Genomic DNA, 72,089 nt, shown 5'->3' with positions numbered 1-72,089 from the left:
CATCTCCTTCTAAAGTGCATCATGGGACAACATCATATCATTTATGGGAAGTATCAATTCCTCCATTGTATGATTCTTCCATGCCCTGCTACTTCATATTTCTTAGCAGTCAACTTAAGCTATGCTTTTATTTGAGACTGTAGAGATGATAACCGGAGCTGCTTTAAGGGAAGAATGATTGGAACTGCTAAAGCCACAGGGAGAGAAGATATTTGAGTAAGGCTGCTTGATGCTAAAAGGCAGAATGAGTTACCGTGAAACAAACAAGGACAGAATCATGGGGCCCAATTCAGCTTATCTCGCAATGTTGCGAGTTCAGCCTCATTCTGATGTTTTGGGGACTGCACATGTTCTGTTATGCACATGTGGAGACCCCCTGTAGGAATGGCTTCGGCCACTTGCATAGATACCCTGCTGTTCACAATCATCTGGGCGGGCAGGAGGCAGGCACATGGGGAGACCCAGCATTTCCTGTACGTGCCCACAAAAAATGTGGGCGCGCCCAGGAAAGCACTGGGCATCCCCATGCGAATGCAGGTAGGCCGATGCCTACCAGGTGTGGCTGACGACATATGACATCAGCGCCCATCCCTCATGCATGCTAGAAACTTGCAATATAATTCTGACTAGGCTAACTTATATTTGAAAATAGGTTGCACAATCATTCAATGGTATGCGACCATTGAATGATTGTTCCAAAAGAAACCAAGTGTGAAATGGGCGCTGGATTCCTGTTTATCCACTCAGAGTACCCTCAGAAATGGTCCGTGGGAGTTATGTGTACCAACATATAAAGGTATCTTTAGTTGGGTCACCTCCGTGTAGGTATATGACGCAAAGCCAAAAAGAGATGCGTACCGTACTCACATGTACGTACGTCGTGTTCCTCCTATAAAGGTATCTTTATGATCCAATTGTAATGGGCCAGACACTTTAAATATTTTCTCCAATCCAACCCGGTATACAAAGAAAGAAGGGAGGAATAAGGATTGGTCTCAGTAGTAGTTTTATTGAAATGAAGGATAAGTGCAAATTAAACAGCCTGTATCACAATGTTGAAAAGAAGGGACTATACCTGAGGGAGCGATGTTTGGCCACCCACCGCTGACCAAGCAGTCCAAGGATACAGGTAGGCAACAGCACAATCCCTCTCCACCAACGCGTTTCGATAGTCTAGCTGTCTTTTTCAAGGTAGGAGAGTGACTGTGACCAGTGGAGGTATTTATACCTGTGGCTAATGAAACCAGGTCCACTCCCCTAAACAGGGAGGGGATAGAACCGGAAGTGATCGATAATCACTATAAACTATATTATAAATATAGAGTAACACTTCTAATGGGGATGGAGACTTAAATGAAGCTGACTCCCTTTGTATAATAAAATGAAAATCAATTTCCATCCAGCGGAGAACACTAAGTAAGTTTTTATCTCCGTTCCCGGAAGCGGCCAGTGACACGCATGTGAACCACATGCGTCACTTCCGCCGCCGGGTATCTGCTAGTTTCCAATACCAGTAGGAGGAAAGCGGCAAGTGACAATCATGTGAACCGCATGCATCACTTCCGCTACTAGATAACTCCCACCTACCTCATTGCCGCTTTCCTCCTACTAGTATTGGAAACGAGCAGATACCCGGCGGCGGAAGTGATGCATGCGGTTCACATGCGTGTCACTGGCCGCTTCCAGGAACGGAGATAAACACTTACTTAGTGTGCTGAGCTGGATGGAAATTGATTTTAATATGCAAAGGGAGTTAGCTTCCTTTAAGTCTACATCCCCATTAGAAGTGTTACTCTATATTTATAATATTGATTATAGTGATTATCGACCACTTCCGGTTCTATCCCCTCCCTGTTTAGGGGAGTGGACCTGGTTTCATTAGCCACAGGTATAAATACCTCCACTGGTCACAGTCACTCTCCTACCTTGAAAAAGACAGCTAGACTTTTGAAACGCGTTGGTGGAGAGAGATTGTGCTATTGCCTACCTGTATCCTCGGACTGCCTGGTCAGCGGTGGGTGGCCAAACATCGCTCCCTCAGGTATAGTCCCTTCTTTTCAACATTGTGATACAGGCTGAAGTTTCTGAGTCTTCTTGTGTTCTCCACAAAAGTTTCTCAACCATATAGGGAAGTTTAGAAAAGAGATTGGTGATTAGATATGACCATCCCGAAAAACAACTGGAGCAAAGAGATGAGTGTATGATGAAAGATGGATGGGCGTACCCTCAAAGGGCGAAATGTAATGGGAGGCGATTTTTTTTTTTTGGCCGGAACCGGACTCTTCAGCCCTTGAGCCCCGGACCCCGGACCAGCCCCGGAACCAGAACCAAGGTCCCGGAACCGGACTCTTCAGCCCTGGAGCCCCGGACCAGCCCGGAACCAGGACCAAGGCCCCGGAACCGGACTCTTCAGCCCTGGAGCCCCGGACCAGCCCCGGAACCAGGACCAAGGCCCCGGAACCGGACTCTTCAGCCCTGGAGCCCCGGACCCCGGACCCAGGATCCAAGGACCGGCCTACGGGCTCAAGATAGGTAAGTATCAGTATGTGTGGGCTGTGGATGTATTAAACTTTTATTTTTCAGCGTGTCAGTGTGTTTTATTTAACTATTTTTTGTACTGTGGAACTACAAGTGCCAGCGGGCCCTTTAATGCCCCGCATGCTGGGACTTGTGGTTCTCCAAGTCCCCGCATGCGGGGTAGGCTTGCTGGAACTCATAGTTCTACAGTATAAGACAATAGTTTTTATTCTTTTTTTTACACTTTTCATCAGCCCGATGCCCACCGCCCAGGGGCATCGGGGACAGCCCCGGACTTTCAGCATGGGCTGGTAAGTCCTGGAGGGGGGGACCCCTTCATTGGGGGGGTCCCCACTTCCCCAGGACCCCTGCCCATGCTGACCAGCCACGGGGATAATGCTTTGGCCGAGGGACCTTATATAATAAGTGTCCCCCCGGCTGTGGCATTACCCTGCTGGCTGGTTGGGTCTGGTGCTGGTTCTTAAAATACGGGGGACCCCTAGTCATTTTGTCCCCGTATTTTGGGAACCAGCGCTGGACCTTGAGCCTGGTGCTGGTTTCATTAAATCAAGGGAACCCCTATTTGTTTGTCCCTCTGATTTTATGATACCAGCACCGGCTTTTTGGGCTGGTTATGCTTAGGAGGGGGACCGCACACCGTTTTTTCAACACACCGCACATTACTGAAAATGTGCCAATTTTCATGACTGAAAATCGCACATTTTCAGGACTTAAAAATCGCCCGAAATCGCACCATATCGCACTTTTTTGCCGCAAATTCGCGGCAAAAAACGCGATTTGGTACGATTGGTGCGATTTTTTAGTCCTGAAAATGTGTGATTTGGTGCGATTTGGTGCGATTTTTTTCTTACGAAAAAAATCGCACCCTATTACATTTCGCCAAGAAACTTCAATCTACCTTGCGCCCGTGCTTGGAAATCCCCATTTGTGTATATTGTATTGTATTTTGGGTTATTTGGTGATAACTGGGGGTCAGTACAGTCCATAGGCAGCATAGCGCCATCACAGGTCATATCCTATAAATTCCATAGTTGTATTGTGATACAGGCTGTTTAATTTGCACTTATCCTTCATTTCAATAAAACCAATCCTTATTCCCCCCTTCTTTCTTTGTATACCGGGTTGGATTGGAGAAAATATTTAAAGTGTCTGGCCCATTACAATTGGACCATAAAGATACCTTTATAGGAGGAACACGACGTACGTACATGTGAGTACGGTACGTATCTCTTTTTGGCTTTCCGTCATATACCTACACGGAGGTGACCCAACTAAAGATACTGTACCGTTTATATGTTGGTACACATATCACTTTCAAGTGATTGAGGGTACAAGTAATCTACCTGGGAACCTATTCACTGTATCCGTTTCCCCATCACATTAACAATATAGCAATTTGACTTCCTAATGATACTTGTCTTTTTGCTCTCTTCCTTTTCGCTTACATAACTCACACGGACCATTTCTGACCATTCAGGAATCCAGCGCCCATTTCACATCTGGTTTCTTTTGCAACATATCCCCGACTGGAGGACTTTGGTGATCCTCATTTTTCTTTGTGAGGCAGCAGGATTCAGGCTTTGCGCCTTGGGACTATTTCATCCATTTTGCATTGATTGAATGATTCTTCACCTGTACACTCGCACGCAAATGGATGTGAGATCAGGCACATCCATTCGCAGGCAAATGCGGGCAAATGTACAGGAATGGTGGCTGTACATTTGTACGGCTGGTGGGCGGGTGGTGTCTGGCGGCTCAATAAGCTGCAAATGAATACAGGCTTGAGCACACCTGTGTTTTCCCTGACACTCCCAGCATTTTTTAACACTCCTATTAAAAGGCCAGTTACCACCCCCAGATACCTACTGTACTTGCAAAAGTCTTGTGAATTGAAAAAGTAACAGAATGTCATCACTGGCCAGCATTGTGCATGCGTATTGTGGCCCATATGCATGCGCAGTTTATCAATAATCAGACACTTTGCAAATTTGCAGCCGTGCAATCAGGTCTGAATTGGACCCTATAACCTTGGGATATCTCTGAAAACACCAAGATGAACAAGTTACAGTAAACATGATTTTCAGAACAGAAATCACATTTTGTCATGTAGTAACATAGATCCACCACATGGTGCCAGCATATCCTCAGAAGACAGTGTTCAGTGATCAACGAATATAGATTTACTGGAACTGCATCACAAAGTGAAATCCAGAAAACTTGAATCTATAGTGATAACTGAAAAAATGCCAGCTGTAGTGGCACACTGGAGAGTGGCAGTCCATGGTGATTAATAAAAATAGTTAACTTTCCACTAGCAGGCAGTGCCAGATTAAAGTCAACATGGGCCTGAATTTGAAATTTATGAAGGGCCTATTGTATGGCGATGCAGGGGGTTTGGTACGCATGGTGGGGGTGTCTACTGATATAAAGCTGTGGCCAATTATGTGGGGGTGTGGCCTATGCTGGGGGTGTGGCTAGCAACATGTAGGGCAGTGGTTCCCAAACTGTGTGCCGTGGCTTCCTGGGTTGCCTTGGGACACATGCAGGGGTGCCGCGGCTTGGTGGTCCAGGACCAACTCAAATTATTAATGGTTAATTATTTATGAGCAAAACCAGTGCTGGTGGCTGCCAGTCATAGAATGTGTACAAACAGAAGCAAATCCTGCCCTTTACCACATAACTGACGCTAAGAATCGCACCTAATTCATTTTTTTGGGACCTAGGGGTGCCGTGAAAACAATTCAGATTCTCTAGGGTGCCGTGAATCAAAAAAGATTGGGAACCCCTGATGTAGGGCATAGTTACGCACCTACCTTCAACCATCTCAATCTCCCTCTCCTCTTTGCTTAAATGATGCATAACCATACACCATATGTTATATTATTGACCACTGAGTAAAAATACATAAAAAAAACCCACAAACTATGGTTTATTAAAAGAAAATGGAACTAAGAGTCCCAGGGGGCCCATTAATGCCCCGCATGCTGGGATTTGTGGTTCATCAAGTCCTGGGAACTGTGGTTCACACTGTTTTTTAATCATGCAGGCTGCTGATTTGTATTTGTATACCCCATCGGGAAATATGAATCTCATAGATACGGCAGATTAGCAAATCGGCCCTATTTACAAATTGTGCTTTCTGAAAATACGGCCAATGCCGGTCGTATGCAGCCATACCTGGCATCGGCAGTATTTAAATTTCTTAGTAAATTCCCCCTATATGTTCCCATAGGAATATTGTAATATACACTTAAAAATATTATGTCAGACAGCCCCCAGCCCAATGACTAACCTCAAACCAAGGAGATTTACAGTATGCTGCTTTCTCACTGCCAAACTTGCTCTGACCTGTTTTTTTTAAATGTTTCTTTAACCGGGTCAGAGCAAGTTTAACCCCATTCACACTGCATGTTGTAAACGGTATATTACTGGTTAATTACCGTTTTTGTACCTTTCCTATTGCACCCGTTGTGAAAGGTACACGGTAATTAACCAGTAATATACCATGCAGTAGGCAGCACCTAGTAACACTCCCTCCCTCCCCTGGTACCTGGCAGCGAGGTAGGCAGCGGGCGTGCACGGGTCACTAGGAGGCAGCGGATCCTGCTCATTACATATGCGCACATGAATGAGCTGCTCATTACATATGCGCATATGAATGAACCACTCATTACATATATGCGCATGTGAATGAGTCGCTCATTACAAATGCACATGTGAATGCGCCGCTCATTACATATGTGCATGTCAATGAGCCACTCAATACATATGCACATATGTAATGAGCGGCCTGCTAGTTCCCATTTGCAGCAGGGACCCCGCCGATGAAATCACACTCTCCTAATGGACCTGCTTCCTCCGCCTGAGCACAGACTGCGCTGCCTGGATCCCCAGGATTGCTGCCAGGTACCAGGGGAGGGGGGGATCGGGGGTACCAGGTACCAGGGGAGGGGAGGACAGGGTACCAGCTGCAAAGTACCACGGGGGGGGTGGGGGGATGGGTACCAGCTGCAAAATAACAGGGGAGGGGGGTCAGGACAGGTACCAGGGGATGGGGGAGACCAGTGTGGGATACCGTTTAAGACCCTTTCCCACTGCCAAAAAAACGGGTCTTAAACGGGTAAAACACTGCTTTTTACCCGTTTAACAAGTACCGGTATTTGTTAAACGGGTAAAGCAACCTGGAGCATTCCCACTGCAGCTCTACACGTTTTAAAGGGTTAAAAAACCAGCAAATTACCATTTAAGAGCTGCAGTGGGAAAGGGGTATTAGTAAAATGTTCTTTCTCCTAGCACAGCTGGGAACCAATGATAACTGCACACTATCCTGTGGGGTGGCTGAAGTGACATAGAGGGCCAGGAAGTCAGGACTTACTCAGGGGTAGATTTATTAAGCTCGGTAAAGTGATAAAATGTCTGGGGTTTTTTTATCACCGGCCAATCAGCTCCTACCTGTCATTTTTCAAACCAAGCCTGTAACTTCACAGTTCGGAGCTATTTGGTGATAAAAAAACAGACTGTTTATCACTTCACCGAGCTTAATAAATCTGCCCCTCAGTTATTTTATGTATAGAACTTTCCTCAGGGATTATATACATTAAGGAACTGAAGCATTGGAGTAAAAGCATGGTGCCAGTATAGTTTTTTTTATACATTAACAAGTCCTGTGAATGCTGCCAACCTGGTTCTATATCATCATCATCATCATATATAATTTTTGATGTGGAGGGCACATAGATATCCGTAAAAATGGTGCGGCAACCATTTTCCCCTTAATTTCTGAACCAGCAGCAGTGTGTCTGACTCAGACTCTATTGCGCATGCGCAGATAGCCGGATAAATGGCACAGTGGCCAATTCTCCAGCAATATCTGCAGTTTTACTGCCTCTGTCACTGGGCTCCAGAGGTTAAGTATTTTTACAAATGGGTGCAGCATGTGTTGCGTGGGCTCTCCTGGGACTGCACCCACTATAAATAGATGACTGTGGGCAAAGGATTACTGTATGGAGTGCCAGTCAGTCATTTTATTTATATGTGTGCGTGTTTGGATACACACAGTATGTACAGTGTACCGATGTATATATGAATGTGTGTGTGTAAACTAATCCTGCATTGCCCCTGCACTGTGCCCGGAGACAGGAGCTGGGAGGCATTTGCATAACAACACCACCTCAGCCCAAGCACTGGTGGGGGGAGCCAGAGGTGCAGAGTCTCTGTCCACATGGAATCTGCAGACACTGGCCGACCCCTTGGAGGAGACAGATGCTAGAGTTTGGACCTCTAGCATCTGCCAGTGTAGCACAGCATATACAGTACAATGCTACCCAAAAGCGCTGGATTCAAGGAATGTTGATGCGCTGTGTGTACCTACTTGCTGGCAATGAGCATGTAACTCCCTTACTACCAACATGTAAACCCCTGGATATGAGCATGTAACCCCTGATAATGAGCATGTAACCCCTGGCAACGAACATGAATACCCTGGCATCAAACATGAAACACCTGGCAATGAGCATGTAACCCACCAGTTAGAGATTGGCTGCAGGGCCGCAAGCTCCAAATGGCTGTCAAGCATATTTGAAATGGCTGAGAGACTCAGGGCGGGAGGCTCTTACCTCCGCAGCCATTACCGCTCCCCCTTCGATGGCTACCACAACGATACTAATCGCATATGCTCTAACATATGCGATTAGTATAGCAACGGGCAGCTCTTGCGATAAGAGCTGCCCCTTGCGAAGCAGCCAGCGGAGGGTGAGTGTGTCCCCAGCGCCTCCCCCTTCCTCCCTCCCTTACCCGGTTGCTGGCTTGTGCTACTGCAGGTGGGCACCGCCTCCTCCTAACTGCAACCTGAAGAGGATGTACAGTGAAGGGAAGAAGAGGTCGCTGGTCCGGGCAGCACAGCAGCATACCCTCCAACATGACCCATTCCATTAGGTACAAAATGCTCTGATCCCTGACTTCCCTGCCAGTGGCAGTTTCAGATGTGAGCCTTATTATGATGCCACAAGTAATTTTCTTCTATCCCAACAATGGCTGTACAGCGTAATAAATGAGATAGACAGATGTTTCTTCGCACCCTCATCCTCTGCTAGATGCCATGATCTTCTTATGAATGGAAGTTACTTGGAGAACACAGAAACAAGCTACAAGCCCATGCTAGCACACTCACACTATAGCTGGTTACATTGCTGGCCGTGATGGTGGATGTCCTCACTCATAGCCTAGCTTGGGGCAGTTTCCAGCCCTAGTTACAGGCCACAGCCAGGCATCATCCTGATACAGTAGGTCAGGGGTGTCCAAACTTTTTGCGACGAGGGCCAGATTTGGTGAAGTGTAAATTTGTGGGGGCCGATCATTTAGGCTGACATTCTTTGAATCATTAATCACATCAGAATGGTCCCCCATTCACTCTATGTCCCCCAGACTGCCCCTCCTTCACTGTATGTCCCCCACTCTGCACCCATTCACTCTATGTCCCCCAGCCTGCCCCCATTCACTCTATGTCCCCCAGCCTGCCCCTCCTTCACTGTATGTCCCCCACTCCGCACCCATTCACTTAATGTTCATCACTGCCTCCATTCATTGTATGTCCCCAAGCCTGACCCTCCTTCACTGTATGACTCCCATTCACTGTATGTCCCCCAGCCTGCCCCTGCTCCCCCTTCTCTGAATGGCCATCACTGCCTCCATTCACTGTATGTCCCCCAGCCTGACCCTCCTTCACTGTATGTCCCCCACTCTGCCCCCAGTGACTGTATGTCCCCCTGCCGGCCCCCTCCCTTCTCTGTAGGTTTCCCAGACCCTTGTGTGAGCCAGAGTGTGATGAAATAATTAAGTAAAGTCCATGAGCAGGACCAGGGCTATGAAAGTAACCATAGTCGTCTAACACTGTGCGACACGAGTAGTCGACGGTGTCATCACACAGAGGACGGAGAGGCAAAGCAGGAACTGCAAGGACAGGAGATGCTTGGGCTGCTGCTGCTGCCCTCCTCCACTCTTCATGTTACGGGAGCAAGCTTCCCCCTTGCTGCAGCCCCTCCCCAAACACTGCTGTCACTGTGATTGTGGAGTAGGGTGATATACAATTGCAGCAGCAGGGGTAGGACGCCAAAAACATCTGACTGTGGCGGCCGGCACCTCCTCACTGCAGCAGACAGCAAGGTAAAGGTGCGCTCGCCGGGGCCCCACCTTTAATGTCCTGTGTTGCGCTTCCCACATCTGATGCTCTGCCCTCTTCCAGCTGGAGGCTGCGGGCCGCTTGAAATGACAGCACGGGCTGCAATTGGCCCCCGGGCCGGACTTTGGGCATGCCTGCAGTAGGTGGATGATAGCAATCAACAAGAAAGATTGCATGGCACTCCATAGATGACACACATAGAAACCTTGATGCACTTTGTGAACATTTAAAAAAAAAACCTACAGGATTCATTTGCTTTGTCTTATGTAATTGAGGTATCCCACCTTATTTTGGGGATTAGTCTAGTTCAATCTTTCTGACAAAATCCTTCTTAGATGGACAAAACCATGTGCACTGCAGGTGGGGCAGATGTAACATGTGCTGAGAGAATTAGATTTGGGTGGGGTTTTACTTCAAAGTGAGATCTATATTGCAGTGTAAAAATAAAGCAGCCAGTATTTACCCTGCACAGAAACAAAATTACTCACCCAAATCTAATTCTCTCTGCACGTTACATCTGCCCCACCTGCAGTGCACATGGTTTTGTCCATTTAAGAAGGATTTTGTCAGAAAGAGTGAATTAGAAAAAGGCCCTTTTTCCATTTGAAAAATCAGTGTAGTTATTTCTCAATAATAAATGTTACTGAAATGTTATCACCCTGCTTTAAGAGCATGCTCCTTTGTGCCCTTTTTGCTTGACACATCCTTATAACATACATACTACACTTTCACTTGTTTTACATACAGTATAATCGGGACAATTAAAAAGGACAATCCAGAACAATAAGGAGGCAAGCAATAGCCCACTGGCAGCATGGGCTGGGCATGCAGGGAGCCAGCTTACAGGTAGCAGAGAGAGTTTTAGCATGATCCAGCAGGGATCCAAGGTGCTGAAGGGAAAGCATTATTGAATTTGTACCGGTGACCAGGGCCGGTGCTAGGGTGTCCGGCGCCCTCCTGCAAACCATACATTTTGCGCCCTTTCACATTGCCATTGCAACAAGCTGCAGCCCGATTGTGGGAGTGTATGCAACATGCGATCCTACTGTATGGAGGATCTCGGGTGCATGTACAGTACATGTATACGGCAATTCGTATTCATATTGATGTACTATCAATACGAATACGAATTGCTGTATTTTCGGGATAGTAAATGTAAAAAATAAGTGTATTTCTGGATACAAATACTGTACACCTATTTTTTACAAATTTCCTTTAGTAAATTTCCCCCGACATGTCATCCAGGCATTCACAGACAGCGCTATATGCCTCAGCGCAAGTGTCTGTGAGGAAGAGGGGGCAGGAGGAGGACAGTGTGTGCGCGGTGCAGGGAGCTACTTAGCCTCTCCATACTGCTGCCCGCTGTCAGACAGGCGTGCAGGTGGCAGTGACAGTGAGGGCTGAGGCAGCTTTAGCAGAGCAGGCAGGGAAACAGCGCCTTTTCAGCATGGCGCCTCCCTGCTTTGCAGGAGCTGCTGAGTGGGTAGCGCCGGCCCTGCCGGTGACCCCACTACCATTGCCAGTGTAGAGAGCAGCCACTAACCCACTGATCTATGCAGTCTCCAGTAAACTGGGGCTGTATTCTCAGCAGAGTATGGTGTAACCCTGCCACAGACTGTCCCTTTATTCATTTACACAGTTTAGTTAGTAGGGTATGTGTATAGAGTGGCATAATAATATTTTTATTTATCCATGTTACATTAAGGCCCTTATTCTGATCGGTGCGGCCCGATCAGAATATGCGGCCGCAACCGTGCAGGCGAATCCCCGCCTTCCATACGGATCGCCACCTGCCGTCCGTATGCGGATATGTGGCGATCCGCATGAAATTGTACGGGGATACGCCTCCTCCATGGTGGGAGCAGCCCCTGCATTCGATGGTCGCCGAACATCGAATGCAGGGCCGCACGCTCCACCAGGTCCCGCAACACAAGACCACACGGACACTTGTCCGTGTGAAATCATGTATAGGGGCGGGCAGCTGACATCCGGCGATGTCAGATGCCCGCCCCGTACCCACGCGTCACGGCCTCATTACCATGCATACGCCCCGCGTTTGCATGGGAACGCCCATGAAACGGGGGGCGTATGCATAGGGTAATGAGGCTAAGTAGCCCCTCACGCCCCTCTACGCCCCCTGTGCGGCGTATAAAGAATCCGTGCGGCGAAATCGCCTGCACATGCGCAGAGTGACCTCTGCACATGCGCAGACGATCAACATCGGCGGTCCGTCCGCATGCGGGAATTTCCGCACCGATCAGAATAAGGGCCTAAGTGACTAAGGTTGAGGCCTTTTTCTTAGAACCTCTTCATTATGATTATTGGCAGATGTTTTATTCTTTATATTGCATTTTACTTTGTAAAGCCTTTAATATTTACTGTGTTTATGATTAGGCCAGATATGTTCTCTCTGGTCTGTCTTTGGTGTTTATTGTCCTACCCCTGTTTGTCTGTGTGTCTCTCTCCATATGTTTCTTCCCATCCCCCTTTTACCTTTCATCTATGGATCGGTAGTTCTGGTTCTATTGGTATTTACTGGTCTCTGTACAACACACCCCTTACTTAAATGCCTATTAAGATAGGGACATGGAATGTGGAATGCATTAACTCCCCTGCCAAAAGAAGGAAATTACTCACTTACATTACTAAACTGAAATTAGGTGTGGCCTTTCTCCAGGAGACTCACCTAACGGCAATTGAGACCTTAAAGTTACAAATAATGGTTTGGAAATTGTTAGCGGCTGCTCCTTATAATTCCAAGTCCCGTGGAGTGGCTATACTGATAAGAAGACATTTAGAAATTTCTGTTCAACAATTCGGTTGATGCCGATCCGGAAGGCAGATATCTAATTGTTGAAATAACTCTGGATAATACACATTATGTTATAAGTTCTGTGTATGCGCCTAACATTTACAGTAAATCTTTTTTCTCTACTCTGTTTTCTAAACTGCTACCCTATAGTTCTTCCTCGCTAATTTTATTAGGGGATTTCAATCTAGACAAGTCTAATACACAAAACAATCCCATCATGTTACCAAAATTAGGTCCCCTGCCCTTTCCAAGCAACTTCATTTAATAGATGTGTGGAGGGCTATTAACCCTACAGAAAAGGATTATATCTGCCTTTCGACAGCCCATCAAACCCTCTCTAGAATAGACTATATTCTTCTAGCCTCATCACTCTTTCCTAATATAGAAGAGGTCCCCATTGAACCAATCTGTCTGTCCAATCATGCCTTGTTATAGATAACACTTCAGACCAGTGGCGGAGATAGCGTAAGGAAGCCCCCGCTGCTGCTTGGGGGAGCGGGGGCTGCATGGGCGCCGGGTGCTGGATAAGTGAGTGTGACAGACAGAGAGTCTGTCACACTACACTCAGTGGGAGCGGGGGCGCCGGGTGCCGGACAAGTGAGTGTCCGGCACACACACACACTACACAGTATGCAGCCGCCCGCCCACCGCCGCCTGCCGCTGCCCGTGCGCTCGCTGATCACAAGCGAGTCGGCACGGGCGCGGCCATGACAGTGGATCTGTCATTTAAAAAAAAAATGATTTGATGGGCGGGTGGGTTGCCCAATGGGAGGGAGGGAGTTCAGGAAAAATATCCAATGGGAGGGAGGGAGGGTGGGCAGCCGGGGGCGCGGCCTTGTAATGTCAGTCAGACTGAGGCAGGGGAAGCAGCAGTGTCTGCTGGTCTTTGCCTCAGCTGCTCCTATGCGTGTGACATCACACGCTGGAGCCTGGTGATGCCAGAGGAGCCAGAAAGCTAGCAGGAGAGGGAGCGCTGAGAGAGCGCTTGTTAATAACAGAGGTGTGTGTGTGTTTTTTTTTTTTTACACCAGTACTAGTTTAAAAAAAATCTATATATATATATAGATAGATATATCTATATATATATATATATATATATATATATATATATATATATAAATATATATATATATATATTTATATATATATGTAGAGGGGGACATTTACCAAAATGGATTCGTAGAAAAAAGGTGTATTCGTAGGGAGAAATACACCTTTTTTTTACGAATTTGTATTTTCGGGATTTACAATCCCAAAAATACAACAATTCGTAGTCCTAAAGATGGAACATTCGTATTTGTAGTTACAAATACGAATGCCCTACACCATCGATAGGATACGACAGAAATCACCATTCAAAAGAATGGTGGTTTCTGATTTACTAAGCAGCCGTACTGATAATACGGCTGCTTAGTGGTGTAAAACACCCACGCAAATACGACAGGAAAATAGAACACCATTTTCCTGTTCTATTTGCGTTTTAGCCTGCACGGATCAGTCAGATCCGTGCAGGCTGCAGTGTAAAAAAATAGAAAAATAAATAAATAAAAAAAAAAACGGCGTGGGGTCCCCCCCACAGCCGAAACCAGCACCAGGCTGAAGGAGCCGGGGCCGGTAATTAAAAATCAGGGAACCCGACAAATAGGGGCTCCCCAATTTTTAACAACCAGCCCCAGGCTCCAGGTCCGGGGCTGGTTCCCAAAATACGGGGGACAAAATGACTAGGGGTCCCCCGTATTTCAAGAACCAGTCCCAGGCACAACCAGCCGGCAGGGTAATGCCACAGCCGGGGGGAGACTTTTTATGCAAGTCCCCCCGGCCAAAGCATTAACCCTACCGACCAGTCAGCCTGGCCAGGGGCCCTGGGGGAGTGGGGACCCCCCCAATGAAGGGGTCCCCCCCCTCCAGGACTTACCTGACCAGGCTGAAGCCTGGTACTGTCCCCGATGCCCCTGGGCGGTGGGCATCGGGCTGATTATGGTGTAAAAATAAGGTTAAACTATTGTTTTTTACTGTGGCACTACAAGTGCCAGCAAGCCTCCCCAGCAAGCTGGGACTTGGAGAACCACAAGTCCCAGCCTGCTGGGCATTAAAGGGCCCGCTGGCACTTGTAGTTCTACAGTTAAAAAAATAGTGCACAAAACACACTGATACACTTTTAAAATAAAACTTTATTACATACAAAGCCCACACATACTAATACTTACCTATCTTCTTTCCGTAGGTAGCCCTGATGTCCTGTGTCGGCGTCTTCTGGTCCTGTGTCGTCTTCTTCCTCCATGTCGACCGTCGCTGTCGCCGTCCGGATCCGACGAAATCCATTTGGGAAGCTGTGGAAGGAAACCATACTCACCTGTCCCAGCGCGACGTAGTCCAGGTAAGTGTCTTGGCAAAAAAACAAAACGAACACCCGAATCCAGCCGGACAAGCAGGGAGCCGCACGGTGTTTACATCGTGCGGCTCCGCCTCCCGAATGCCGCTATTGGCCGCCTTGCGGCCTAGCGGCTCCTGATTGGCCGCTAGGCCGCAAGGCGGCCAATAGCGGCATTCGGGAGGCGGAGCCGCACGATGTAAACACCGTGCGGCTCCCTGCTTGTCCGGCTGGATTCGGGTGTTCGTTTTGTTTTTTTGCCAAGACACTTACCTGGACTACGTCGCGCTGGGACAGGTGAGTATGGTTTCCTTCCACAGCTTCCCAAATGGATTTCGTCGGATCCGGACGGCGACAGCGACGGTCGACATGGAGGAAAAAGACGACACAGGACCAGAAGACGCCGACACAGGACATCAGGGCTACCTACGGAAAGAAGATAGGTAAGTATTAGTATGTGTGGGCTTTGTATGTAATAAAGTTTTATTTTAAAAGTGTATCAGTGTGTTTTGTGCACTATTTTTTTAACTGTAGAACTACAAGTGCCAGCGGGCCCTTTAATGCCCAGCAGGCTGGGACTTGTGGTTCTCCAAGTCCCAGCTTGCTGGGGAGGCTTGCTGGCACTTGTAGTGCCACAGTAAAAAACAATAGTTTAACCTTATTTTTACACCATAATCAGCCCGATGCCCACCGCCCAGGGGCATCGGGGACAGTACCAGGCTTCAGCCTGGTCAGGTAAGTCCTGGAGGGGGGGGGACCCCTTCATTGGGGGGGTCCCCACTCCCCCAGGGCCCCTGGCCAGGCTGACTGGTCGGTAGGGTTAATGCTTTGGCCGGGGGGACTTGCATAAAAAGTCTCCCCCCGGCTGTGGCATTACCCTGCCGGCTGGTTGTGCCTGGGACTGGTTCTTGAAATACGGGGGACCCCTAGTCATTTTGTCCCCCGTATTTTGGGAACCAGCCCCGGACCTGGAGCCTGGGGCTGGTTGTTAAAAATCGGGGAACCCCTATTTGTCGGGTTCCCTGATTTTTAATTACCGGCCCCGGCTCCTTCAGCCTGGTGCTGGTTTCGGCTGTGGGGGGGACCCCACGCCGTTTTTTTTTTTATTTATTTATTTTTTCTATTTTTTTTTACACCTTGCAGCCTGCACGGATCTGACTGATCCGTGCAGACTGCTAGAAATAATTTGTATTAGCGGCCGTATATACGGCCGCTAATACGAATCATTACACCATCGGAGGGTTACAAAGCAGTCGTATCTGACTGCTTTGTAACTGATCCTCCGGAACACGAGTTTGCATACGACTTAAACAGTCGTATGCAACCGTAGGGAAAATACGAATACGAAAAACTAGGTTTTTCATATTGGTAAATTTCCCCCAGAGGGTCTGCACTCAAGGTTAATTGTTGTCACAGGGGGTGCTCCAACAGATGAATAAACATCAAAAGGTATAGAGGTAGATGAAATGGGCACTCACCAAGGTCTTAATTCAGCAAAGAAAATTTTATTGTAGAGACAAGAATACATCCGACGTGACGTGACGGGTGACATTCTATGGACTGCGATTAGCGTTTTTTTGCGTTAATTAGACCACAAAATGGCGATATCGCATTTTCCCATTAAAGTGGGATGCGCTAAGGGACTGAAATCGCATATTATGTGCGTTAAGGTATGCTGATTAAAATTGCGAGATTAATTTGCATTTTTATCGCATCCAGATGTTTTCGTATAGAAAAGTATACAAGTCGCTTATTTAATGCAATGTGCATTTGCACATCGCATTTTTTAGGTGCCTAATTATCGCACTTATTTCAGACCAGGGTCTGTTTGGCGAATGAGCCAGAACCCTGCACAGATCGCAATGTTCTGTGCAGGGTTCTGCTGTAAAAAATAAAATAAAGGGTTAAAATAAAAAAAAAAACGAGCGCGGGGTCCCCCGCCAGAGTATAACCAGCCCCGGGCTCACTGAGCCGGTGCTGGTGACATAAAATCAGGGTCCCCGACAAATAGGGGTCCCCTTGATTTCATGAAACCAGCACCAGGCTCAAGGTCCGGCGCTGGTTCCCAAAATACGGGGGACAAAATGACTAGGGGTCCCCCGTATTTAAAGAACCAGCACCGGACACAACCAGCCAGCAGGGTAATGCCACAGCCAGGGGAAACTTATTATATAAGCTCCCGCGGCCAAAGCATTAACCCCCTGGCTGGTCAGCATGGGCAGGGGTCCTGGGGAAGTGGGGACCCCCCCAATGAAGGGGTCCCCCCCCTCCAGGACTTACCAGCCCATGCTGATAGTCCGGGGCTGTCCCCGATGCCCCTGGGCAGTGGGCATCGGGCTGATGGCTTGTGTAAAAAAAAGAAGTACAACTATTGTTTTATACTGGCGAACTATGAGTCCCAGCAAGCCTACCCCGCATGCTGGGACTTGGAGAACCACAAGTCCCAGCATGCGGGGCATTAAAGGGCCCGCTGGCACTTGTAGTTCTGCAGTACAAAAAATAGTTAACAAAATCACACTGACACACTGTAAAATAAAAGTTTAATACACACAAAACACACACACACTGATACTTACCTACCTTGAGCCCGTAGGTCGGTCCCTGGATCCTGGGTCCGTCCTCCGGGGCTCCAGGGCAGAAGAGTCCGGTTCCGGGGCCTTGGTCCTGGTTCCGGGGCTGGTCCTGGGGTTCCGGGGCTCCTGGGCTGCAGAATCCGGGGTCCGGGATCCGAGGTAGTCCCCATGGGTACCTAAGGAAGCAAATCCAACTCACCTGGTCCCCGGCGACGACCTCGGAATCCTCTCCGGTGACAGCGCTGCTCCCATCTGGTACCCGGCTCGCAGGACTTTGACAGACGCAGAGATGTTTCCTCCTCGGTGTCTCTGCACAGAATGATTTCTTGGCCAATCAGGAGCCGAGAAAGTCGGCTCCTGATTGGCCAGAAATCATTCTGAATACAGACGCCGAGGAAGTAACATCTCAGCGCATCTAGAGCAGAGATGTTTCCTCCTCGGCGTCTCTAGTTAGAATGATTTCTGGCCAATCAGGAGCCGACTTTCTCGGCTCCTGATTGGCCAAGAAATCATTCTGTGCAGAGACGCCGAGGAGGAAACATCTCTGCGCCTATCAAAGTCCTGCGAGCCGGGTACCAGATGGGAGCAGCGCTGTCACCAGAGAGGATTCCGAGGTCGTTGCCGGGGACCAGGTGAGTTGGATTTGCTTCCTTAGGTATCCCTGGGGACTACCTCGGATCCCGGACCCCGGATTCTGCAGCCCAGGGACTTGTGGTTCTCCAAGTCCCAGCATGCGGGGTAGGCTTGCTGGGACTCATAGTTCGCCAGTATAAAACAATAGTTGTACTTCTTTTTTTTACACAAGCCATCAGCCCGATGCCCACCGCCCAGGGGAATCGGGGACAGCCCCGGACTATCAGCATGGGCTGGTAAGTCCTGGAGGGGGGGGACCCCTTCATTGGGGGGGTCCCACTTCCCCAGGACCCCTGCCCATGCTGACCAGCCAGGGGGTTAATGCTTTGGCCGCGGGAGCTTATATAATAAGTTTCCCCCGGCTGTGGCATTACCCTGCTGGCTGGTTGTGTCCGGTGCTGGTTCTTAAAATACGGGGGACCCCTAGTCATTTTGTCCCCCGTATTTTGGGAACCAGCGCCGGACCTTGAGCCTGGTGCTGGTTTCATGAAATCAAGGGGACCCCAATTTGTCGGGGACCCTGATTTTATGTCACCAGCACCGGCTCAGTGAGCCCGGGGCTGGTTATGCTCGGGCGGGGGACCCCGCGCTCGTTTTTTTTTTTTAACTTTGCGCTGTCCTGCAAACGTGCGATTTTCAGACATGAAAATCGCACATTTTCAGGACTAAATACAGCGCACCACTTCGCCGCAAATCGCCCCTCTTCGCACTTTTCAGCCTCCAATGCGCATCACAATAAATATGCGCATTTTGACTGAAAAGTGCAAATTGAAAAAAGGCGATTTGCGGCGATGTGGTGCGCGAATAAAACATGCGCATTTAGCGCAAAGCATAGAATGTCACCCGACGTTTCGATCTGGTATAGATCGTCATCAGGAATATGAATAACAGAAGTAACTGGTATCATGTCCAAACAGGCAACCTGGTAACCATCTCCTCTGTGGATGGATACCAGGTTGCCTGTTTGGACATGATACCAGTTACTTCTGTTGTTCATATTCCTGATGACGATCTATACCAGATCGAAACGTCACGTCACGTCGGATGTATTCTTGTCTCACACTGTAGCACACTCACACTGTAGCTGGTTACATTGCTGGCCATGATAGTGGATGTCCTCACTCATAGCCCAGCTTTGGGCAGTTTTTAGCCCTAGTTACAGCCAGGGCTGGCAACAGAAATCTTGGGGCCCTGTACAATTATATTTCTGGGGCCCCCCACCTAATCCCAAATCCACACAACCCTCTTCTGTATGAGACTCATTTAACCTTTCGCTGCTCCAGATCCTGCTTTCAGATGCAGACTCTCGTTCTCAGTCCTGTTGGCCTGGCTCCTGGCTGCTGCCTTCTGCTGGCCTGTCACTTTCACAAAAGAACGCTGAGCACTACAAGCAGGCACGGAACAGACGACCCGCGTATGTGCTATAAAGTACAGGAGCCAGAGACTGAGGCTACAGTGCCAGCGGCGGGTATGGCTGTGCACCTGCAGCCACAGGCCATGAGCACACACAGAGTAGATGGCTCTGAGCACTGAATGGCAGGGCGTACACACAGTAGACAGCAGTGGCACACAGTGTCAGTCAGACTCAGCCACACACAGATGGTGCTCAGTAGACATCCTGGCCGCGAGGGTCACTGACAGGCCAGCGGCTGTGATGGGGCATGGTAGCTCTGGGGCCCTTGAGATTGCTGGGGCCCATCACACTTGTCCCCCTTGACCCCCCCTGTCGCCTGCCCTGGTTACAGCCCACAGCCAGGCATCTCCGATAGGTGGATGACAGCAATCAACAATAAAGATTGCATGGCACTCCATTTACGACACACAAAGAAACCTTTATGCGCTTCATGAACATTTTTAAAGAAACCCCTACATGATTCATTTGCTTTGTCTTATGTAATTGAGGTATGCCATCTCATTTTTATCAATTTGAAAAAAACAGTTGTGTAGTTATTTCTCCATATTAAATGTTACTGGATTATTAGTACCCTGCTTTCTATTAAGTGAGTGGGGTACGCTCCTTTGTGACCTTTTTGCTACATATATACTTATAAAATACATACTACACTTTCACTTGTTTTACATGTAATCAGGGCAATTGTGAAGGACAAACCAGAACAATAAGGAGGCAAGCCCACTGTCAGTGTGGGGTGGGCATGCAGGGAGACAGCTTACAAATAGCAGATAGAGTTTTAGCATCATCAAGCAGTGATCCATGGTGCTAAAGGGAATTCTTTATTGGATTTGTACCGGAGACCCCACTACCATTGCCAGTGTAGAGAGCAACCACTAGCCCACTGATCTATGCAGGCTCCAGTAAGCTGGGGCCATATTCTCAGTGTTATCATGTAGCCTAGTGCAAAATCCACATAAATACAGTACTTAGTAAGTGCTGTGGTGAGCCTGTGAGGTTATTAGAATGCATATGATGTGTATCCAGTGCAAGATGACATGTACATTATCCATTATATAGTCATTAGTTTGCCCTGTACCACTTGTCCAGATGTCCGTGGTTAAGTAGTTAGTGAGTACAACTGGATTTTTTTTGACACTGAGGACACCTTTTCTGAAGTCTCTGTACGTTATTTGTATTGTGTGCCTATTTAAATGGAATCTAGATGGAATTTGATACCGGGAACACACTATCTCCATCAATTGTCTAAATCCCACTGCACTAATGGAGGGTACCGGATGCATGTCTAACACCAACATAGCTGTCAAGGCCTCAGTAATTCGCTTTGCAATAGGATGACTGCTGTCACACTATACTTCATCTTCCTCGCAAATGACTGTTGGACGGTCAATTGCTTAATGAAAGTAGTAGTGTTGCAGCTTCCTCTCTGAAATGATGAACGACTCCAAGAAGCAGCAGCAGCAGTAGTAGGCATAGCACTGTAGGGTCCTCCGGCGGAATATTAGATAGGAGAGGAGTCAGTCATGCTAGTGACATGGCCTAAAGGATTACTTCCAATACTGATTGAGGAGGAAATTGACGGGGAGGGAGTTGGTGGTGTGGGTTGCAGGTGCTTGGATACAACAGAACAAAGGGATTTAGGTGATTTAGATTTTAGGTGTCTGAACTTCATAGTGACTAATTATTAATAATCTGCAGGTGACATATACTGTAACGGAGGATGTTCCCAGCTTTACATAGGCTACATGTGCCAAGACAGTTGTTGTCTGGATTGGAGAAGAAATAATTCCAGACCAATGATGTGATTCTTCTGGTCTTCTGCCCAGGCATAATGATGATTTTTTTCACCCCTCAGACAATAGCTGTCTCCCCCAGTTCCTTATTTAAACAAACCACATCACCATCAGAATCCTCCTTGTCAACTTCCTCCTCAACACCAGCTACACCAATATCCTCAACTGGACTGTGAGTGTTCCTTCCAGCACTTGTAGAGGGTGTGAAAATGGTGGAAGGAGCCACCTCTTCCCATCCAGTGTTGGGAAGGCCAGGCATTGCAACTGCTGTCACACTTGGATTCTCCTTGGAGATTTATGATATCTTCTCAGTAGAATTTTTTGCTTCACTGAGCCTTGGGAACTTTTGGGAAATTAAGTACTGAAATGCTTGCCCATCCCTATCCATTGCCTTCACAAAGTTCTTCATTGAACCAAGTTTAATATGAAGTGGTGGCAGCAATATGTTCTTTGAATCAACCAATGGCACAAATGTCAATAAAGATAATATTTTAAAAATGGGAAAATGTCTGCAATGCCTGATCACAGCATTGAGCTACAATTTAGTTCATCCCTAAAGATCTTCAAAACTTCAACTAATAAACAATTTTAAACATCATATCCATGTTCAGTGCATTAAAATCAAAATTGGTTGTTTTTACGTAGGATCCTTTTTGGCTGTTGTCTAGTGTAATCTGATAACAGGATGATGACATTTTGCCTCATTCTGGAATCCGAGTCTTGCAGGGAAACCCGAGCCGGACTCAGATTCCGGCTCAGATCGTGAAGTACAGCATATACTGTACATAGTTTTTTTTATCTGCCATGCAGACCTAACCTATGTTTATATTTTTGAGCACAGTTCACACTGTGTAAAATCTGCTCCATGTCATGGTAAAGGTATCTAATTGCTCTTATTATATATCTATTTTTTAACTGTTTTATTTACCTTTGCATAATATTTTCACCACTAACTTTAAACTAGCATGTCTAGAAAAGGAATTCATTTTACTTGTATATTTACTTGTAGTCAACCACTAGCGTGTTTTGTTCAATTACACCAATGTCTGTAAAGGAAGTGGGTGTAGTTATGTGTTTTGCATTGATGTAGTTGAACTTTGAAATGATCAGTGAACTTTTACAGTAATTTTGATGAGAGCCAGTCTATAATCCAGAAGTTAAAAGCTCAACTGAAATGATACTCAAGATGTTTATTTCCCTTCTGTCGCCTGTCCTGGCTTTAGATACATGCATCAAAGGTTAGAGCAATGATTTTATTTATGTTACCACTTAATATATTTTCATGAAACTGTATGCTGAGGTTTTTGTACATCTGGTGTTAAGTAACTGGTATGATAATAACAAGCTCTATTTCCAGGTCATGATATGCAGAAATAAGAAATACTAGTCAATCAAAGAGCGATGAAAGCAATTGGTTTAGAGGGATAAAGGGGCATTCACATGGGGCAATTTTAGCCCTGTTACTTAGCGTCTTTCCTGCTAGATTGCAGGGTTTTGCTTAGATCCTATTAGATTGTGGGGTTTTGCCTATAAACAACTTATTCAGATCTTATCGCATTACAAAATTGTTCTCAAAATGGGCAAAACCATGTGCACTGCAGGTGGGGCAGATGTAACATGTATAGAGAAAGTTAGATTTGGGGGAGTTATTTTGTTTCTGTGCAGGGTAAATACTGGCTGCATTATTTTTACACTGCAATTTAGATTTCAGTTTCAACACACACTACCCAAATTGAACTCTTTTTGCACATGTTACATCTGCCCCAACGGTAGTGTGCATGGTTTTGCCCAGTTTGAGAACAAATTTGTACTGCAATCAGATCTGAATAAGGGTCATTATGCAAAACCCTGCCCGGCACGTTCGCTCGTTCTCTCAGCACACTGCATTGCAGAGTGCATCGCTAGTACCACGAGATGTGCTGAGTGATCTGTGCTTAGCACGTCGCTCAGCACAGAGGTCAGCGCTGCACCACATGTATACAACTTAACTCAAGCTGTTTAGAGAAAGTTACTTAGTGTTAAGCTGTTCTACAGGCTCTAAATGTATACACGACAGCCATATATTGCACGACAAGTTGGGCAAACTAGGCGGGTGTTATGTGATGGCTCAACAGTCAGGATGCCGACTGTCAGTATGCGAACATCGGTATCCCGACTGCCAGTACTCCGTCAGGGAGCGCAAAGAATCCCCTTGTGGGCTTGGTGGCTTACTGCTTTCACCACAGGTTCTGTTCTCCCTATATGGGGGCCGTGGACCCCCATGAGAGAGAATACCCCTTGTTAGTCGGGATTCGGACTCTTGTGTAGACATCTGGCACCCAACTAGCCTACAAATGCTTGGAATGATTTTATCATTTAGTTTGAAAACTGGCTGAGAAACTGTCTGTATCAATGAATTTGGGTATGAAATCTGTCTGATCCAGTTGGTGGCATTGATTGACGGAGAACACTTCATACTGCAGTGTATAAAATGACTTTTGTTATAATGCACTTGCTAATCCTCGACTCCATTTTGTACTTTACCCTGTTAAAAATGAACAAATAAGTAATATTAATAGCTGCAACTTTGATGACATACAGGGGGAATATTTATTAAGATGGGAGTTCTATTTTACATGGGATGTTGCTATGGGCAACCAATCAGAATCTGATTGGTTGTCCACATCCCATGTGAAACAGAACTCCTATCTGAGTAAATTTCCCCAACAATACTTTATCTGCCAGAGATACCTATTTTCCTAGGAGACAATGAACATACACTTACAGTATACACTGTCCAATTATTTAGTATTTTGTCTGTACCACTATAGTAAGTTAACAGTATGTTTCTGTGATGACACAGCCGGCACCTTGTGTCTCACAGTGTAAATGACAAGCAGTTACTTTCTGAGCCTTTGTCCGACCCATGGACTCCACTAATTGACAATATGCTTTTAGTTATTTTGGATTTATTTATTTATTATTGGATTGGATTGTGTTGTTTTATGTGTAGTATTATATTGTATAGTTATATTGTATCTGTTATATTTAATTATGTAATTTATTCGGTTACAGTGTTTTCATTGTAATTTTTGATAGGAATGTCTAGGCCACAGTGGTATTTAAAGTAAATAAGCCTATTGATCCTAAGGACAAGCCAGACCAGTTTACCCTTGAGAGACCCCCTGCAGCTCCCTGGGAGGCTGCTTACGATTCGGCACTTGGGGGGTTATTGAAGTTTGTTCCGATGTTGCGCGTCTGCGCACGCGCAGGAGGGTTTCTGCGCATGGGCAGACGTATTGTGCATGCACCCACGGCAAACTTTCAATTCATCGGGTGTACGCACCCATGACGGTGTGTGGGGGCGGAGAAGGGCGGGGGGTACCGGGCTGCCTCATTACCATATGAGAACGCCCAGCTGGGCGTTCTCATGGTAATGAGGCCGTGACACAGGAGCGGGGGGCGGGCAGATGACATCACCGGATGTCAGCTGCCCACCCATATCCGTGCCAGCGTGCACGCATATGTAAGTGTCTTAAAAGTCACTTATATATGCGTGTACCTTCCACATCTTTCGATGGTCGCCGACCATCGAAAGATGTGGGAGGTTACCCGCAGGCATACGAATGGATGTTTATGCCAAACATCCATTCACAGCCTGTGCATGGAAACCTGCGCTGTGAGGGGGGGGGGGGGGGGGGGGCGTTCTTTTGCCGGGCGGGTTTTGGTGGATTTGCAAGACTGTGAATTTGAAGCCTTGCGAATCAACCAGAATAACCCCCTTGATGTGCCAAATTATACATGCAATAAATTGCATGCAACAAGTAATAAAGCAGTGCTATATACAAAGTGGGATTGTTTGTAAATTCAAAAGCACCCAATTCATTTTACTTTAAAAAATCGCATGCCTCAGCTCAATTCCTTTGCAAACTCCCAGAACTGTTCCAGTACCCCCATGGAGAAATCCTGACCCAAAGAGCCCAACTACATTGGCGACAGCACCTACAGTTATACGAAGAACAGGAGGCTAGTAATATTGCAGCCACTAGCCGTAAAGCACAGCGTAGTACGGTGGCAGCGACCTACTCTGTGTATGCCTCAATCCTTGGAGAGGTAATTGATCTTCAGTTAGCACAAAAACAGAGAGGAGTGTTGACACCTTACATTAGGCTGCATCAAAGACGCTTGCTCTCTATCAGGGCTTGATATGTCCATTTAAGGGGACGGTAATATTACCTAACAGAACCTATTCCCAACAAGGATAAATACTGCTGAAAGCAATTTCAAATATGCTTATTGATTGATCCACTTCTATTTTATTTAATATATAATGTTATGTTTTATAAATATGTGCATTTTATACTATTATATAAAACTCATGTTAAATAAATATTAATATACCTTGTGTGTATTGTTTCAAAGTTAATCCTGTTTTAATTAAAATAGTGCAGATTTATCCTCTAGAACAGGGCTGGGCAACACCGGCCCTCCAGATGTTAATGAACTAAACATCCCAGGATGCTTTGCATTAGTTTTGCTATGTGGTCATGCTGAAACTGATGCAAGGCATGCTGGGATGTGTAGTTCATCAACATCTGGAGGGCCGGTGTTGCCCAGCCCTGCTCTAGAAACTACAGTATACCAATGTTAACCTGGTTATGTTTGCACTGTTATATATCTTGTGACTTGTTAAAAACAACATAATGTCCATTTCTGTCTTTTTTTTATGCTAAAAATATAACATTTACATTGGGAGAATTGTAGGAAAGAATAATCATATGTTTTTAAAGGTTTAAACATCACAATGGAATTATTTGTATTTATTTCTTATATTGAAAATGTACAGTAACTTTTAACTTTAATAATAACTATAAAGACAATTATTCTTGTACATATATTGTATCTAGCGCAAATAAAACTGTTTTAGTTGGATGCAACTTGAGATGGGGGTGACATTTAGGGGGAAATTTACTAAGATGATTTAGTAGAAAAAAATCGTATTTTCCTACGAAAATACGATTTTTTTCGGTGTATTCGTATTTTTGGCATTTACTATGCCAAAAATACAAATATTCGGATTCATATTGATGGGACATTCGTATTTGTATTTACAAATATGAATGTCTACACCATCGATAGAATACGATAGAATATTGAAAATACGGCTGCTAATTAGTGTAAAACTGCCACGAATATACGGCAGGAAAAGACACTTTATTTTCCTGTCGTATTTGGCAGAAGCGTGCACGGATCAGTCAGATCCGTGCAGGCTTTAGTGTAAAAAATATATAAAAATAAAAAATTAAATGAAAAAAATCAGCATGGGGTCCCCCCCCCACAGCTGAAAACAGCACCAGGCTGAAAGAGTCGGGGCCGGTAATTAAAAATCAGGGAACCCGACAAATAGGGGTTCCCCGACTTTTAACAACCAGCCCCAGGCTCCAGATCCAGGGCTGGTTCCCAAATTTCAGGGGGGACAAAATGAGTAGGGGTCCCCCGTATTTTAAGAACCAGCCCCAGGCCAAACCAGCCAGCAGGGTAATGCCACAGCCGGGGGACACTTATTATATATATAGGTCCCGCGGCCAAAGCATTAACCCCCTGACCGGTCAGCCTGGCCAGGGGTCCTGGGGGAGTGGGGAACCAATAAAGGGGTCCCCCCCCTCCAGAACTTACCTGACCAGGCTGAAGCCTGGTGCTGTCCCCGGTGCCCCTGTGCGGTGGCCACCGGACTGATAAAATGGTGTAAAAAAAAAGATTAAAAACTATTGTCTTATACCGTGGAACTATGAGTCCCAGCAAGCCTCCCCCGCATGCTGGGACTTGGAGAACCACAAGTCCCAGCATGCGGGGCATTAAAGGGCCCGCTGGGTCTTGTAGTTCCACAGTACAAGAAATAGTTAAATAAACACACTGACACCCCAGAAAAATAAAAGTTTAATACATACATTACACAAACACACTGATACTTACCTATCTTGAGCCCGTCGGTAGGTCCCTGGGTCCGGTCCAGTGGCTTGGTTCCGGGGCCTTGGTTCCGGGGTTGGTCCGGGGCTCCAGGGCTGAAGAGTCCGGGGTCCAGGATCCGTTGTAATCCAAAGGGGTACCTGTGGAAGGATATCCTACTCACCTGGTCCTCTGGCGACCATCCCGGCATCTTCTGTTCAAGTCGCGCTGCTCCCGGCTGCAGTGGTACCTGCTCCGCTCGGACACTGGAGACTGAGACGCAGAGATATTCATATTTCCCCGCCTCTACTCAGAACCGACTTTCTCGGTTCCTGATTGGCCGCTAGTCGGCCAATAGAAATCATTCTGAGTAGAGGCGGGAAAATATGAATATCTCTGCGTCTCAGTCTCCAGTGTCCGAGCGGAGCGGAGCGGGTACCACTGGAGCCGGGAGCAGAACGACTTGAACAGAAGATGCCGGGATGGTCGCCAGAGGACCAGGTGAGTGGGAGGCTTGCTGGGACTCATAGTTCCACGGTATAAGACAATAGTTTACACCATTTTATCAGCCCGTGGCCACCGCACAGGGCCACCGGGGACAGCACCAGGCTTCAGCCTGGTCAGGTAAGTTCTGGAGGGGGGGACCCCTTTATTGGGGGAGTCCCCACTCCCCCAGGACCCCTGGCCAGGCTGACCGGTCAGGGGGTTAAGGCTTTGGCCGCGGGACCTTATATAATAAGTGTCCCCCGGCTGTGGCATTACCCTGCTGGCTGGTTTGGCCTGGGGCTGGTTCTTAAAATACGGGGGACCCCTACTCATTTTGTCCCCCCGTATTTTGGGAACCAGCCCCGGACCTGGAGCCTGGGGCTGGTTGTTAAAAGTCGGGGAACCCCTATTTTTAGTTACCGGCTCTTTCTGCCTGGTGCTGGTTATGGCTGTGGGGGGGACCCCACGTCATTTTTTAAATTTATTTATTTTTATTTCTATTTTTTTTTTTACACCTTGCAGCCTGCACGGATTTGACTGATCCGTGCAGACTGCCTACACTAATTCATATAAGCGGCCGTATATACGGCTGCTAATACGAATTAATACGACATCAGAGGTTTACAAAGCAGTCGTATATGACTGCTTTGTAAATCCCCCTCTGGAACACGACTTTGCATACGAGGTATGCAAGAATACGAATACAACTATTTGTATTCGTAATCTTAGTAAATTTCCCCCTTAATGAGATGAGAAATTGTGATTTTTGCGATTTTATTCGCCAAAATGGCCAAAATCGCCAATTTTCCCTAATTCGCATATTTAATGAGATGCGAAAAATGTAAAAAAACGGCGAGAGGTAAAACAAAAAAGTGAGAGAAAAAACGGTGTGGGGTCCCCCCTCTTGAGCATAACCAGCCTAGAGCTCAAAGAGCCGGTCCTGGTTTCATAAAGTCAAGGGGCTGAACAAATAGGGGTTCCCAGGATTTTATAAAACCAGCACCAGGCTCAAGGGCCGGTCCTGGTTCCCAAAATATGGGGGGAAAAATGAGTAGGGGTCCCCTGTATTTCAAGAACCAACACCAGGCCCAACCAGCCAGCAGGGTAATGCCACAGTCAGGGGGGAGACTTTTTATACAAGTCCCCCCGCCAAAGCATTCACCCCCTGACCGGTCAGCATGGGCAGGGGTCCTGGGGGAGTGGGGACCCCCAAAGAAGGGGTCCCCCCTCCAGAACTTACCTGCCCATGCTGAAGCCCGGGGCTGTCCTCGATGCCATTGGGCGGTGGGCATCGAGCTGATAATTGTGTAAAAAGATAGAGAAACTATTGTATACTGCTGTGGAACTATGAATCCCAGCAAGCCTGCACCACATGCAGAGACTTGGAGAACCACAAGTCCCAGTATGTGTGGCAAAAAAGGGCCCGCTGGGACTTGTAGTCCCACAGTAGCACAAATAGTTAAATAAATACACACACACACTGACAGTACAACTTTATTACACATGGAGCCCATTCATCCATTCCATACTCACCTATTTTGCCATGAAGCATCGGTCCCCTTGTCCTGTAGAATCCACTGGGGTACCTGTAGAGAAAAAACATACTCACAGACGTCTTCAGCGCTTCCCCGGGAGCCCTGCAGCACTGTAATCACGGTCCGGTGTTCTGTTTACATCTGGGGCTCCGCCCCCAGACCGGGACTTAGTCCCGCCCACCAGCCAATCATGGACCGGCATGGGGGTTGTCCCGGCTATTATTGGCTGGTGGGCGGGCCTAAGTCCCAGTCTAGGGGCGAAGCCCCATATGTAAACACCGGACCGTGATTACAGTGATACAGGGCTCCCGGAGAAGCGGCACAAATCCCTATAATAAATATGCTCCAAAGTATAGTATCTTTCACTGTATCTGTATTAAATGCCATCACAGTTATATACATCACTTTGGAAATAAAACCCTGCCTTAAGGAGCCCATACACGGTCCGTTGTGGACCGGCTCCGTTCTGTACTATGCGATGCGCGCTCCCGCGCATCACATAGTACGGTACAAAAAGTATGTGCTGCACATTCTTTTTGTACTAGGTACACATCGGATCGGATCGCAGTGCATGCACACTGCATGCACTAGGGATGCGATCCGACACGATGTGTGCTGTTTAAGTCCCAAACGGATCCGTTAAACGGACCGTGTATGGGCTGCTTTACAGTCATGTCACAAATTAGACAATGTAATAATTGTGATAATTTCTGTTTTGTTTTGTATTCTAAGGTCCTTCAAATGCAATAAAGCAACAGCCTACAAAAATATTTGTTAATTCTGGAGAAACTGTCATCATTAACTGCACTGTGACAAAGCAGATGAAAATTACAGGCATTAATCTAAGAAAACGTTTCACAAGAATAATGTTCATCAATAGTTTTCATAATTGTATATCTGAAAACAATTATAAGGATCGCTTGACATGTTCTGGGGTAGTTACACACTTCAGTGTAACCTTGAGGAATCTGACAGAAGATGACTCTGATTTTTACCTGTGTGATGGAGCAGCAGGTTTCTCTCAGGAAATCTACGGAGAAGGGACTTTGATTATTGTGCGTGATGCATTTGGTGAGTAGTGAGCGATTTCACTTCCGATGCTGCACATATAAAAGTTATTATTGTAATATACAATCTATAGTCATTTTATTTCATTTTATGTACTGTATTCTTGTTAACTGAAGGGGATGCAGTCAAAATCCCGACGGTCAAAATCCCGACGGTCAAAATACCGACAGCAATTGACAGAAACTCAAAATCCCGACATGGTCAAAATCCCGACATTTAAAATCCCGACATGGTCAAAATACCGACAAGGTCAAAATACCGACATTTAAAATCCCGACAAGTTCAAAATACCGACACATAGAATGTAGACAGGTGAAAAAGTCAACATGACTTTCGGGCGACAGGTCGCGAGGTCGACATGGGTTTTTCACTGTTTCTTGACCCGACATGTGCCGACAGGCGGTATTTCATGCCCTACCATCCACTAGGGCGTGGTGGGAGAATAAAATAGTGTGCCGAGCGTAGCGAGGCACCGTGCCCGAAGCATTGCGAGCGCAGCGAGCTATGCGAGGGGCTGCGGTTGACTTCCAACTGTGTCCATGTCGACTGTGTCGACATTCAGGTAAAAAAACTGTGAAAAGCCCATATCGACCTCGCGAGCTGTCGCCCGAAAGTCATGTTGACTTTTTCACCTGTCTACATTCTATGTGTCGGTATTTTGAACTTGTCGGGATTTTAAATGTCGGTATTTTGACCTTGTCGGTATTTTGACCATGTCGGGATTTTAAATGTCGGGATTTTGACCATGTCGGGATTTTGACTTTCTGTCAATTGCTGTCGGTATTATGACCGTCGGGATTTTGACCGTCGGGATTTCATACCGAATCCAACTGAAGTGCTACCTGCAGTGTGCCTAAACTTTAGGGTAAACTTTAAAGGCTACTTTGGCATCTACCATTAATAAAACATCCCCTCAATGGCAAAAATGAAGGATTCAAGGTGTGAATGAGACAGTGAAATTAATGGAGGAGGGGCGGAAAGAATTGATTATCTACAGCAGGGGTGTCCAAACTTTTTACAATGTGGGCCAGATTTGGTGAAGTGTAAATGCGTGGGGGCTGACCATTCAGACTGACATTCTTTGAATCATTAATCACATCAGAATGGTCCCAAAATGATCTCCACTTTTTCTTCCAAATCGATGGTTCGGAATATGCAAGAGAAAAGGAGAACAGACAAACTTTTTGTAGTTTATACAATACAATTTGGTGCTCCCCAACCGTGCGCACAGCAGCCTATCTAGTGATGTAGAGAGGGTTTTTCCCTTTAAATCCCTCACAAGCTTAGGTACAGAAAAAAATGGTATACATAACTTATGACCAGGCGCTTATGTGTCCGAATGGCTTGTTTTGCCCTTCCACCATTAATTGGTCGATGGTAACATGTGGGAGGGAATATCAAATATATAGTGAAGTACGGTTTAAGTCAACAATACTTTAATTTACAGACAAAAAGTTTTTTCTGATAAATCACAAACAGATTATAACCAGCAATGTAAAGATGAATTAAAATTCCGGTACATAAAATCTTTCACACAACAATAATTGCAATCCAAATGGGGGGGGGGGGGGGGGCTGTGGGAGGAACACTGGTTAGACTCAAGAAGATGTGGAGAATTACCAGAGGTGTTGGAACTGATTAACAGTTCTTTTGCGCATGTGAATTTGTCCCGGGGCAAATCACAGGTATCAGATCCTTCACCTCCCGGCGCTCCTCTCTAGAGTCATGCAGGTCACTTCCCCAGTCCTAACCGACGCATTTCGACTCCTCACGGGGTCTTTTTCATGGTTTTTTAGGAAGGTGTATCCTGCTGTAGTCCATGTTCTTCTTTTATCCTGTACTACTATCATATCCGGTAAAGCACTTCCGGAGCACGGTCCGTCTCCCTCTGTGCTCCGTGTCGGAAGTGACGTATCATCTCTCGCGCAACGTCATCTCCGGCACAGCTTTCAATGTCAGTTGCCGTGGTTACGTGAAGCTCAGTGTCCTAATGCGGCTAGTGTTCTATGATGCCGCATATTGTCCGTTTTGACGGCATTATGTTCAAACTGGTATGGTGCAGTTGAAACTCAATGTTGATGCCGCCATAGCTGTCATTCAAAGAACATAGTGATCAGTAATAATTCTCGTTCACATATAATTTAAAGTGACAGTGCAAGCAATATATAAGTGCAATCACTGCATTTTATTCCTATAGGCATTCAAAGTGACAGTGCTTGATACCTATATGCACTGGCACTTTAGGTATCAAGCACTGTCACTTTGAATGCCTGTAGGAATAAAATGCAGTGATTGCACTTATATATTGCATGCACTGTCACTTTAAATTATATGTGAACGAGAATTATTACTGATCACTATGTTCTTTGAATGACAGCTATGGCGGCATCAACATTGAGTTTCAACTGCACCATACCAGTTTAAACATAATGCCGTCAAAATGGACAATATGCGGCATCATAGAACACTAGCCGCATTAGGACACTGGGCGTCACGTAACCACGGAAACTGACATTGAAAGATGTGCCGGAGACGACGTTGCGCGAGAGATGATACGTCACTTCCGACACGGAGCACAGAGGGAGACGGACCGTGCTCCGGAAGTGCTTTACCGGATATGATAGTAGGAACACCAAATAAAAGAAGAACATGGACTACAGTAGGATACACCTTCCTAAAAAACCTTGAAAAATACCCCGTGAGGAGTCGAAACGCGTCAGTTAGGACTGGGGAAGGGACCTGCATGACTCTAGAGAGGAGCGCCGGGAGGTGAAGGATCTGATACCCGTGATTTGCGCAAAAGAACTGTTAATCAGTTCCAACACCTCTGGTAATTCTCCACATCTTCTTGAGTCTAACCAGTGTCCCCCCCCCCCCAATTTGGATTGCAATTAGTGTTGTGTGAAAGATTTTTTGTACCGGAATTTTAATTCATCTTTACATTGCTGGTTATAATCTGTTTGTGATTTACCAGAAAAAAATTTTTGTCTGTATATTAAAGTATTGTTGACTTAAACCGTACTTCACTATGGCCCTTATTCTGATTGACGCGTACTTTACCGCATACTTTCGGATGGCGTCTTTACGGCGTCTGCGCATGCGTGGAGAACGCAACGCGCATGTGCCAGGCCTTGACTCCGTACCAGTTCGGCCAAATCCCGTCCCAAACTGTTCCCCGCAATCAGTCGGGAAATATGGGCGTATTATGGGCGTCATGCGGAATGACACATGGGCGTAGTTTCAAAGTGGGCAAAACGGGGCGGAAACATGGGCGGACACGGGGGAGTACACTTATGTTGGGGGGCGTACATTCGGATACCACTCCGAATGCACGCGATCAAAAAGGGAAGAAATGTGCGGTGTCCACAAGTGTACTATTGCTTTGCGGACACCACTCGTTCATGCGGTAGGCGAACGTACGCCTAATGACTACAAGCATTAACACCTGAACCCAATAGAATCGACTCCTTTACTCATTACTCACTAATAGGACGCTTGTCAGTGCTTTAATTGAAACCATTGCTGCTTCAAGGAAACCGTACTAATCCCCCACATATGCTGTACTTGTCACACACTTTAAAACTGCTAACAATGGACATGACTGAATATTAATACTAGCAATACACATGTGTATTCGACATGTACTCATGAAACCACACATTTTTGGTAAAGTAAACAAATTTATTTCTATACATGTCACAGTCAATGCCACTGTGATGCAATGACCAAAAAATAAAAAATCCCAAACAAAAACAACATGGCAGGAATGTACAAAAATAAATAAGAATCCAAAACAAATATAATTGCACACAGATGGACTCCAGCACCTCCTATGTGCCACTGCACATGCAGCCAGTGGGAAATGAGGAGGCTGCTGGCCCTTCGACAGCAGGCCAACCTGCACCTGACCATTCTACAGCAGGGCAACCTACACCTGGCCCTTCTGCAGCAGGCCAACCTGCAGCTGGCTCATATGCACCATCAGCAGAATCATTTGGAACACAACCGGGGACTTAGCAACATCACTTCAAGTACAGCTGACAGTAATGGCAGGCAAAAGAGGGCAACAGGGGAACCAAAAAGGACATATGAAGCAAGGGCTCATCTGGTTACCCTCAGCACGTGATTGGACACAAGAAGCTGACACACACAGCACAATGGAAGATTTGGGAACACATAACGGTGGAGATTAATGCAGCCACAAGTTCATTTGCGACCACGTTTGGCCTTGGTAGGCTCCTTGGCCTGTGCAGCAGCTCTTCGGCCACGGACAGATGCTGGGGCAGGTGGAGCAGATGATGTAGAGGGGTTGGCTGGTCTACCCCTCCTGCCAGCAGGGAGTGTTGCCGGTGGTAATGCACCAGAAACGGATGACATTAGGACCCTGTTGCTGGTAACCAGCTCCACCATAAGCTCATTATGGTGGAGGAGGAGATCATTTTGGCGGGTGGCTTGCTCGGCCAGCACCTGAGCACTTGCAGCCATGGCCTGCATGCTCGCAGCGATGGCCTGCTGGGTGCTGACCAAGCTCGCCATGATCTCCTCGGTCCTACGCATCCGTTCTGATGCCAACTCTCCCTGCTGGTTGATGTCCCCAAGCATGTTGGCCAAGGTGGCAAAATCGGCTTGGGCCGATGGCTGCTGCTGCACAGGCCTACCACTGGGGCCAGGTGGCACGGACTCCTCCACCTCCTGAGCAGAGTCGTCACCAAGCGGTGGGGTGTCTGTGGAAAATGATAAACACAATTAGGACACATTCTAAGATAATTACTTGCACAAGTTTATGGCATGACCAATATTTACCTTCCAGAAAAGACGCAAACACTTCAGCTGGGGCCTCGCTATCCATCGTGCTCACCCCCCTGACCTCCTCAACTGATATACAGCACTCGGCCATCAACTCCAGGGGGGTGAGCTCTAGCCCTGATGGCATGGGCCCGGCCCCAGATGTCTGGCTGTGTTGCCACCGCTTGGTCATCTTCCTCTTCAGGTTGGTTTTGAAGTCCTGCCACCTGCAATGTAAGTTGACATATTAATACCTGTCACTCCAGATGTTAGCTGTTGCAGCCATTGCTCTGTGCTACATATTATGACATGTGGTTAATGTCCAAAAGATAACATTACATGCAACTATGATCTCAACCGTTACAATACACATTCACAATCACCGTACTCTAACTCTCAACTAAATAACATGGCAATAATGTCTGTGTATCGTAACAACTTCACAGGCCATTTGCAAAATCCATCTAAGCATGAATTCAATCATTACTTGCCTATTACTGGGCACATGTATCACAAAACAACTTGCCTCTTCTTCACATGGTCCGTCTCACGAACTTGTGGCGCAACTTCATTAATCTCTGCCGTTATCTGTTCCCAAATCTTCCATCTGCGTGTGTGTGTCAGCTTCTCCGATGGACACTCAATCCAATCACGTGCTCGGGGAACCAGGATGGCAAGCTCCTGTGCTTCATATGCCTTATTTCTTGTAGTTGGTTCCTCTGTTGCCCTCGCTGTCCCCTTGCCACGTCCATGGCCACGCCCCCTGGCACGTGTCGCTGCACTTGAAGTGCTGGCCATGGTACTACCTTGTGAAGTCCCCGGTTGTGTTCCAAACGATTCTGCTGATGGTGCATATGAGCCAGCTGCAGGTTGCCCTGCTGCAGAAGGGCCGGGTGTAGGTTGCCCTGCTGTAGAATGGTCAGGTGCAGGTTCCCCTGCTGTAGAAGGGCCAGCAGCCTCCTCATTACCCACTGCCTGCATGTGCAGTGGCACATAGGTGGTGCTGGAGTCCATCTGGTCAAATAGTTGCTGCAGGTCTGGGTCCACCTCTGGTTGTGATCCAGACATGTTAGCAACAACATTGTCACCTTCTAATACACCTTTATATACTGTTTGTGTATCCTGTTTGGCGGACATCAGCGGCAGCTGCGTTCCGTGCGTGTGCGTACGTCGCTGTTTTTTCGCGCCGCATACGGTGGCGGAAATTCCATTGTGTAAAACCTGGCGAAACTTCGACATGAAATACTGGTCACCAATTCTAACATTGCATAGAATCTTCTGATACACCTGTGACTATTGCACAATACACATGCTATTTGCTAGCATGACATGACATTTGGTTCATGACTACTGTGGTATTGTGGAGTTTGATTGCAAGCTAAAAGTAGCCCAATCCCTTAGAAAATCCAGGCCACAAATCATGCAATACTCATCACTACTGTTATAGACCACACATGTGAGAGGCCTATAAATAGTGAGTTGCTGCTAGAATCATTTGTCAGCAGATCTGGACTTGTCAGGGTCTAAGGTAAGCTCTTCCATGGTCCATGTAGATATGCTATCCATTAACAATGTAAGTGTATGAATGTATGCACCATTGCCTCACTGACTACAGATTGTTGGGCCAGCAAAGTGCTTGTAGCATTATTGCAACATGTCACATGTTCACTATTTCACTCACAGGTCTTAAACCTGTGTGGGTTCATCTATTGCAGGACAACATGTCCCAGCAATAGATGAAATGTCTCATAGTACATGATGTCGGCAAAAAATGCTGACACCTTTATCTGTGTGTTTAGGACGGTGTGTATTGAGTTCATATTATTGTTACATCATTATAGGGTCAAATGGATCTTCGGGATTTCACGGGGCGGCCATCTATTGTACGTATTGAAGCCTACAAATCTATTTGTAGTGGGATATGGCCATTATGTGCATAGGTGCATCAGTATTTATGTTCATTTCTTTATAGGTTGCTGAAGCAATGATGCGCTACATGGAAAGGAGGCTAAGGGCACTTGCGGCTCTCCCCACTCGTCGCCCAAGGAGGCCAGGACGTGCTAGAATCTATCGCACACGGGTGACTCTGTTTGCTATGCCCGATGATGAGGTACTTACTAGGTACCGGTTACCGCCACATGTAATTCTGGATCTGCTCACGTTAATTGAGAGCGATCTGGAACCTCTACACGGGATCACGACAGCAATTCCGCCTCACACACAGCTGCTGGCGGTGTTGCATTTCTGCGCCTCAGGATCATTCCAACAAGTAGTGGCAGTACTTGCTGGAATATCTCAGCCGGCCTTCTGCCGAATCCTGAGGCGTGTGACGTCGGCCATGTTCAGGCGCAAGGGGCACTTCATGGCCATGACATTTGCCACCGAGACCCTGCGCAGAAGCCAGCAGGCCTTCCATCAAATTGCTGGCTTCCCTAATGTGATAGGGGCTGTGGATGGCACCCATGTACCATTTGTGCCTCCATCTCGAAGTGAGAAGATATATAGGAACCGCAAATTGTTCCACTCACTGAACGTGATGGTGGTATGTGGCCCATCCATGGAGATTCTCGCCTTCAACTCGAAGTTTCCCGGAAGTGCCCATGACTCTCATGTCATCCGACAAACCGGGATATGGCAAAGACTACAAGAGCTGGAAGGCCGTGATGCGTGGGTTCTGGGTGACTCCGGTTACCCATGTACGCCCTGGCTACTTACGCCGTACAGCTACCCAGCACCGGGCCCACAGGAGGCATTCAATGGGGCGCATGTTGCCACCAGGCAAGTGGTGGAGCGCTCAATTGGCCTTTTAAAGGGTCGATTTAGAGTGCTCCACCGCACTGGTGGTGACTTACAGTATGCGCCTCAAATGGTGTCGAGGATCGTGGGCCTGTGTATATTTTTCCACAACATTGCTGTGCGGCGTGAGATACCCTTTGATGAGTGGGAGGTACCATCTGAGCCGCAAGATCCGCCCATGCGCCCATCCCGCGCCCCTGAATGCCGGAGGGGATACCAGCTGCGGGACTCTGTGGCGCAAAGATACTTCAGGTACATTTTATCTAGTTGACCAGAACACACCAATTCTTGTAAAAATCACCCCTTCAAATAAGTACAGTGTGGTAGTTGTCAGTGTTACAAAACGACAATTATCCAGCCTGCCCTCCTAATGGCAAAGAAATAGTAGATATTTATCATATGTGCTTAGTTTTGGGGGAAGTACAATATAGGTGCTCATTATTATACCTTCTACAAGGGATCTTATGTGTTTGTTATATCTTCATTATTGTAGTTGATACTATCCCTGATGACTGGTGAGTACATTGATTTATTCTCTAATGTGTTGGGGATTTTTTCCTGTGTTGATGTATGATTTGTTTGCAGATATATATATATATATATATATATATATATATATATATATATATATATGATATTTGAATTTATTAACATGTTTAAACATTTCAAGGAGCAGGCAGGCAGGCAGGCAGGCACCCAGGCAGGCAGCCAGGCAGCCAGCGCTGGTGTATAATGCTGGACTCAGGATACCTGCAAGTATGTGTATGTGTCTTTTAAACATAAATGTACGCATACACATAGATGCATAGAGTAAGTAATGCTAAGTACAGCTATGCGTTGCTAAGCTATAGCACGCGTTGCTTGGCGGAGCGAGGCGTCGTTGGATTTGCTAAGTGCATACACACTGTGTTTTATATATATCAGATTTGTTCATTGCCATACATCAGCACTACTGTTTTGAAGGCATGCGAATTTGTCACCATTTGTGTTGGCGCAGAGACGCTGCTCATGTAAAGATGAACAATAAAGTTATTAACACAAATAACTGTGATAAACCAATGCCACCACCTGATTGGTTGATTGATGCCATTGTTAACATGGCGGAGACACGAAGGGCAGACCCGTTTTCTCCTGCGGAGCTGAGGGTTCTTGTCTCCGTCATGGAGACAAGGCTGGGCCGTGCTGGGCCCTTTATCAGCAACCGGCATAAACGCCGGGCCTATGCTGCGGCAGGGCGCAGGATTTACGCCCGCACTCGGGTGCGGAGGAGCATCGGGCAGCTCGAGAGGCGCTGGTCGGACCTCCGCAGGCGCCAGCCCCAGCTGTTACAGCAAATTAGGGGCGAAATAGCTGCTTGTGAGTATTTTAGCTATGAAATTTCGCACTTACAACATAGCATATAGAAACAATAAAATGTGTCTCATGATAAGTGGGTGTCCATGGGTTTAAAAGTCCATAGACTGTTATGTGTGCTTCTTCCTGGTTAACATGCAGTCATGTGGCTTTTATATGTAATGACATAGCATTGATGATTCTGATGCATACAATGTGCCAGATCTAATATGTGTTACACATTGATAAATGCCAGGGTTGTAATGTTTGAACAAATTACTAACAATCACATAATATTTTAAATGTCACATTTTGGAGTCCATTAACAGTAAGGAGCTACTTTCCAGCATCGTTTGCCATCATTATCACCCTTCCATGTATGTCTTGTTATGGATTAATACATGTGCCCCAATGACCCGACATTGACCATGATTTTTTTTTTCTACCACACAGCACGAGCCCGAGCCCGACAGCCACGTGAAGAGGCCGAGGCAGCCCTGGCCGAGGAGGAGGGGCAAGAGCCTGAGGAGGAGGTGGCGGCAAGGGTGGAGGAGGAGCAAGTGGAGGAGGAGGAGGAAATGTTGGAGGAGCAAGTGGAGGAGATGGTGGAGGAGATGGTGGAGGAGGTGGTGGAGGAGGAGGAGGTGCCTGAGGAGGTGGTGGTGGAGGAGGTGGAAGAGGAGTTGGTGGCAGAGGAGGAGGTGTTGGTGGCGGAGGAGGAGGTGGAGGAGGAGGTGGTGGTGGTGGAGGAGGAGGTGGAGGAGGAGGTGGTGGTGGTGGAGGAGTTGGTTGTGGCGGAGGAGGTGGACGAGGTGATGGTGGCGGAGGAGCTGGCGGAGGAGGGGGCTGAGGAGGCCACGGTTGCCCCAGAGGTGTCCGATTCCGAGGGGGAGGAGGCATGTCAGGCCCCGGAGTCACATCTGATCGGTATGTTTACATAATGCATCATTCATGAAGTAGTTGTACTGGTATTTGTTATGTAGCACTGGTGATGATAAATGTTGTTACAATACTATTAATACAGACCCCAAAGTGGGTAGCTACAGATACAGGTACGGGTTAGATGGGGTGTCCAAGGCATCCCTTTAATCCAGGACACCTCTGAATTACACAGGTTTGTGGGATGGCTTGGAGCTCCATTTTGACTGCCACATAACCGTTGTAGTTAAACAGGATCCTGGAGTAAAGGGATGAGTGGATCATTTGTGGATTAAATTCACCTGCTGCAAGCGTTGATTATGACCCATCAAATAGTGGAATCTATATTGTTGGTGAATGTTATTTCTAAACTATAGGATGTATGCTATAAATGGAGTATGGGCTGGCCTACCTTGGAATGGAGTCACAAGTTGCCAGTGTCCCAGGAGCCTCCTCTACCTAAACACCCCCTGTAGTTCAGATTGTTTTTTTGCCGTCACAGAATTGTAGGTTGGTTTAGACAGAATTATGATTTGGAGGATGTGTACTGTGCATTCCTGACATTTGCATAACTCCCATGCCACGAACCATCACTGAACTTAGACTGAGGAGATTGTGACAAGTTCTTATTGACGGAGGCCATGACATGCTTGTCATTGGTTAGTCATGGGTGGGTTGTGACTGAGAAGAAACACTATGACTGTTATGTCTTCTGCAGAGTAAAGGGTAGAGGGACAAAAACACAGTATGTAGTAAATAAGTGTGTATGTATGTAGATATGTATGTGTCATATCTATTTATCTATGTGTGTCTCTATCTCTCTACATAGATATATATATATACACATGTCACCTAGCATTTGTGCAATTTATGTAGCAGTATGTGAAATGTATGCATGAATATCATGACTAATTTTTGCCCCTTTGACATGCCCACAGATGACACCACACCGGCAGATGAGGGAGTTATTGGGGCCCTCCTGCGGGCGGAGCACCATTTGAGGCTCTTACTAGCAGATCTGCAGGACCTTCGCGATCTCCTGATATAATTTATAATTTTATATTTTGTGATTGACATGTTAATTTTGGTTTATAATAAATGTTTTATGCAAGTTCACAGTTGTTGGTTTTCTTTGCACATTAAACAGTATATGTGTAGATTGTTTATAATCTTTTACACAGGGTCTAATAGAAACCATTGCACTTCAATTGCTGTAAGGGTTAATGTGTGCAATGCATGTGTTAGGCATGCTTGTAAGGATATATTGGCATCTAATTGATTCCAATTCCAAATAAGAAGTTTTTTATGAGGATAGGTAATTGAATAAGTGGGTCATGTGATGTATTGCAGAAGATACATAATAGTGGGTTGTTTGGCGTAAATACTCCGCTTACGGGCGGTAGCACCGCTTGGCTCCCGTTCGGATGCGGTATTCCCGAGCATAATCTGTAATACTCTGTAATACCGTGCAGAATCTGAGTGTTTCTCCCGCACACGCATGGTTTGTATGTCGTCTGTAAACACGCCCTGTTCTTAAAGAGTGAGTCCGTCCGAATGCGGAGGACCCGTGGGCGTTTCTACGGACGATGGCCGCACGCGGCAGAACACCGTGGCGTGCGGACCGCTCCGTAAGAATGCGGGAATATCCGCACCGATCAGAATAAGGGCCTATATTTGATATTCCCTCCCACATGTTACCATCGACCAATTAATGGTGGAAGGGCAAAACCCATTTGAACACATCAGTGCCTGGTCATAAGTTATGTATACCATTTTTTTCTGTACCTTTTTGTAGTTTATGACAATATGGAGAGAACCTCCTCCAAACGTGTAGAGGGGAATAATTAGAAGATAGTGCTCCCAAAGTTCCCAGATGATCCCAGGGTCATAAAGGTAACCTCACTCGTGAATATAAGCAGAAGCTTACATGTATGCTTACATGCACGTTATTGGACGACTCCTATAAAGGTATCTTTATTAGAGAAGCAAAGTCTCACAGAATTCTTCCGAATACCAAATTTTTATTCCAATAAAACACAGTGCAGGGTCACAATCATCACAGCAAAAACTGTCACACAAGTTGGAACCCGGGTAAAGTGTGGACAATCCAAAACTGCACAAAGTGAGACAAAATTTTTGTATATTGTTATTGTCCATTTGGATGGTCCGGTGACCATCAATATTAGTCTCCTGCAGCTGGAAAATACAGTGGTAGAGGTTAAATTGTTTTTTCTTTGTTACATCAGAATGGTCCCCCACTCTGCCCCCATTCACTCTATGTCCCCCAGCCTGCCCCTTCACTGTTTTTCTCCCAGTTTGCCCCCATTTACTCTATGTCCTCTAGCCTGCCCCTCCTTCACTGTATGTCACCTATTCATTGTATGTTCCCCACTCTGTCCCCCAGCCTGCCCCCTTCTCTTAATGTCCATCAGTGCCTTCATTCTTTGTATGTCCCCAAGCCTGACCCTCCTTCACTGTATGACTCCTATTCACTGTATGACCCCCATTCACTATGTACCCCACTCTGCCCCCGTTCACTGTATGTTTCCCAGCCACTTGTGTGAGCCAGAGGAAGGAGAGGCAAAGCAGGCACTGCAAGGACAGGAGATGCTTGGACATTCTAAAATTGATCCTATTAAAATATATAGGAAAATGCCAAAGACTACCACTTTATTCCCCATGGAATTATTTTCCAAAAATACTGTCAGTCCTACCACCTAAATAACATGGTATTTCAGTATACATCAGCCTGCTTTACACCTTTATCTAAATTGAAAAATATTGTCCCTCAAATGAAATCCTTTTTCTCTGTATGATTTTGTATAAATAAGCACATTCAATTGCCTAGTCCTTACACAATTAGAAACAACCTAGGTCCACACAGATTTTCATATTGGATGGTGCAATATTTTTTTCAATGTTTTTTAATTTTATTTGGTGAAGCATAAAGTAAGGAAATAAAGTTAGAATACATAATGTCTTTGTATCACTAGTACCTAACTTGTAGAAAAAAAACAATAAAAATAATTTGACATTCAAAAACCTGATCCCGAGGACATTAAATGTAATCTTTTTAAATACTATGGGGGTAGTCAATCTGGGGTTCCAACTGTTTGAATGTTCCGACAGTTGGAATCCTCTCCTGGGGCCTTATTTTGGTTCATTCTTTCTGACAAAATCCTTCTTAGATGGACAAAACCATGTGCACTGCAGGGGGGGCAGATGTAACATGTGCAGAGAGAATTAGATTTGGGTGAGTAATTTTGTTTCTGTGCAGGCAAAATACTGACTGCTTTATTTTTACACTGCAATATAGATCTCACTTTGAAGTAAAACCCCACCCAAATCTAATTCTCTCTGCACAAGTAACACCTGCCCCACCTGCAGTGCACATGGTTTTGCCCATCTAAGAAGGCCCCTGGAGTCAATCAGTTGACTGTTGGTATTCAATGTACTGATATTCGAGTGTCCTGAAATTGGTGAAAACATCCAAGAATTGTAGGAAAACAGCCGTGAATTCAACAATCTAGCCGTGAATTCGACAAAACAGCTTTGACATCCTTCAATGCTGTTGACAGCACTGCATTGGTGAGTGTCGATATTTCCCATCGGGAAATATCAGCACAAATTAAAAACACCCTTATAGAGTCCAATGAACTGTCAGAACTGATATCCAGCATAATAGGAGCTACTTTATAAAATTGCTAGAAGTTTTGTCATTGTTTATTTGTATTTTCACATGGACTTCTAATCTCCAGCCTACATTTAAACTCCATATACAACAAGGTTTAATGCAAAATAATGGCACCTCTGATTTTCTCATCAAATACTTATCTGCCAACTGAGAAACAAACAACATGCATTATTATATTTTTTATTCTCTCTTTAGAGAACAAGGTTAAAAAAGAAGAAAATGACGCAGACACCACCACTGGGGGTTCACTTCAATCTGCTCATGTGCCATATATCATCACCATTTTTATTTTGTTTATTCTTTTAGCAGTTTCTTTGGTGTTTAGAAAATTCAAGATGTCTGTAAGTATTTTATTTTCAAGCTGTTACATTGTTGTTATTTTTTCATGGCAGAAACCACATGTGCTGTAAATTATGTAAAGATTAAGTATTTGTTTTTTTTGGTTGTCTACTGTATTTGTAACTGATATAGGGATATTGTTTACAAATAGACATTGTAATGCCTTTCAGCATAGGTTTCTGTTGTAGTGATTTCTTTCTGTGATTTGCATAATCAACTCCCTCTAGTGGTCAGCACAGATCTAATCTCAGTAGTAGTTTGTTTCCCCTAAACCAGGCATGTCCAAAGTCAGGCCCGGGGGCCAATTGCGGCCTGTGCTGTCATTTCAAGCGGCTCGCAGCCTCCAGCTGGAAGCAGGCAGAGCATCAGATGTGGGAAGCACAGCACAGGACACTAAAGGTGGGGCCCCGGCGAGCGCGCCTTTACCTTGCTGTCTGCTGCAGTGAGGAGGTGCCGGCCGCCACAGTCAGATGTGTTTGGCATCCTACCCCTGCTGCTGCAATCGTATATCACCCTACTCCACAATCACAGTGACAGCAGTGTTTGGGGAGCGGGGTAGCAAGGGGGAAGCTTGCTCCCGTAACATGCAGAGCAGTGGAGGGCAGCAGCGGGAGCCCAAGCATCTCCTGTCCTTGCAGTGCCTGCTTTGCCTCTCCTTCCTCTGGCTCACACAAGGGGCTGGGAAACATACAGAGAAGGGATGGGGCAGAGTGGGGGACATACAGTGAAGGAGGGTCGGGCTGGGGGACATACAGTGAATGGAGGCACTGATGGACATTCAGAGAAGGGGGGACAGGCTGGGGGACAGAGTGAATGGGTACAGAGTGGGGGACATACAGTGAATGGTGGACATACAGTGAAGGAGGGGCAGGCTGGGGGACATAGAGTGAATAGGGGCAGAGTGGGGGACCATTCTGATGTGATTAATGATTCAAAGAATGTCAGGCTGAATGGTCGGCCCCCACACATTTACACTTCACCAAATCTGGCCCTCGTCGCAAAAAGTTTGGACACCCCTGCCCTAAACCCTCTGTAGCTAGCTCAGCAATGCATTCTGGGTCAAAGAAGCTGTAATCAGCCATTTTCCATTCACCACATGGACTCAGGCAGACATATCTCACATGGTCCAGCCTGGTACAGCATTCAATGGTGAGTTTATCACTCAAAACTATGCCACCTAATTAGATAGACTAACTTCATTAGTTACAAAGTAGCAAGCCCCTTTTCACATGTAATGCCATATTTGTTTGCATGTGTATTGCATATGTTTGCCTTGCATTTTTCAATGCGCATATTGTAATCGCATTTTCATGTTTAATTGACGTCAATATAGCAACGTCACAGTATAGCATATCACGATACTGTAGCAATTTTATGTCTATGCAACCTTATGCTTATTACATCATCTAATCTGTCATTGCATATATTCAGGATCCCTTTACTAAACAATAAATACTGTTCTTTAGATATCGTATCAGGATTGATTATTGTAAAGTAAAGAAGGTGGTTATACTGTAAGCTTTGAATTTACCAAGCGGCTTAGTGAGAGGCTGAACAGATATCTTTAATATTATATCCTCTTTGAGACACGTATACCTAAAGCATCTTGTAGGGGTTCACCATGGAATAAAGTAGGATTATATAGTTTAGAATTTCAGAAGATAATGAAATTTAATCTATAAGTGTCTTGCATATCGTATAGCTAACTACTTTGATAAGTTTTTCACTTTTTATAGATTTTGAGTCTGTGTTGTCAACTTAATCAAACTGACCAACTATTGTGCTGATTCAGTGAATCAAACAGAGATATCCTCTTATACAGTTGACAATCAAGTATAACAGACATCGTGAATGTGAGATATGTGAAATGGTGTAACGCATTGAGCGTTTAACCATGTCACATCCGGTCTGACAGTCACTCCGAATTAAAGCCGGATCCAGGAGGAAACGGAGGACTGTGGAGCGCAGTTTGCGTTCTATAAGTCGGTCTTCCGGTTTTCACTTGACTTCCGCCTAGTGGCAGAATAATACACTCGGGAGCAACATAGAAGAGGCATTCCAACAAACAGATGTGACATTTGACAAATGGAACACACGGTGTGATCGCCATGCGTTCCAAATGAATTTTTTTTCTTCTTTTTTTGGCTTCACTGTTTATTTCCCTTATTTTCACACACATGTAGCGCCAAAAGGCGATTAATGGGGCATCACTTGTTTGTAGCCGACCACCTTCAGAATATACATTTTCAACATACTGGCTCTAATTGCCACACAGAAAATGACAAATTCACATATGCCCTATATATATCCTTCCAAATCACTTCACTGTCATTCCTGATTCCGGAGCTGAGCAGTGCACTTCATTTTATTGAATCACTAGTTACTATTAGATGCACTCTTCACTATTTATTCAGGTTTTTCCATCAGTATCCATTTGGTGGAATCTTTTGGTCATACCATCACTGTTATATATTTGTGTATTTTTTTCTTTATATGTCATTGAATGTATTGCAAATTATGGTATATTTATTAGTCTCTAAAATGGTGGTTATATATTTGTGGCACTAATTAATTTATGTTAGTCACCACTTTCTGAATTCACTAAATGTAGCCCATATATATTTATAATACTATCGCTGTGCCTCATTGGGCATGTTAAAAATGAGCCTCCCTTTATAATTAGATACCTTTGCTGGTTATTTGCTAGAGTCTGAAGGCTGTCTTATTCGTCATAAAGAACCCCGGTCTTATTCGTCAGAAGAACTCCAGTAGTTCTAAAGAACATCAGCTGGTGGTATGTTACAAAAAAAATCTATCTACTCTGATCAATTCTAGTATTAGAAGTGGTTTTAAGAACCATATTAAATTTAATTTTAGGATATCCCTCACAATCAATACCTTAAGTATTCACGGGGCACTATTTATTTTGGATCTATCCTTTACCATTGAGGAATCCCAGTCCAATTAAAGGATCTTTATGTTACCTGTTTTGTCCCCTTTGTGTTGATGAATGTTCATTCAACCTCCTGCTCTTCTCCACACCTGTTCATCTTCACTTCATTTGTCATCCTCTCCCTTTTTATTTATATATACTTTGTTAAAATTGTTTATAATGTATTTACATTTATGTATTATGATTTACAGTGTGATCATCTTACTCAACTGAAGTACCTTGGTCCCGATTAATTCATTATTATGACAAAACGCGTTGGACTAACGGGCTAATCACAATATCTGTTGTACTTGATTGTCAACTGTATAAGAGGATATCTCTGCCTGATTCACTTATGGTGTCTGGCCTTATGTGTAATTGGCATTATGGCATGTGGTTTTATTTGTAATGGGTATTACGGAGTTTCCTAAAATGTGTAATGGGCATCACGATTTGTTATACAGTATGTAATGGGCATTGGGGTGTGTCATATGGTATGTGTTGGGCATTACGGTTTGTTATATAGTATGTAATGGCATTATGGTGTGTGGCTTTATTTGTAATGGGTAATAGTTTTGTAAAATGTGTAATGGGAATTATGGTGTGTGGTCTAATGTATAATATCATGCCCCTTTTTGTGATGACATACCTCCTTTCTATGAGGCCATGCCCCCTTTACGCCGTGCAAAGGTCCGAATTTCTACTGGATTTTGATCTGGGGCCACCTATTACCATATTTCTAGATTCGCCTATGCTTACATTTAGTAAATGCTGCAATTCTTGTGGCAAAATGGATCTCTTTGCATGAACCAAGCCTCAGAATGAAGACAGGAAGACTTGTGGTGCACAATCCAGAAGCCCACCATACACGTTAAACACTGTTGAGTCATCACACCAGATGCCGGCTTCCCCTATGAAAGCATTAACCTTTTAACTGAAAAAAGTTAAATATTTATAACCGTAACAGAGAGATATACTGTACAATGCCATTAAAAAATGACACTGTTGCGAAGTGTAATGTCATGACATAAAAACTACTCTACTGCACCAACCCCAACACAACCATAGACAACGTTTACACAGTGATTTTATTTTTCTCAGGTAAACAAACTCCACTCCACAATCTTCATGTTGCTGTTTCATGTAGTAGACAGTTATGTCAAACTGCCTTGGGGTCTGACAGGTAGCAAAAACTTGGTACTGATCTCTGCAAGTGCTTGTTATTCAACAGGATGTTTTACAAATGATGGACTTTTCTGATCTGTTTGACTGCAATACTATTGGGAAATTACCAGTGGCAGTGTACAGTATGCCATAGGATGTGTACCTCTTGTAATGAGTACAGGACAATACCTGAACTCAATTTAACAGGGCAATAAGAGAAACAGCCTCTCAGTGAATATCGGCCATGGATGCTGCAGTGACATAACTATGCAATTAATGAGCAGTGAGTTTATTTATAGTCTGCATCGAAAAGTTTCTATTGCAGTTGAGAGATTGCAACATCCCCCACCATTAATTAGCTTGTTGAACATTTCCTCAGCCGACTAAGCATGTGTTAGAAAAGTGAATGATTTGGAAGCATGATGGTCCAAAAATCCATTATTCACTTGCTGCATCACCGGCGTTTGGAAAAGGTGGTGGAAGAACAGAAAGACTACATATGGATGCAGTGTACACAGGGCTGACCCAATTGAACATGCCATATTAATGGGATATCACCCAGGTTGGAACTATGGACAGATTAAGCCTGGCGAAGTGATAAAGTGGAAGGTGATAATGCACCAGCCAGTCAGACCCTAATGGCTATTTTTCAAACCCAGTCTGTTACATGGCAGTTAGGAGCTGATTGGCTGGTGCATTTTCACCTTCCACTTTATCAAAACTTTATCACTTCACCAAGCTTAATACATCTGCCCTCATGTTCCCTAACCCAAATCCAGCCTTGGTTAGGGAACATACAACAAATATAACATACAACACATAAAGAATGTTTGCTGTGGAAAACAGATAGCAAACCTATCTGTATAATTATAGTATAATTATATAATGATGATATTTAGGCTGTTAAGTAATAATACAATTGTTTCTATGTTACTCTTTATGAAAATATACTTATAGTATTACTCTATGTTATTTCTGGATATAATGTTTCCATGGTATAACGAATTCATGCTAACTAGAGAAAGCAAGGTCGTAACTACCTTAGGTGCAGGGGGTGCAGCTGCTATGGGGCCCAGAGATGAGAGGGGCCCACTTTGCCTGTCAAAGTATCATGTGATATATATATTTTTCAGCATTATCACCTAATTATCTAATTATCAGCATTAGGTGATAAATAGGGGCCCTTACACACTTTTGCTATGGGGTCAACATGTATCTAGTTACGCCACTGAGAGGAAGGAAGTAAAACCTTGCAAACTATCAGTTTGAAAAAAAAAAAAAACATATGTAGTGGCGTTGTTGCTTTTCCTTAAAATTGTATATGCACAATCCGTTAGAAAAATGTGGTAAGTTTGTTCATAGTAATGTTCCTTGTTTCTGCCTTTTTGTTGTTTGACTACATGTTTATAATTTTTTTTTATATATATTTTTTTATAAACAGAATGAAAAACAAAGCGTGAATCAAAACACGTATATGGATATGACACAAACTCTCCGTCGAAACACAATGGGACAATCAAGCATGTACACAAAACCTCCAAATACAGCTACTCCTTTTGAAGTTAATATATTATATGAAAAATAACTATGATAATTCAGGTATTGCCTTTATAGAATTACAAAATGCAACTTGAAATATAAGAAAACCTGGTACTTGTTTCCTAGCACGGCGCCCATCGCATACCATTGCATGCCTTAATTAGTGGTATGCGATGGGACCCGATTTTCGTGTCCTAAGAGCCGCAGTGTACAATTTTAAAATCTCATGCCATTAAAATGGCATGCAATGCGATGATTTAATTGTACATGCACCCTGATGGGTGATTAGTATGTTATATGCACCCCATTGCTAACGCCACAGCCACTATTAACGCCAACCCGAAGCGTGGCGAGCGCAGCGAGCCCGCGAGGGGCGTCGGTACGCGTCCTCTGACCTTTTCATACCCCCACTACCCACGTCATCATGGAGTTGATTTTATATCATGTGGCAAGCCACCAAGCCCGAAGCGTGGCGAGGGGACTTGGAATACATGTGAAGTTATCCGCAGCCCCTCGCAGGGCTCGCTTCGCTTGCCACTCTTCGGGCTCGCCTCACTATATAAAATCAACTCCACGTCGACGTGGATAGTGGGGGTATGAAAAGGTCGGAGGACGCGTACGGCCGCCCCTCGCGGGCTCGCTGTGCTCGCCACGCTTTGGGTTGGCGTTAAGAATGGGGGTGCATATAACATACTAATCACCCATCAGGGTGCATGTACAATTAAATCATCGTTTTGATCGCATCGATCGCATCGCATGCGATCTGGTCGCATGCGATGCGATGCCATCGATGTAATCAAAACGATGTAATAAGATTTCAATCGTGGGCGCCATGCTAGGAAACAAGTACCGAAAACCTTTTTATGGGGAGACAGAAGTAAAAATATTAAAACAGTTACAAGGCGCCTTTTAGCTGATGTCTCAATCACGTAACAAAAGGGGCTTCAATGAAAAGTATTTCAATAACAAAGATAAATGCAAATAATTAAGGGGTGGTCTAAATAGTGTAGTATACATGACTTTTATACAAAGGGCCTTATTCAGTGGGGAAGACTCTTGCAATAGTAATTACATATTTGGCAGCAATACCTGCTGCATCTTTCTTTTTGTCTATGGTACTGTTTCTCTTACTCTTTCCCCTTGTCACTGTCTCTCTCCCTTACTGTCTTCATGAGACACTTTCCCTCTCTTTTGCCCTGATACTCTCTATCTCTTCCTGACAATGTCTATATCTCTATTTTCTCTCACATTTTTATTGTCACAGATATTCTGAGAGGTTTTCTTAATGGATGACACCAGAATATTTCTCTGATACTGTGTAAGTAGGATTTGGGTAAGGAAGTTAAAACATGAGAGAGAACAGGTTACAGAGTATGTTGTAACTAGGGATGGCCATCGTTGCCATTGCCATCGATGGTTGCCATTGATTGATATTCTGCAACTGGCCATCGATAGTGCTAAACTATGCAATGGCTGACCATCGATATTTTTACATATCAATGGTCATCCATTGTGTTTGATTGATTGGCCTGTGGGCCAATCAAAGCACGGGGCGGGGCTTTGCTGGTGTCGGACGGCACTTTAAAAAAAAAGAAAAAGAAAAACACTGTTTTGCTGTTCCATCGATGGAGCGAAATCATCTGGTTCTCCCTCATCGATGGCAAAAGTATTCAACATAGGCCATAAACCATTGATGATTTTGAATCTTCGATGGTCAATGGCCATCCCTAGTTGTAACAGGCATTTCTGGGGGATGCCCTGCCATGGCCACACCTCATTCAGCAATGAAACATATAGGGAGGGCCATGGGATTCAAAACGTGTTGAGCCCGCCAAACCCGCACACATTCACACTTGATCAGGTCCTGCTATTATTGGGTTCAAAAGTTCTCGCAGCTATCCTAACAAGATCCTATGCTAAGTAATTAGCTATGATTAATAAAGTCACATCATTTATAGAAGACAACATAACCAACCATTTGCCAGATTTCAAATTGGCAAATGGTTGGGTACTCGAAACCAAACTCACATAATATGCAACAAATATAATCGCCAAAACTGTATTAATCATGTGTACACGGTACATATTGCTTTAATACATTCCTTTGCTTTACTGTATATCAAATATATTTTTACATTATAGATACAATCGAAGATGAGCTTGATATGCATAATTATACATGAGTAATCACAAATGGATATTAGTTTCATATGAGATACTTCTATATTTCTTATGCTATGCTTTATTACATGCTATTCTTTGTAGGTTGCAAGCTAAGCACTTCACATTTGTTTTAGAACCTGTACTTTGCTATATGGAAAATAAAGCTTTTATGCTGTACAGTATTTTGTGGTAGACCCAGAAAATATAACTATAAGATTCCATTAAAAGGTTAATTAATTTTAAAAAATTGTTAATTATGTGCATATTCTTTCTTTCCTGTTGACCATTTGCACTCACATGAACATCAAAACATTCACACATACATGCACACATAAATAATACTTTCATAATGAGAGCAACACTAGTGGTGAAAAAGGTTAAGACTTTCTCAGGAATTATGGTGAACTCATTTTAAAACTTACTGTATATTGAAACAGACAGAATTATCTTACATTTACTGGCTATTTTTTTTTTTTTATCAAAGATAAATGAAGGTACACTGCTAAACCAATAAAGTTTAAAAGAGCATGATAAAAGATTTACCATCAAAGATGGTGAATCAGGTGAAATCGGGCCAAATCGCACTAGTGTATGGGGCCTTAACAGCTAAAAAATATTATGATTTATTACCAATTATTTATATAGCACACATATATTCCGCAGCACTTTACAGATAATATTTGGCCATTCACATAACAAATATTAACATGTCAAAGCTTGAAACTAAAGTGTAATGCTGTGTACATATGGTACAATCCAGCATGAGATTTTGACTATATAGTTAAAATCGCATGCAGATCGCAAGCAGATCGCACAGGTTTTTTACCTTGCTATCCCAATGCGCGCTCCCGTGACAGCACAAATCGAAACCCAGATAGACAGGACAGCAATGACTATATAGTGCAAATCAAATTTAGATAGCATGAATTGTATGTAGATAGTACAGAGTTAGCAAAGATTGTATAGCAGTCAAATCTTAAGTCGATAAGCAAGGGAATCTCATTGTGTGTACACACCATAATAGTGTGTACACACGGTGCGATATGGCTTCCGATGTTGCCGATATAGTGAACATCGGAAGCCATATTGCATGCTGATTGTGTGCTTTTTTAGAGCTTGCGAGTCTGATGCGCTGCCGATGCACGCTCCCGTGTGAGCGCAAATCGGCAGCCAAATAGAGAGGGCAGGCAAGGCTACTGTATATAGTTCAGATCTGCACTATATAGTGTAAATTGTGCCCCTCTAGCATGTCGTGCTATGCGAGTCCCGATACGTTCTGATCGTATTGGGACTCGCATAGCACGGCATATCCGCCGTGTGTACACACCATAAGAGTGGACATAATGTTTATTAACAATACATACAACTTTGAAAATCACCACTGTAACTGTAAACTAAATTTCTACCAAATATTTCATTAGAAATCAGCTACATCTAGTATGATGTATGAAGCACATCTATACCCCACCCCTGAATATTGGTAACCTACTGTATAACAGTTACATCATTATAGCTTTTTATTAGCTATTTATTAGCAGCACTAATTCTCTATAACACATATCGGGGAAATTTACTAATATGGGATTTTCATGTCACATGGGATGTTTCTATGGGCAACCAATCAGAATCTATTTCTTATTTATTTAACACCCTCTAGAACAGAGGTGGGCAACAGGCGGCCCGCGGGCCGGATGCGGCCCGCGAGACACTTATGTCTGGACCGCCGCACAGACCTTTATTACTATGCATTTAACCAGCAGATTTTGTGTGCACTGTGCAGGGATAAAACAGAACTGCCACCGTGAATGCCCGCCTGCACCGCGCACGGCATTACTGGGAGCGTGGGAGGGGATGCAGTGACGCAGCAGCCGCCTCCCCGCCATTGGCTGGTGCGGCCGCCACATCACCGCGTCCCCTCCCAGAGCCCAGTAATGCTGTGCAGGGCGGGCACACGGGTTTTGGCGGGTGCAAGCAGCTGCTGGTGGTTGTAAGCTGGGTTGGCTGCAGTCTGTCCCCATCCCACCCCCAGCGCTGCTGACGTCCATACACTGACCTGAAGTGGAGACAGCCCACCTCCGGCACTGATGACAGCTGTAAACTGACCTAGAGAGACCGCCCGCCACCCCGGCACTGCTGACAGCCATTAGCGGAATGAAGATACATGGGTCACGCTGCCGCATCCCCGCACCAACGCCCGCCCCCCCCCCCCCCCCCCCCTGCGCATTCTGATCAGGAGCCAGAGACCTACGCATGTGAATGGAGCTGTTTCCTCAAGCAGCCCCTCAGTACACTATTGGCTGCTTGGGGCTGGCACAGTGAAAGTGAGTTTCTTCTCCCCCTTGAGCTGCACCACACCACCGCGGATGGCAGGAGAGTCCGCAGTGACAGACTGCGGGCACAACAGTCTCCAAGCAGCAGCAGACAGAATTGTAATGTGCATGAGCCAGGTCAGTGCTGCCATCCTTCCATCACCCCAACACAGTGTCCCATTGTCCCATTGTCTAACAATCCCCTTTATTTAGCCCAGTCCCATCCCCCATCCAAGTGTCTGTCACACTGCCACCCCCCACACACACACTTCTTTTCCCAATTGGACAACTGACCCCATCCCACTGCCCTGATCTAACCCACAGCTACAGTTACAGTGCCCCCCACACAGTGTCCCCTCCTTTCCAGACTAGTGATTGCCCCTCCCACCCCCATTTTACTGCCCCTCTTCCCATCCAGTAGTGTCCCCATCTGCTCAAAGTCCTCCATCTGACTCACAGTCTGCCACCCAGTGTTTCCTCTTTTCCCTTTCAAACCAGCCCATTGCCCCCATAAGGAACCCCCTCCAGCCCTCATATATCTATTCCCCCCCCCCAACATACACACACCCACACCACTTTCCAGCTCTTTATCTGTCATCCCTCTCTTCCATTCTGACCCCAACATGCCCCCCCACCTCCCCCTCATTCTGGAGGATTTCTGGGGGGGGGCCCTTTCAAAAATGTTGCTATGGGGCCCACAAAAGTTTAGTTACGCCCCTGGTGCATATGATATATATATATATATATATATATACATGCGTCTCGAGTGTTAAGCGGCCCCCAAGCCAAAATAGTTGCCCACCCTTGCTCTAGAAGATAATACAGGATCTGATTGGTTGCCCATAGCAATATCCCATGGGAAATAGAACTCCCATCTTAGTAAATATATGTGTAGACGTATATTATACCAGTCTGACTTTCAATTTGTCACAAAAACTGCGGTAAAAGTAATAGAGATGCACTTTTTGCCAAAGGACACACAATATGCTGACACAGTAACTGGAACCAGTATTATAGCTGTTCAGAAGTGTTGTAGCTATTTCCAGGATCAATGGTTCCATTCATTTTGTCATATTGTTTTTGTTTAAAAATTAGGGATTTTCTTCCCAAGCAAACATCTTGGAACAATGCCTACTGATCTGCACATGCTCTTCTACCTCACTTAACGAACTAAAACACATGCACCACAATATAAAAAGGTAGTTTTATAGTTACATTTATGTTATGTGGCTTTAGCACAGGACATATAGCTCATACCACATATTTTGAAACATTGATTCTTTTATGTATCGAGCAAAAGAGAACTGACCGAATGTCTGAGTCTAAAGGCCCATACACACTTGCCAATTTTTAGCTGAAAATCGCTCAAAACAGCCGTTTTGAGTGATTTTCAGCTAAAAGTCTGCAAGTGTGTATGGTCCACTGATGCCCGCTCCTGCATCATCGCTAGCAGAGTGGGCCATCTGCTGGTTTTACCAGCACGTCTGGCGATGATGGCTCATATTTGAGCCATTATCGCCAGGTGTGTATGGCAGCAGGGCTGAAAGATTACAGACTTTCAGTCCAGCTGACCAGCCACTCCCGCCCCCACCCACATCGCCATCGCCGCCCACACCCCCTGTCGCCCCTGCCACCCATACCTCCTGTCACATACCCCGCTGTGCCCACGCTGCTGCTCTGCTCCTGCATCTCCCCGGCCAGGCCACACAGCCCGTTCTAGTTCACTCTTTCTGACAAAATCCTTCTTAGATGGACAAAACCATGTGTACTGCAGGTGGGGCAGATGTAACATGTACAGATAGAATTAGATTTGGGTGGGGTTTTACTTCAAAGTGAGATCTATATTGCAGTGTAAAAATAAAGCAGCCAGTATTTACCCTGCACAGAAACAAAATAACTCACCCAAATCTAATTATCTCTGCACATTTTACATCTGCCCCCCTGCAGTGCACATGGTTTTGTCCATCTAAGAAGGATTTTGTCAGAAAGAGTGAACTAGAATAAGGCCCTAAGTGCACTGTATTAGGCACAGTATTATGCACATCTTCCTTGCATTGACTTGCAGATAAAGACCCTGATTTTGAAACCAGCATATGGAAATGTGGATGGATCTTGCAGAATTCAACATACTGTGCATGGACCAAAAAATAAGATATATATATATATATATATATATATATATATATATATATATATATATATATATATAATAGAAGAAAGAAAGCCACCACCACTGTTCTCTCAATGCATTAGCCAGGCAATAAAGTCCAATTGGCCGATCTGGTTGATCTGTGAAGACCAAATGATGTTTCCAAAAATGGTGGAGGGACAAGGCTAGTTGGGAACCATGTCCTGTGTGCTGAGTGGTGGTGGTTGCAGCTGCTATGGTTTTAGCATATGGGGTGTAGCCTCCACAGGAGTGAGGATTATGGTGTTGTCAACCTCTTCTACGCCTGTTGAATATGCCACCAACAGGCCCAAATGTGCTGGTGAATGAGACAGCGATGATGCTGACATCTCATGAGATGGACCTGCAAAGGAAAGAAAAAGAAAATGATAAACACTAGTATTGGAGAATAAACACAACAAAAGCCCCCCATACACTTCTCCCCTGGAGACATTGCAGTGGGTCCCCCTTGAGCTGCCCAGGAACCTCCCCATTTGACAGGATTACATGTGATACAGTATTGCAAGCAGTCCTTTTGCATATGATATATAGCATACAATCCCATTCCCCACTGCTGGGAGGCTGTCAGGCTCGAAGGTCCGACATGTAAGCAGGTCCGATCTCCAACTATGATCCAATGCTCACAGGACCGTGCATCAGATCAGTTCAGATGTCAAACCCCTACGATTTGGCCACTCCCCCCCCCCCAATTTCTTGACCCAATCCATCGGAATAAGGTGAAAAATGGCCAAATTGGACAAGTGTATGCCCCCCCCCCCCCCAGCCAGGCTCCTCTGCAGCGTGTTTCCCCAGTGTGTGATGATGACGTCACATGCATAAGGGAGAAGCTGCAGCAGGAGAGAGGAAGAGAGAGCAGCAGACACTGCTGCTTCCCTTGGCTCCGACGCATCCCAGGCCATCCGCCCACCCAACCTGTACACAGTAGCCAATAGCTGGCTCTGTGTACAGTAAATTGAATCAGTGGGGGGATTTCTCATCTCTGCCATGGCCGCACTCGCGCTGCGGCTGATTCGCCTCCAGTGCTCAGTCAGTGGGCAGTGGCTAGCAGCAGCATGTCGGTGCGTCGAGCGGGTGCCGGCGCCTACACAGACCCCACTGCTGCTTGCTCCCCCAAGCGGCTGCTGGGGCTGCCTTACAGTAGTTATGCCACTGTGACCTTGTGTATGTGCACTGTAGTGTGCACACATGCGGAGAACTGCTAAAATTGCCAAATAGTGATTTCTGCAATTCTACAATGAATACTGAATAGTCCCATAGCACACAACATGAAAATTCCTCCCTCCGGTGAACCTTGCTGTAATCTAAGCCCACAGAGCTGTCCCTGCTGTGATGAATGAGCAATGGCACCTGCATATGTTGAAATCGATAGCTGCATGTGTCAGAGTGTTAGTGGCACTGACCATTCATACATTGCCCTGCACATCGGCACATTATCTTACAGATAGGAGCAGTGATATAGACAGGGGTGCATATTGCACCTTTCAATTGCCACACCAGAGGCCTAAATTGCCCAGAATTAAATTAGAGTTTGGTGCCCCCCCCCCCCTCCCCCTCAAATAAAAAAAGACCGGTACTTGTTTCCGAGCATGGCGCCCAGATTTTCTATGTACGCTAACGTAGTGAAATCGCATTGCATCGCATGCGCTTTTTTCCATGACATGCGATGCAATGCAATTTTCCATATATATCAGTAAAAGTTACAGTTGTTAGTTAACACATGCCGTCTTTACTGTCTCAGATGATATTGTAGGTGTGAATGTGTTCCTAAAACACCCCCACTATCCACGCCACCCCGAAGCATGGCGAGCGGCGGCGGAATGCGTCCTCCGACCTTTTCATACCGCCACCATTCACGTCGGCATGGAGTTAATATTATGTAGTGTGGCGAGCGCAGCGAGCCACCAAGCCAGAAGCATGGCAAGCGGATGCACATTACTTTACATGTATTCCGCGTCCCATCGCTGCGCTCGCCACACTATATAATACTCCACGTGGATAGTGGGGGTATTTGCTTAGTGCAGTGGTTCCCAACCTTTTTTCTCTCCCGTACCCCTTGATTAGGCTTTTCATTGATAAGTACCCCCTCTCATTTCGATATATGGACAGTACTTAGCGGTATGCGAATCCTTATGCATTTCATATATTAAGGAGGTATGCATGTCATATATTAAGGAGGAGCGGAGGAGTAGTATACAGCCAGGAATCATGCCCTTCTGTGTCTAGACACTGGTTGTGTATTATCTCGCTAACACCGGTAGGATTAATGCCGCTGCTTCCTCCACCTTTGTCAGTGCTGGGCAGATGACTGCTGATGTCTGAGGGCAGCATGGGAAGCTCCCAGTGGATTGCTGGTCAGGCATATGACACAACATGGTTTGTCTCCATGGCAATGGGTCTTCTTCAGCCATCAAAAGACCTTTTCATCGTCCGCCATTACCAATATTATTTTCAAGTACCCTCAACTGGTCTGCAGAGTACCCCCAGGGGTACTAGTACCCCAGGTTGGGAACCACTGGCTTAGTGGGTGCCATGCTAGGAAACAAGTACCAAAAGACCAGCGCCCACAGTGGATTGTGACATATGGCTGGTGAGTTAGAATCCGATTCATGGTCAGAATGCAGAATCATCTTTCCCCGGCAGGTTCCATCTCACAGTGCAGAAGCAGCGGACGGTGCACTATCCCTTGCTATAGCACAGGCTGAGTACTAGGTCCCAGATGTGAGCCACCTTGTCCCCTATTGCAGGTGCTAGCAGGGCTCCTGGATCCCTCTGTAAATCACACATATATGTAAATGCAGGTGCCCTGTTAGGGCTTGAAGCTCAAAGGCAGGTGACTCTATCTATCTAGAGTTATGCCTCTGTCCCACACATCTCTTCAGTCATACATGGGGAAGAAGCAATCAGCACACATGGGGGGTATTCTGGTTGACTCACAGAGCTGCGAGTTTCACAGCTTTGCGAGTCATTTAAACACAGTCCACATTAATAAATCCCCGCCGCATGCACCACAAATCTCCCTGCACGCATGCGGATGGATGTTTTTCATGAACATTCATTCACAGTGTGCGTGCAGGGGTGAAATCATTTGATGGTCTTCAGTTGTCGCTGGCCTTAGATCCCTTTATGGGAATAGGGTGGGCAGCTGACATCCACTGACGCACCCACGTTACCAGCAAATTTCCATGGGAACACCCATGAAACACTGGGCGTTGCTATGGGCATGACCACGGGCCAACGCCCTACGTCCCCCACCTGCACTGCTGTGTGTGAGCAGCCAGAGAATAATCAGTTTGCCGTGCCTGCTCGCACAAAGAGGCTGCACATGTGCATAAATGCTTATGCACATGCGCAGTCTCTAAAAATCAGGTGCCGGATGACGACATCCCGACATTAGTATCCCAACATCGAAATACAACTGCCGTGCCCTGACAGGGTGGATACCGACATACAGGGGCTATTCTCCCTTGTGAGGGTCCACAGCGTGGCTGTTGGGGCCCGGCAGTCGGGATCCTGACGTCGGGATACTGACTGACAGAATCCCCACTGTCGAAGGCGCATACCACATCCCTAAAAATCACTCCCCTCTGTGAACGGGCAGGGGAGCAAATCAATTAGAATAATCTTCATAACATGCGCTGATCCCACGTCTCCACCATAACAGAACTTCTTACATCTACCCAGGTAATCTCTTGAGGTCATAATAATCAAACAAGATATACATGCTGCAGTATGCTATTTAGTATGTATTTAATTTTTATTACATTTTATTTAGAAGGTGCCATAAGTGGTTCATACCGCAATACATATAGCACACATTAGAACTATACAGGGTACACCAAACTAATATAACAGTAACTGAAAAACTAAAACAAAGCACAGGTAACAATTATCACCATGATCCTCAGTACACAATACAGCTGAGATGTAGGGAAGTAAGAATTTGTGAGAGAGGGCTGTGAGAACAGGAGAGAAGAAGGACCTGTTCCAAGGAGCTTACAATCTACAGGGCGAATGCTTTTGTTCATATTATCATGCCTCTTAAAGTGTGGTATGTTGTTTTTCACACATTTGTTACGTGATCTGAAATTAAGTTTCAAATTCTAAAAGGATGTGGTAACTAGCCAATGTGTAGGAGTGGACAACCTTACTGAACAAGCTCTAAACAGTATGGTCATGTGCAAATAATGTGTGGCTCTTATTAGGTCAGCCACAATGCACTGTCTGTTGCATAATTTATGTAAAGGATGAAATTGAAGTTTGCATTCTATTTATCTTTTATACTTTAAAATGTGGTAATTTATACTTCCTGACAGTCTACTGTGGCAATTCACATAAGGGTTAAAATGTAGCAGGAGGTAGCATCATCTATTTTTCTCTACTATGATACATGCTTGTTATGTTGTGTGTCTTGTTGAATTCTTACCAGGCCTAATTCTGACAGCTGATTTCATTTAGTTGTGTGTGTGTGACGACACAACCGGCACCATGTGTCGCACAGTATTAAAGAGACACAGTTACTTTTCTGGCCCTGGTCCTACTCAGACTCCAGTAACTAGTGGGGAAGATGTATTAAGCCTTAACAAGAGATAAATGGAAGGGTGATAAGGAGAGATAAACGTCCAGCCAATCACCTGCTAACTGCCATGTTACAGGCTGTGTTTGAAAAAAGTCAGTAAGGAGCTGATTGGCTGGACATTTATCTCTCTTTATCACCTTCACATTTATCTCTTGTTAAGGCTTAATACATCTGCCCTATAAGCTATATACTGGGTAATATTGGATTGGATTGCATGGTTTTTATATTGTATAGTTAAATTTTAGGTGTTATATTATATAGCTATTAATTGGCAAATTACCCTGACCGAAAAGTTAATTGGAGGAAACCACAAAGGCAAATCCAATTAACTTTGCGGTCAGGGTGATTTGCCGGTTTCCATCATAGGAGCCCATGTTAAACTATTAACATAGACGTTTATGGTGAGAACCAACATAAGATGTTAAACTCTTAGCATGGACATCTATGGAGACTCAAACAGCCTATCAGGAGCTCTGCCCTGATAGATTTAAGATTGTGGTACTGAGAGGGAGAGGGGAAAGGCCGGTTACTTTTTACCCGGGCCCAGATCTGATGGAGAGGCTAATTTGCAGTCTCCCTCGTTGGATTCATTTTTATCTGAAATTCGAATTGAGACCAAAACACGATGATGAATTAGAACAAAAACCAATACACATGGGTCTACACATATCTTTATTTTAGACTATAACACATACTTGTAGAACAATTCTGAGCTACATGCCTTTACAGATCTAAAGAGTGAACAAACCCCATTTCCTTATGCAAATCACCTTTATAGATAAAGGGATCAATGTTTAATTAAATACAAAGGGCCAAATGTAATGCTGCCAGACTTTGGCATCTTTGCTGGTCGCTGGCTGAACTCAGACATTTTTTAAAATCGGCAATCACTTACAAGGTATATTTTTGCTTTTTAACCCCTCCAGTGGTAATCCCAAGAATTTTCCGGGCTGTGCCTCAGCCTGGAAAATTCTCAGGATTGCCACTGTTTTGAGCCGGCTCCCTCCCCCCTCCCCTCCGGCTTTTCTATTGAAGTCTCCGGCGCCGGCTTATGACAAGCTGGCTGCCGGGAACAGGTCGTGGTGCCGTTGCGCAAGTCTGTGCAGCGGCTGATTGACAGTTCAGCAGCGCTGCCTGGACCCAGGTAGGCAGTGGTGTTTTTTTTTAAGGGAGCACTCCCCATAAAAAACTCACCCAGTGGGGAGCGCTCCCCCAAAAAAACCAGGACTGAAGGGGTTAAGTGATTGCCACTTTTAAAAATCATCTGAGGTTGTCCGGCATCCAACACACCCAGCGAACTTGGGCGGCGTTACATTTCGCCCAAAGTGTTTATAAAAATAGATGCATGTGTGGCATAATATCCATTCTACATCAATGTTCTAAAGCTCCTCATATGCAACATTGTGCTACAATATGGTGTTACTTATATAAACACACACACACAGTGCAGTTACAATATCAATTACATGCAGATTCATAAAAACCTAATTAATTGCAAAAATAATATTGAGAAAATGCCTTCCACTGACATTTATATCATTAACTTTAAAGGTGCCTAATCCCAGAAAGAGTTCTTTAATAACACAGTAAAAAAGTAAATGAAAAATAAATGTCATTATTTACAGCATGGGGTTTCCAGAGAAGAGGAGGTGGCAACATTGTGAAATGTGGATATGTTGTCCCTTAATAAAAATACGCTGCACAAAGGGCCATAATGCACTGTTTGCATTTCAAATAGAACTTATCTACCAATGACATTAATGGTTTTTATGAATATTGTTGAATTACCAACATAATGCTATTTTAGAATAAAATAAGGTACTTGTGTATTTGCAGGGTGCCCAATTAGCATACGTACGCTAGCGTAGGGAAATCGCATTGCATCGCAACGCATCGCATCGGCCGTTTTAGTGCCGTGCGATGCGATTTTCCTATGTAATTTATTCAATGCTTTGTTGCCGCGGGCGGATCGCATTGCATCGCATGCAATCGCACCGCACGCAAAATAGCATGCAATCGCGTGTGATATTATAGGGTGCGATGCCATTTACTTTACTATATAGTTCTATTAGATTCAATGAGATTTAGGCACCCCCCCACTATCCACGCCACTCCGAAGCGTGGCGAGCACAGCGGAACGCATCCTCCCAACCTTTTCATAACCCCACTATCCACATCTGCGTGGAGTTGATTTTATATAGTGTGGCGAGCATAGCGAGCCACCGTGCTCGAAGTGTGGCGAGCGCCGACGTGGATAATAGGGGTATGAAAAGGTCGGGAGGACGTGTTCCTGCTCCGCTCACCACGCTAGTGGGGGGGTGCCTAAATCTCATTGCATCTCATAGAACTGTATAGTAAAGTAAATGGCATCGCACCCTATAATATAGCATGCGATTTTGCGTGCGCTGCGATCGCATGGGATGCGATGTAATCCGCCCGCGGTAACGGAGCAGAGAATAAATTACATAGGAAAATCGCATCGCACGGCACTAAAACGGCCCATGCGATGCGATGCCATTTTCTTATGCAGAATCGACCACTAAGCAATTTGTTTAGTGGTACTATTTATTTATTTACAGTTTCTTATATAACGCAGAAGATTCCGTTGCGCTTTACAAGAGTAGACAGAGATTAAACAAACTGGGTAACAACAGACAGACTTGGAGGTAGGAGGGCCCTGCTGCAAGCTTACAATCTATAGGGATATTATGGAGGAAAACACGTGGACAGGCACCAGTAATAGCATAGCAGTCCCACCAAGTTACAAGTCCAGAAGGGAAGCTATATAATACATAAGTGCCTCAGAGGGTTATGCGTGTAGAACTTATATATGATAGGCTTGCCTGAAGAGGTGAGTTTTCAGGGAACGCTTGAAAGTTTGGAGGCTAGTGGAGAGTCTTATTGTGCCTGGAAGGGCATTCCATAGGATGGGAGCAGCCCTATGAAAGTCCTGTAATAGTAATGTAGTTGTACTACACAAGTACCTAAAATAACATTATATTGGAAATGTATCAGTATTAAGAAAAAACATTAATGTCATTGGTAGAGATGTTCTAATCAAAGTATACAGTAGATACTGCTAGGTACATGTTCAGAAAGAATGCCAAACATTTATTTACAATGCATAGTGTATATTAATTTTCTGTGTTTTTGTAATACTAAGTAAAAAAACAACAACTAATGTCACTTTTGTGGGTCTGGGAATGGGGGGCCAGGGATATCAGTATACTGGGCCCCAAGATTTCTGTTGCTGACCCTGGGGTTAGGCTGCAGGAGGGGTGGATTACGATTAAAATATCTACAGCTATCCGTCGATATTCTAACAGGATTTCATACCCAACCTGTAAAAGATACATTAATATCTTTAAGAAATAATATTAACTTCGCTACATAGTGATGAAGATATGCCAATAAAAGCTGTTAATGGTAGTTAATTAATTACCAGAGGTGCAAGGGACAGACTACTATGGTTATTTCTTAAATATGTGCAAAGAATCTATTGAATATTTCAGAAACAATTGCTAGGATACTATAAAATATTGGTATTACTCCATACAGTACGTATATAGATCCCACCAGACTGCCATCAACCAGCCACCTCCTATCCCTTACCACCCCTCCTCTTCCCTGTCACCAACTCTAACATCTTTCTCCCATGTATCTGGTGAGGAAGTTATGGCCCTCATCCATTCCTCCCTCACCACCTCCCTACTTGACCCTATCCCGTCCCACCTCCTCCTCCGCCTCCACTCTCCTTCTGCTTGTTCCAATCTTGCCCACCTTCTCAATCTCTCCCTCTCATCAGGCTCTGTTCCCTCTGCCTTCAAGCATGCTATTGTCTCTCCTATTCTTAAAAAACGTACCCTTGATCACAGGCTTGCGCACGGGGGGGGTGCCAGGGGTGCAAAAGGCACCTCCTAATCACCGCTGGGACCCCCACACATTTGCATGCTAAATGGGTGCTGCGGTGGACCTGCGGTGCTGCTGGCTCCACTGAGGTCAGCCCCTGCCCCTATAAACATCACTGCGCATGGTGAAGCGATCACAGTGCACACCCCTGACCTCGCGCCCGCCCTCCTGCTTACACTCTGGCCCTTCTGCCCGCACCACTCCCACGCTTCCCACCTGCCTTTCAGCACGCCGGCCACTGTATCGGGAACTCCTCACCTTGGTAACAGGCAGCCAGCCACTATGCCAAGCCAAGTCATGTTGGGAGGTATGATAAAATATTAAAGTAAAATAAATGGTTCTTTATGTTGGTGCTGCTGTAGCAGTCACTGTCACTGATACCACCAAAATGGACTCGGGTGCAACCCGGTATTTGTCCCCTTTACACCGGCATCCCCCCAGGCATACCCCAGCATCCCACCCCAGCAAATTATCCCACAGCGTCCCACCTGGTGGAGGAGGGTCCTGAGCAGGCGATTGGAGGTGACATAATTTCCAAGCGCCGGGACATTCACCGACCGGGACCGCAACGTCATTGATGCCCAGTAGGCAGTGATGGACACGCCCCTACAATGGGCTGCCCATGCCTATGCCCTTGATCCTAACACCCTCTCCAACTACCGACTCATCTTTCTCCTCCCTTTTATCTCCAAACTCCTTGAGCGTATTGTCTACAACTGCCTTACTGACTTTCTTTCCTCCCACACTCTGCTTGACCCATTCCAATCTGGATTCCGTTCTCTCCACTCCACTGAAACTGCCCTCTCAAAAGTCTGCAATGATCTTCATACCGCCAGATCTAAGGGCCACTACTCTCTGCTTATTCTTCTTGACCTCTCTGCTGCATTTGACACTGTGGACCACCCTCTCCTTCTCGGAATCCTTCACTCCCTTGGTCTGCATGATACTGCTCTCTCCTGGCTGTCCTCCTACCTCTCTGATCATTCCTTCTCTGTTCCCCACACTTCCACTAACCGTTGGTGTCCCACAAGGTTCTGTTCTTGGTCCTCTCCTTTTCTCTCTCTATACATCCTCATTAGGTGAGCTCATTAGTTCTTTTGACTTCCAATATAATCTCTATGCTGATAATACTCAAATCTACCTTTCATCCCCTGACCTTTCTCCTGATCTCCTCATTCGTATCTCCAACTGTCTCTCTGCTATCTCTTCCTGGATGTTCCAGCGCTTTCTCAAACTTAACATGTCCAAGACTGAGATGATCATCTTCCTATCCCCCTCCCCACAATCTCGCTTTCCACAAACTCATTATCTATTGATGACATGATTATCACCTCTAGCTCCCACGTATGCTGTCTTGGAGTAATCCTTGACTCCTCTCTTTCCTTCAAACCTGCCACTTTCATCTCAAAAATACTTTCTGGAATTAGACCTTTTCTCACTCAGGATGCCACTAAGATCATTATCCACTCACTGATCATATCCAGACTGGACTACTGCAATCTCCTCCTAACTGGTATCCCTGACAAATACCTGTCTCCACTCCTATCTATCCTCAATGCTGCAGCCCGGCTCATCTTCCTCACCAAAGGCACTACCTCCACCTCCCCTCTTCTACAAGCCCTTCACTGGCTTCCCTTCCCTTTCAGAATTAAATTCAAACTTCTCACACTCGCTTACAATGCCGCCACCCACTCCTCTCCCATTTACATCTCTGACCTTATATCGCTTTTAGAAAACCAAATAGACAAAAATGGAGTTTCTGCGCTGTTCTTAAGTATCTAATTGCAAAATGGAGGAAATCACTTTGCACACACATTTTTGTTAGTTTTAGATAGTAATTTTTATATATATATTTATTTTCATATAAAAAGTATCATAAAAAGCAATACAATTTTATAGGTGGCCTTCTACAACTTCACAAAATAATATAATAATATAATTACATAACCATTTGTATAATCATGCAATCAATATGCAAATGTAAAAAATACATATAATTTCAGTTAATATATGCCTTGGGATAAAAATAGTATAATTCTCAGTCCATGTACCTAGGATTACGAAGAGATTTTTTTTTTTTTTTTTAAAGTTGGATGGATCTTTTTTTATATATAAAAAGACGCTAATAGCTTTTATCTCCAGGTATAGTCCTTCTATTGAAGGTATATTGCAGGGTTTGTAGTGTCTATCAATAGCGCACGCAGGGGGGGTTTCTGAGTACCCAAAACCCCCCCAGGAGTCCAAGGCTGAAAGCTGAGGGTCCCCTCTTTCCAGGGGTACAAGAATTTTAAAAATCGGCCCTTGGGAACCGGAGATATCTGACTTCAAAGCAGTGGTCCCCATCCAAGCCTGTTAATTGCTCTTCCCAGTCAGATATTTCAGGTTCTGTCTGACTTAGAGTTTTTCTGAGGGTATATTCCAAAATCTAGGACTCTGCCTCTTTGATGGACACTAGTAGCTTGTCTCTACTATTAAAAAAAACAGAGATATCAGCCTTCCAGCAGCTGGTTACTGCTCCAGCTCCACACACCTGGTATGTAGTTTTATATTCTCATTGGCGGATTGCTCTGCCTCCTGATCTCTGATCCCCTAGTCCCAAACAAAGCTTGGGCTATTCGCACAGGATCCTCATCTATGAGAGGCAAAAAAGGTGGACCCCCAGTTGGTACAATGATTGGAAAGATATCAATAGTTATCGGAGGTGTGCTACCACTGGACATAAGGTATAGGAACATGTATAGAAAGAAAAGAGTATGTCCATGTGTGATGCACCTATTGAAAATCACACGAATAAAAAGTAACTTTTATTTGTCAATTTTAAGAAAGCGAAATATATAAAAAAACACATACAACAAATACACTCTGTGTTAAAAAGCGGTGGCTCTCTGATCCTATGGGCGGTATAAATCTCCCTTAAATTCAAATACAGAAACGGAGGGCCATAATATTTTTATATAGTATAATGTAATATCACAGTGTTGTATCACTGAATGGTTGGCCACAATCCCTAAATGGAGGCGCACTAAATGACAAGATCAAAATAGAACGTATTGTTGGACAGGCAGTGTGAATAAATGGTGCATAAAGGTCTGCCTGGGCTACTGTTTAACACAATATGTATTCCTGACGTCTATCGACACAGGTGTCGTCGTTATAGGATTTCTCCTCCCAAACACAAATATAGGCTGGCAATTATCACAGTGCACTGTGTCAATGGGCGCCTGTCATGTATACGCCTAGTTGGGGGAAATAACTGTGTACCACAATTCCTGGTCCTAGTATACGTCAACGCAAATGTCATCACCTAGGGTATGTCCCTTCTCCAACAAATATATAGGCTGGTGATTTAATCCTGCGCATTGAATAAGCTGGTGCTTGTCACCTATAGGCCTAGTTGGGGGTGACAGCCTGGTGATAACCGTGTCGAGTTTTTTGGATGTCGACTTCCGAACAAATATAATCAGGCTGGTGATTGTCACAGTGCGCTGAATCAGTGTGCGCCTGTCATCATAAGGCCTAGTTTGGAATGACAGTTTGAGATGTAGATTGTCGATAATGTAAATTAACTCAAGACACCTTTGGTGGCCACAGAAAGTTAACAGAAATTACTAAGTCTCTCCATTACCCGAGAAACGGGAATAGTGTGGAGACTGGTATTAATGTTATGGCGACCGCTCATACAGATGAGTCAAATTTCATCTCTGCGGAGTGTAATTAGTCTAGTGATCAGATCTTGTGGACACAGTTGGTGTAATGTCGACACTTACTGTCTGTAGTTTATTTGCGGACAAATAATTGATATATACAAAAAACAAAAAACACGTGTTATCCTGCCTCCCGTGAGGGTAATCAAGTCGGTACAGGGTCGGTTTTTAGTAATATTAAAATGTCGACAGAAAAGGTCGTCACTTTCAGGGTTGTCGACTTCCAAGCAACAACAGACAGGTGGATGATTATCACAGCGTGCTAAATCAGTATGTGTCTGTCACTGGTAAGCCTGGTTTTGGACTGACAGCCTAGGGTGTAACCCGTCACTGATAGTGATTAACTCAGAACACATGCGGTGGTCATAGAGAATTAACAAAACTTTCTCAGTCTCTTAAATTACCCGAAAAAACGGGAATAGTGTGGAGACCAGCGATAATAGTGTTATGGTGACCACTCATAGAGATGAGTCAAATTTTATCTCAATACAGTATGGTTAGTCCAGTGATCAGGTGTTTGTGGACACAGTAGGTGTAATGTCGACACTTTGTGTCAGTAGTTTATTAGTAGACAAATGCATTTAAATTTCACATACACATCAAATACGTTTTATCCTGCGTACTGCGAGAGTACTGTAATCGGTACAGGGTCGGTTTTTGGTGGTAAAAATAAATAGATAAATGTCACATATGCACCATATATGAAACTAACGTGGCAGATAGTACAAACCACCTCAATTAGCAGGTACACTATACGGGGTTGCTCGCATACAAATAACACTATCTCCAAACTGTGTGGAGGAAGTATTTCAAAAAACCCTGGGTGCGGGTAATGGAAGTGTTATAATGCCCCAAGGACAAGTAATAAATGTCAGAGGGGTGCAAGGCAATTCCCACACTATCTTCTTTGTGAGCTAGTGTCTGATAATTCAAAGAGGTTGCTGCCACTGTTCTATGACACGCGCGAGGCTGTCCTCACACTGTCTGTCAGTGCGCCTCTAATAGGGGTTCCTGTAAGAAAAGTACATCAATCAAAATGCATCCTAGTAAATTTTAAGATCAGAGAGCGACACCGCTAGCCGGCGCACGCTTCGCAAACAGCTTTTTCAAGGCCCTTGAAAAAGCTGTTTGCGAAGCGTGCGCCGGCTAGCGGTGTCGCTCTCTGATCTTAAAATTTACTAGGATGCATTTTGATTGATGTACTTTTCTTACAGGAACCCCTATTAGAGGCGCACTGACAGACAGTGTGAGGACAGCCTCGCGCGTGTCATAGAACAGTGGCAGCAACCTCTTTGAATTATCAGACACTAGCTCACAAAGAAGATAGTGTGGGAATTGCCTTGCACCCCTCTGACATTTATTACTTGTCCTTGGGGCATTATAACACTTCCATTACCCGCACCCAGGGTTTTTTGGAATACTTCCTCCACACAGTTTGGAGATAGTGTTATTTGTATGCAAGCAACCCCGTATAGTGTACCTGCTAATTGAAGTGGTTTGTACTATCTGCCACGTTAGTTTCATATATGGTGCATATGTGACATTTATCTATTTATTTTTACCACCAAAAACCGACCCTGTACCGATTACAGTACTCTCGCAGTACGCAGGATAAAACGTATTTGATGTGTATGTGAAATTTAAATGTATTTGTCTACTAATAAACTACTGACACAAAGTGTCGACATTACACCTACTGTGTCCACAAACACCTGATCACTGGACTAACCATACTGTATTGAGATAAAATTTGACTCATCTCTATGAGTGGTCACCATAACACTATTATCGCTGGTCTCCACACTATTCCCGTTTTTTCGGGTAATTTAAGAGACTGAGAAAGTTTTGTTAATTCTCTTTGACCACCGCATGTGTTCTGAGTTAATCACTATCAGTGACGGGTTACACCCTAGGCTGTCAGTCCAAAACCAGGCTTACCAGTGACAGACACATACTGATTTAGCACGCTGTGATAATCATCCACCTGTCTGTTGTTGCTTGGAAGTCGACAACCCTGAAAGTGACGACCTTTTCTGTCGACATTTTAATATTACTAAAAACCGACCCTGTACCGACTTGATTACCCTCACGGGAGGCAGGATAACACGTGTTTTTTGTTTTTTGTATATATCAATTATTTGTCCGCAAATAAACTACAGACAGTAAGTGTCGACATTACACCAACTGTGTCCACAAGATCTGATCACTAGACTAATTACACTCCGCAGAGATGAAATTTGACTCATCTGTATGAGCGGTCGCCATAACATTAATACCAGTCTCCACACTATTCCCGTTTCTCGGGTAATGGAGAGACTTAGTAATTTCTGTTAACTTTCTGTGGCCACCAAAGGTGTCTTGAGTTAATTTACATTATCGACAATCTACATCTCAAACTGTCATTCCAAACTAGGCCTTATGATGACAGGCGCACACTGATTCAGCGCACTGTGACAATCACCAGCCTGATTATATTTGTTCGGAAGTCGACATCCAAAAAACTCGACACGGTTATCACCAGGCTGTCACCCCCAACTAGGCCTATAGGTGACAAGCACCAGCTTATTCAATGCGCAGGATTAAATCACCAGCCTATATATTTGTTGGAGAAGGGACATACCCTAGGTGATGACATTTGCGTTGACGTATACTAGGACCAGGAATTGTGGTACACAGTTATTTCCCCCAACTAGGCGTATACATGACAGGCGCCCATTGACACAGTGCACTGTGATAATTGCCAGCCTATATTTGTGTTTGGGAGGAGAAATCCTATAACGACGACACCTGTGTCGATAGACGTCAGGAATACATATTGTGTTAAACAGTAGCCCAGGCAGACCTTTATGCACCATTTATTCACACTGCCTGTCCAACAATACGTTCTATTTTGATCTTGTCATTTAGTGCGCCTCCATTTAGGGATTGTGGCCAACCATTCAGTGATACAACACTGTGATATTACATTATACTATAAAAAAATATTATGGCCCTCCGTTTCTGTATTTGAATTTAAGGGAGATTTATACCGCCCATAGGATCAGAGAGCCACCGCTTTTTAACACAGAGTGTATTTGTTGTATGTGTTTTTTTATATATTTCGCTTTCTTAAAATTGACAAATAAAAGTTACTTTTTATTCGTGTGATTTTCAATAGGTGCATCACACATGGACATACTCTTTTCTTTCTTTACATGATCCCCTAGTCCCTAATACCATTTGGTAGGTGGGATTAACTAGTTTTTAATTCCAATTAAAATCTAAGAAATCTTTTTCCGGGAACTGCAGTCAAGCAAGCTGTTCTCCCACCAGAAAATGATGAATAATAAGCCCAATCCATTATACACCCCTCCTCTGCATATTAAACATCCTCTACCACCCTGGAAGTTATGTATCAGGGCCCCTTCATTCAGCCCAAT

The 72,089-nt window shown here is 45.0% G+C and overlaps 1 protein-coding gene across 1 annotated transcript; it reads left to right on the top strand.

Moving 5' to 3' along the window:
• Positions 1-22,433: 22,433 nt before the first annotated feature.
• On the top strand, positions 22,434-50,113 carry LOC146007131 (uncharacterized). Its single transcript, XM_083145504.1, has 4 exons — positions 22,434-22,546; positions 29,987-30,325; positions 44,043-44,188; positions 49,724-50,113. The coding sequence occupies exons 1-4, from the start codon at positions 22,483-22,485 to the stop codon at positions 49,865-49,867; spliced, it is 693 nt and encodes a 230-aa protein (XP_083001630.1). The 5' UTR covers positions 22,434-22,482; the 3' UTR covers positions 49,868-50,113.
• Positions 50,114-72,089: the final 21,976 nt, after the last annotated feature.

Source organism: Crinia signifera, chromosome 6 (assembly GCF_055691185.1).
Source record: "Crinia signifera chromosome 6, ASM5569118v1, whole genome shotgun sequence".
Taxonomy (NCBI): Eukaryota; Metazoa; Chordata; class Amphibia; order Anura; family Myobatrachidae; genus Crinia; species Crinia signifera.
Note: the sequence above shows the minus strand (reverse complement) of the source record. Positions and strands in the feature narration are given on the sequence as shown.

Bases quoted from the DNA above. Each gene is read 5' to 3' on its own strand.
- LOC146007131 (XM_083145504.1), top strand. From the start codon at position 22,483: ATGATACTCAAGATGTTTATTTCCCTTCTGTCGCCTGTCCTGGCTTTA. The intron at 22,547-29,986 runs GTTAGAGCAATG...TTGTATTCTAAG, and splicing joins TTTAGATACATGCATCAAAG to GTCCTTCAAATGCAATAAAG. The intron at 44,189-49,723 runs GTAAGTATTTTA...TTTTATAAACAG, and splicing joins TTAGAAAATTCAAGATGTCT to AATGAAAAACAAAGCGTGAA.